The sequence below is a fragment of the Cebidichthys violaceus genome, unplaced genomic scaffold, assembly GCF_023349555.1.
Source record: "Cebidichthys violaceus isolate CVI_PGR_0920_01 unplaced genomic scaffold, fCebVio1.0.p SCAF_29, whole genome shotgun sequence".
Lineage (NCBI taxonomy): Eukaryota > Metazoa > Chordata > Actinopteri > Perciformes > Stichaeidae > Cebidichthys > Cebidichthys violaceus.
In genome coordinates, this window is record NW_027176472.1 from 2,050,727 (window position 1) to 2,120,857 (window position 70,131).

Below are 70,131 nucleotides of genomic sequence, written 5' to 3' on the forward strand. Positions count from 1 at the left end.
GATGTGCATCATGGACCCTCCAGCTCCTGATACTGGAGCTGAAGTGCATCATGGACCCTCCAGCTCCTGATACTGGAGCTGATGTGTATCATGGACCCTCCAGCTCCTGATACTGGAGCTGAAGTGCATCATGGACCCTCCAGCTCCTGATACTGGAGCTGATGTGTATCATGGACCCTCCAGCTCCTGATACTGGAGCTGAAGTGCATCATGGACCCTCCAGCTCCTGATACTGGAGCTGAAGTGCATCATGGACCCTCCAGCTCCTGATACTGGAGCTGAAGTGTATCATGGACCCTCCAGCTCCTGATACTGGAGCTGAAGTGCATCATGGACCCTCCAGCTCCTGATACTGGGGCTGATGTGTATCATGGACCCTCCAGCTCCTGATACTGGAGCTGAAGTGTATCATGGACCCTCCAGCTCCTGATACTGGAGCTGATGTGTATCATGGACCCTGACTTCTCTCTGCTGCAGGTCTGGACCTGTGTCTGGAGTTGGACCACGGCTGTGAGCACATCTGTGAGAGCTCCCCGGGCTCCTTCCACTGCCTCTGTCTGCCCGGATACTCTCTGAATGACGACGGGAAAACATGTGCAGGTAACAAAAAAAGGTCTAAAATATTCTAAATTCACCAGAGGGGCAGAAGAAAACGTTAAAATGTCTTCAGCTGGTGTCAAACACAGACGTTATTTCAGAAGCACACACTGACAAGGAGAGGAGGGACCAGGAAGTGTAAAACATGCTGACTCACTTCTGGGTTTTAGGACTCAATCCTGCAGAACTCAGTGAGACTCCAGGAGGAGGACTCTCTGGACTGGTACCAGTATACATGTGACAGGACACACTCAATAATTCATATGAGTGTGTGTGTGTGTGTGTGTGTGTGTGTGTGTGTGTGTGTGTGTGTGTGTGTGTGTTTCAGCCATTGACCTGTGTGCTGAGGAGAAACACGACTGTGAACAGATCTGCGTGAGCTCACCAGGTTCTTTCACCTGCGACTGCAACAAAGGATTCAAACTGAATGAGGACAAGAAGACCTGCACAAGTTAGTCACACACACACACACACACACACACACACACGCGCACACACACACACACACACGCACACGCACACACACACACACACACACACACACACACACACACACACATACAGCTCCTGGCTTCATGTTAAGAAGTGTGTTTGGCTTGAATTCATGTTCATCTGAGCCGAATTGGATTCAGAGCTTCACAAGCTGCCGACTCGTGATTTCTCTGCTGACTCGTAATTTCTCTGCTGACTCGTAATTTCTCTGCTGACTCGTGATTTCTCTGCTGACTCATGATTTCTCTGCTGACTCGTAATTTATCTGCTGACTTGTGATTTCTCTGCTGACTCGTAATTTCTCTGCTGACTCGTAATTTCTCTGCTGACTCGTAATTTCTCTGCAGACTCGTGATTTCTCTGCTGACTCGTAATTTCTCTGCTGACTCGTAATTTCTCTGCAGACTCGTGATTTCTCTGCCGACTCGTGATTTCTCTGCCGACTCGTGATTTCTCTGCTGACTCGTAATTTCTCTGCTGACTCGTGATTTCTCTGCCGACTCGTGAAGCTCAGTGTGGGTTTGCGCCACGTTCCTCCTGTTTGTCTCAATAACAGAAGATGTTCCTTCAGCTTGAACTCATGAATTAAAAACACTAAAACGTGTCTAGATTAAAAACTATTCTCATTCTTAAATCTTAAAGATTTGACCTCTCGTGACGCGTTGTGCTGACGTTGACTTGTTGAAGCTTTATTGAACGTGAGACAGGAGGAACGTGGTCGTGATGCCGCTGCTTACGGCCTCGCTGCTCCTTTCCTCCCCTCAGTGATCGACTACTGTTCGTTCGGGAACCACAGTTGTGATCACGAGTGTGTGAGCGTGCTCAACGGCTATCACTGCCGCTGTGACCGCGGGTACAGGCTGCTGGACGACGGCAAGAGCTGCCAGGGTGAGTAGACCCACGGAAAAACTAACAACCTCACTGTCAACGAACACACGGCGTCCAGCTGACGCTCACATTTCACGACGAGGAGAGCCGTCTGACACACACATGCATGAGTTCACCTTCCACAAACAGGAACACGGGTTCATGTAGAGCTGATCCCTCGAGGGACAATCCACCGGCTACATAACGACTTTTAACACACCCACTACATATGGAAAACATGGTAGCTGGTAGTTGATTCTGAAATATGAATATGAAAGTATTTCTGTCTTCTGGTTGCTTTTTTAAAATGTAGATTTAAAACCATGTGTTCTTGTCTTCCCAATCTGAGGAGGACTTTTCTAGATCACCACCATAATGCAAGAAAATATGTCTGGACATGTGGTTCATTATTCAGCTCAGACCAGGAGACAACCTCCGGTTCTTTAAAGTGAAGTCAAAGCTTCATGTGTTAAAGCTGCATTCTCTCTAGTGTCCACCAGGGGGCGACTCCTCTGGTTGTATAGAAGTCTAGTCTAAAATGACTCTACTTCTCTCTTGATTTATTCCCTCAGTAAACATTGTAAACATGAGTTTATGGTCTCAATCTCTAGTTTCTGCTGGAGGCCTCATCTATTTCAGAACAAGAACACGAGGAGTCCCACTCACTTATACCGGATCAATACCGGATCAATACCGGATCAATACTGGATCAATACTGCTCACATTCACGCCCACGTCTTTCGGTTACACAGCGTCTGCACTGTTCACAGCCGCTCGATGAAGAATAAGAACAGTAAAGAAGAAGTGAAGGAACACGTTGTTCTCCACCTCCAACAAACACAAATACTAAACCTCATTTAGAGGTTGTAAAGCAGATACATTATCGTTTTGATCTGGTTCCTCAGAGATTTATACTTATTATGAAGGAACCCAACTAAATGAAAGAGAACGTCGTAGATTCAATAAATACTCAAGTCAGTGGATGGACATTAATACTCAACATTTACTCTTCTTCTCTCACATTTGATCCAAAACAGCATCTGATTGAAACCGTGTCCATGATAAATATATTTGACAGTCAAATGACTTCAACACACACACACACACACACACACACACACACACACACACACACACACACACTCCTTAACTAAATGTGTGTGTGTCACGCAGCCATTGACCTGTGCGCTGAGGGGAAACACGACTGTGAACAAATCTGCGTCAGCGCTCCGGGCGTCTTCACCTGCGACTGCAACAAAGGATTCACACTGAATGAAGACGAGAAGACCTGCACACGTTAGTCAGGCCTCACACACACACACACACACACGCACACACACACACACACACACACACACACACACACACACACACAACCTGCAGCCTGTAACCGTCTCTCAGATGATCAGCAGCATCTTTCGTCTCCTGATGAAAACATGATCATCTTGAAGACACGTAGAACCAAACGCACACAGAACCAAAGAGAAATGTTCCACTGTATCATTAATGAGGAATGACAATCACTGTGTGTGTGTGTGTGTGTGTGTGTGTGTGTGTGTGTGTGTGTTTCAGCCATTGACCTGTGTGCTGAGGGGAAACACGACTGTGAACAGATCTGCGTCAGCGCTCCGGGCGTCTTCACCTGCGACTGCAACAAAGGATTCAAACTGAACAAAGACAAGAAGACGTGCACGAGTCAGTGAAGTTGTGTTCTAAAGGTTCCTCGTGTTGTTTCAGGAACGTCTGCAGAACTTTAAGGATTAAACTGAGGAGGACCAGGTGTTTCTGTGAACTGCCTGCAGCTCTACAGGCTGACAGAACTGTTTTGTGATTTGATCTCAGGTTTAAAATAAAGCCTGGATAAACACCAGTCAGTACTAGTGTGATGAGTGTGTGTTTGTGTGTGTGTGTGTGTGTGTGTGTGTGTGTGTGTGTGTGTGTGTGCGCAGACATGGACCTGTGTAACACCGTGGAGCACCGCTGTGAGCATCAGTGTGTGAGCACTCCAGGATCGTACTACTGCGTCTGTCCAGAGGGTCAGCTGCTGCAGGACGACGGAAAAAACTGCGGCAGTGAGTGAACTCTGAGAAGTGAAGATTTAACATCACCTGACCTGCAGAAAGTACTTCAGTCGTACCGATCGAAGTCTACCAGAAGATATCGTTTAATACATCGTACATGAATCCTTTTGTTAGATTTTGTTTCACATTAAACCCAGACTCTGGTCACAAAGTAATAATATCAAAATGTGCAGCATCATAGATTAAGAAACGTTTTTGATCCGGCAGACTGGAAAATAAAATCTGCACGTTTCTGTGACATAAATAATGATATCTGTGAATTTGAAAGAGGAAACATAAGTTGTTCATTCTCGTCTCTCTTTCAGCCTGTAAGTCAGCCAACATCGACCTGGTGCTTGTGATCGACGGCTCCAAGAGCGTTCGCCCCCAAAACTTTGAGCTGGTGAAGAAGTTTGTGAACCAGGTGAGACAAACAAATCCAAGTTTCATCACGTCTCTGCAAGAACAAGCAGTTCCTCAACAGAACAGTTCTGATCAAAGTTGATCTGAACTTGAGCTAAAATGTGTTAAAGCTGCATTCTCTCTAGTGTCCATCAGGGGGCGACTCCTCTGGTTGTATAGAAGTCTAGTCTAAAATGACTCTACTTCTCTCTTGATTTATTCCCTCAGTAAATATTGTAAACATGAGTTTATGGTCTCAATCTCTAGTTTACAGTCTTCAATACAGCATGATGTTCATTTAGTACATTATGCTCCATTTAGAGTCAAACAGACCATAAAACAGGGGATGCTTTAGGGGCGGGGCTACACAGTGATTGACAGGTCTCTACCAGAGATGTCTCTACGTCACTCCTCCTCAGTCCAGATATGGTCACTTCTTGTTCACTGGTTGATAAAAACAAGATAGCGACGGACAAAATGCTGAACTTGAGGCTTCTAAACATCCACAAACCAACGAGAGATGTCACCATGACGACGTCCACTTCTTATATTCATAATTTAATCTCAACAAACGTCAGAGCTCACATGAAGTAACAATATGAATATTATCATTTAAAAGGCAATAATGAACCCGAACATAACAGTAGAAGCTCTTCTCTTCTTCCTCCTCCTCTTCCTCCTCCTCCTCCTCCTCCTCCTCCTCCTCCTCTTCTTCTTCCTCCTCCTCCCCATCCTCCTCCTATTCCTCCTCCTCCTCTTCTTCATCTTCCTCTTCCTCTTCCTCTTCCTCCTCCTCCTCTTCTTCTTCTTCTTCCTCCTCCTCCCCCTATTCCTCCTCCTTCTGCTCTTCCTCCTCTTGCTCTTCTTCCTCCTCCTCCTCCTCCTCCTCCTCCTCTAGGTGGTGGACTCTCTGGACGTGTCGGCTCACGGTACCAGGGTCGGTCTGGTCCAGTACTCCAGTCGGGTCCGGACAGAGTTCCCTCTCAACATGTACCACACCGCTGACGAGATCAAAGCTGCCGTCATGAAGGTGAAGCTGGTTTTAAATAAAGTTTATTCAAAGCTTTGAAACATTCGGTTTAGAGGCCGGAGGAGACTCTCCGATAGTCGGATCCTGGAGGAGCACACTGTTATCTGTTGCTGTCCTCGTGTAGGTGGACTACATGGAGAAAGGCACCATGACGGGTCTGGCCCTGAAACACATGCTGGAGACCAGCTTCTCAGAGGCCGAGGGCGCTCGACCCGCCGGCCGCAACATCCCCCGAATCGGACTGGTGTTCACGGACGGACGCTCGCAGGACGACATCACGGAGTTCGCCAAGAAGGCCAAAGAAGCCGGTGAGAGTCAGGACCAGGTCTACAGTGTGTCTCCTGCAGACCCCCTGTTACAGGTGTGCGTGTCTGTGTGTGTGCGCGGTTTGCAGGTATCACCATGTACGCGGTGGGCGTTGGGAAAGCTGTGGAGGACGAGCTTCGTGAGATCGCGTCGGAGCCCGTCGAGAAACATTTCTACTACACCACCGACTTCGCTGCCATCAGCACCATCGCTGAGAACCTCAAACTCAACGTGTGCCCAGGTACCAGACTCGGGACGGGACTACTTCACCTTCAATTTAGTGAGAGTGACTGTAGTCCTTGTCAGCGCGACGTCATGATGTCCTGCCCTTCTGCTCTTTGGCTCCATCTGCTGACAGAAGCACATGACAGCAGATGTTTTGACAGTTTTTGAGTCGGTCCACGTTCAACCTGCAGCACTGCATCGTGTCACTAATCTGAAGACATAATGTGTTGATGTGTTTGTGGTGTTTCTGCAGAGGAGAGTCAGGGAGAGATCGAGGTGAAGGACCCGTGTGCCTGTGAGAGTCTGGTGGAGTTCCAGCAGGCCACCATGAGCAGCCTGGAGCAGCTCACCAACAAACATATCCTTCTTTTAAACAAACCTCTTCAAATACTAATACAGTAATATTATCTGGATCTGAGGTGAGAAACACAGTTCAAACAGGAAGTTCCTCTGTAGGTGTTAGCTAGCATACAGCTCACGGTCTGCTAAGCTACTGTTAGCGCTCATTCTGCAAACGAATCAGAGACGAGTCACGTCATCTTCCTTAATCCAGCGTCTACTGTCGGGGATGACGGCCCGTCTGGAGCAGCTGGAGAACCAGCTTCTCTCCAGGAAGTGATCCCGACGAGACGTCACCGAGGAAGAGGACCAGAGGGAGGAAGAGGAGGGGCACATCAGAAACCTTTGACACAAAACCTTTGTGGCCTTCGGTCGGCCGTCGTGAGGAAGACCTTCGTCTGAAAGCTGGCGATGCAAACGATCTGAGCAACAACATCAAACTAAAGCTTTCATAAAACATAAAAGAGATATTGTATAGAACTGTTGGCCGCCATGTGACGTATGTTATAACAGTCACTCTATCTCTGTAAACTAGATGTGATCTATGTACTGTAGATATTATTACTAGATACAAACGTTCTCGTCTCACTCTGTTTATACTTGATCTCTTCTGTCGTTTTAATGTCATGTATTTATAGCAGATTGTTTGTCTGGTTTTCTACACGAGGATAAAAAATACAAAGTGTCGTTACCACTAATGTTACATCTTCATACAGAAGTCCTGACGGGTCTGCTACCAGGTCTGTGGTTTAGAGTTCAAACTAAAAGGGAAGTTCAGACGCAATCAGCACGGATCATTTGTTTTGTAGATTTAGTCCTGAACACGTCTGAGTGTTATTAACAGTAAAAAGTGCTCCTTCATCATCATCATCATTGTCATCATCCAGTCACGTTGGACTGGAGGACATATTAATCATTTGGCTTCTCTCTTGTAGTTTTGTAAAAACAGAACAAAATGTACACTTCTTTATATTTGAACGCCTGTATGTTTTTGTATATTTTATAACAGCTGTACCTTTTTGTATTTTTCTGATGAATCTCTGTATTACGGCACAGACGGCAATAAAAGAGTCAACTTTTTACTTTTGAGTGATGTTTTGTTTTTCACGTTGTGTCCTCAGTTATGAGAGAATATGAATAATCAAACACAAAGCAAAGTAAACATGAATCCATCATTCCTTCATTATTGGAAACATTTTCTATAAACCTTGTTTGTAATAACAAATAATAATGTAATAATAACTCTCTTGTGTCAGTTTAAACCATGTCTCTACATTCCCTATAATTAGTACCAAAGTACTTAACTAATATGAGGAAATTTAAGTATTATTACTGAAATAACACACGTTTAAAAACAAATATTAGATCGGATGTGGTTGGCTCATATTTCTGGAGACTAGATCAGGATCAGAAACCCCACAGACCCCCTGGGCCCCTGGACCTGAGCCCAGTCGGCCTGATCAATAATCAATCCATGTTCATAAAGAATAAAGAATATTGAGTTCGATGAGTCCAACAAACACCAGAAGATCAGTGTTTGTGTTGAAACGTGAGCGATGTTTGTGGCGTTGTTTCTGTTTTACGCGTTGAGATGAGAAGGCGTTGGAGATTCTCAGTACTCGGTTTAGAGAAGCTGTTCTCATCAGTGACGGGTCTCAACAATCACAAGTGGGTCTTGAGTTACAAAAAGTGGATATTTGCATAATTAAGGTTTATCAGCCAGATCTTTTATTCCATCAATACTCTGATTACTTTCTTCAGTCCACAGAATCTGTAATCCAGAAACACTTCCTGTCATCTAGGAGGGACCAGGTCCACCTTCAGGCTCTAGACGGGCCGCTAAACCTTTTCACTGAACTTTTTCTTTGTTAGACTTTTAATGTCGTAGAGAATTTCTTCACAACTCAAGTCATTATGAAAGGTGACGAGTTCCCTGAAGACCGGAGTTCGTTCTCAGCGGATCGGCAGTCAGCAGCAGGAGCTCCTCCAGGGTTGTGATTAGAGAGCGGCTCCTCAGGGATCAGTTAGCGCTTCATTACTGACGATGACCTTTAGTCCGCGCTCTCAGTGGACGGGGATGTTTTGTTCCGCTGGTTCCTCTTTTTCCTCTGAACAAACACGTATCACTTTTAGGTTTGTTATGTGGGCTGACAAGAAGTCAAAGTTTCTCTGTCAATTCAAAGTTCTGAGTTCTTTACTTACATCATCACAGTGAAGTTCACACATAAGAAATAAACAGGATCGATGCACTGAGTCAGTGAATTCCTTGATTTATTTATTATTTATGGGTAAGGCTGCACCATCCTGCCTAAATGATAATCACAATGATTTTGGTCAATGCTGAGATCTCCATTATTCACAGATTTTAGGGACAAAACATTCTCACGTTTAAATCAACAGAGCGCTGCTTTTTGTTCCTCTTTCAAACCGATATCCGATCAAAAGCTACTCCTTATTTTTTTTGTGCGTTTTCCTACTAAAATCCAGCAACTCGTGACATGAACACAGTCTTTTCAAAATAAACTTCCGTCTTCACAGGAAACAACTCAAGGCAAGTTTATTTGTATAGCACATTTCAGCAACAAGGTAATTCAAAGTGCTTCACATAAAACCATTAAAAGCATCAAAACATAATGCAAATGAAAAGGAGAATTAAAAACAATTAAGATGTTTAGGAAAAGATCTTTGTTTGGGTTCAAATATCTCCCGTAGTTCTGTTACTGAACTAACCGAGTCATGTGACTGATAAATCAACGTTGATTTCTTCTCCTTTCACACAAAGAACGAACAGCGCACCTCCCTCTGTGTTTTTTTTACGGTCTTAATACTTCCTGGTTCATCATTACGTGGATAACATACAAAATAATATACAAATACACATTTTGTGGGATATCTGAATAACGCTGCTTTATTTTTTGTAGGAGTAGCTACGAACGCTGGACGAGACCAGTCTGTTCTTATTCACAGTGATTCTAAATAAAATCCCAAAACCTTTTACAAGATATTAAAGGTGCAAAGTCAGAGATTGGGAGCGTTTTGGTTGACTCCCAACGGCTCTCAATATGGTGGCATTGAGCTGGCAGCTCACAGCTAACAGTGCTAGCACGCTCACATGCACTAAAAGGTACGCTCACATGCACTAACATGCACTCACATGCACTAAATGGCATGAACATGCACTAAAAGGCTCACTCACATGCACTAAAAGGCACGCTCACATGCACTAAATGGCATGAACATGCACTAAAAGACTTGCTCACATGCACTCACATGCACTAAAAGGCATGAACATGCACTAAAAGGCTCACTCACATGCACTAAAAGGCACGCTCACATGCACTAAATGGCATGAACATGCACTAAAAGACTTGCTCACATGCACTCACATGCACTAAAAGGCACGCTCACATGCACTCACATGCACTAAAAGGCACGCTCACATGCACGAACATGCAATAGATGGCACGGGGCCGGCTATGTGAACAAAGAGAGGAGAAGCTCTGATAACAACACCCTAATGTCTTTGCATTTGAGAGAGAGAGACTTGAACCTTTCACAGGTTCACACAGCAGAATGACATCCACAACATCTGGATCGCCCCCTGGTGGGAAGTTAAGGAAGCACTTGACTTTTGAGTTTTCTAAGCATTTTAAACGTCAACATCACGGTTAATCATGTTAGTTTAATAATGGGGAGCCAAAACCTTTATCGCAGCGAATACTCCATTAATTGTGCCGCTCTAATCATGCTTTTAAAACAATGGAATCTATATATCCAACATGTTTCCAAGTGTCTACAAGGGTTACCAAAATCTGAGGCTCTACGTGCTGTATTCATTGAACTATTCACATTTATACATCCTCTACTTCAGCCTCTCCTCTCCTCTCCTCTCCTCTCCTCTCCTCTCCTCTCCTCTCCTCTCCTCTCCTCTCTGCTCTGTGTTCACTTCCTGAAGTTCAGTCAAAGTTTCTCTGATTTCTGGTCACATGACTTTTGGTCTCAGATGAATCAATCATGACTTCATAGTTTCTCTGAGGAGTTCACAATTTAATGTTTTTAACACAATCTGGTGAAAGTAAACTCTTTATTAGAGGAGAGATTTTAAACAAAATTTATTGTGATATTTTGATGAAATATCACAATTTTAAGCTTTGTTTCGGTTGATTTTTCTGACTGAAGTGTTTGTCACACATAATGTGTTCAAGGACCACCGGAAAAATGAAAATCTGACAATAATACAAATTTGTACAGCTGTTGTGATAAACGGTGTAGTTTTGGCGTGTTTAGGGGTTCAGAGGGTCAAAGTCAGATATTTAGTTTAAGTTCATAGAAACCATTTCAGAGGGAACTTTTGGCACTTTTGCGAAACAAATTACTGATAGAAAATTTTGTTAAATATCATAAATTGGGCTTTGAGAGCCTGAAAACTTGACGGGAAACTTGTGATCATCACAAACAAACGTTGAAGGAAAGTTTCAGTTCATTAGTTTCATAGTAAAAGTTGCTGAAGGAGCAGAGATGATGATGATGATGAAGAGCGTGTCCACAGAGGACGTCGTTGTCTCTTTAATGTCAGTGAACTGAACCCGTTCTCCATTGAGGATGCTGCAACTTGTTTTTGATTCACTGAGAGAGCCGTTTAAAGTAAATGATGTTAAACATGAGAAGGTCTCTGAGGACATATTTAATAAACCTCAGTGATGCTTTCATGAAACAACAAGCCGTCCCACAGTGGGAGACCTTTACTGATGAGACGCTCTGAGGACTCACGGAAATGTGACGAGGTCCCTCACGTCGCGCCAGGAAGTTTACTCAGTTTTAGTTTGACAGAAAAATAGTTCCGGGAAGGATTTCAAAACTAAATGTTTTATTAGAGTCATGAGAATCTTCCTCTAACGCCAAAGTCATCTTCATCTTCATCATCATCAGGTCTGGATAGTGAATGTCTTAATGTCAGCTGATCAACAAGAACACATCACAGAGCAGAAATCAAACATTGTAGAAAATCTAATGCGCTTTACTTTGAATGTGATCTGTTAAAGTCATCACAACATGCGGATGATGTCATAATATATATTAGTGCTGGGCAACGATTACAATTGTAATCTTGATTAGTCTCATTGTTATGCGCAAAGTTCAATAATGAATTCAAAAGTAGTGTATTGCTCACTTTTATTTTAAAAGTACTGCTATATGAACAAAAGTACAATAACATTTGGTTTGAAACACTTTAAACAGATCAGGTTCTTTTTAACGGCAGTATTCATGAACACATAAACACATGAACACACAATAATAAATATTATTATTACCACTATTATTAGTGATAATAATAATAATAATAATATTTTTGGATTATGGCAGTCGCCACCTTTTTTTTTGCAACCAATGAACAGGAAGTGATCATATCTGGACTTAGGAGGAGTGACGTAGAGACGCCGTATACGTCTTTGGTAGAGACCTGTCAATCACGGTGTAACCCCGCCCCTAAAGCATCCCCTGCTTTATGGTCTGTTTGACTCTGAATGGACCATAACTTAGTAAATGAACATCATGCTGTATTGAAGAAGACTTGAAACTAGAGATTGGTTGGTTCAGAATATGTGAATATGACCCCGTGGGTTGGTTGGTAGTCTACAGGTGTGTTTCTGTCTGCTGGATGAATCACTGAGAAGAAACAGGTCGGGTTGGTCCTGAAGTTTCTTTTTTCTTACTGGTGGACAGAAAAACTTTCAGCTCACATCAACTCTCGCTTCAGATGTTTTGGAGGTTAAAGTATTGAAATTGAATATCTATGATTAATATAGATAGAAATATTGTCGATGAGTAAAAACTAAAACTGTAATTTTCACACACTCTGCCACTCATCATAATAGGAAGTGATGCTCTGATCATAATATTGTTTGTAACAGTAAACAACAACTAGAACATTTACACCGATAGTTTTAAGAATACATAAGTAAGTAGTAACATATTTTCTTTGGGAATGTCTCACTCAAAGAGTCAATATTGGAATTTCTTTTAAATTATTGTCAATATTTACAATCCTTTGTTAGCGATGAACGCGTCGTCCGTCAACGTGACCTTGGTTCTGGAGTACCGAGACTCCTTCACTAAGGCTGTGATCAAGAACGTGATCGTGGTGCTTCTCGGCATCTCCATCAACTACATCAATGCTGCCCTCATCCACACCTTTCATAACCACCAGGTATGATGCTCCTTTAGTTATGTGGAAACAAAAAAGAAGTATGCTGGAGATTAAAATTTTAATTAGTGAGTCGGAGTGACATTGAAATAACAGGTTCAGCCTTCTACATTTGTATATAACTATCTATTTATTACTGCATTTGTATAAAACTATCTATTTATTACTACATTTGTATATAACTATCTATTTAATGGACAAACTGGAGGTCCGGGTTCATAACTATTACAGTGATCACCTTCACTTATTGATATATATAAAAGTTTAACTGGGAGAACCATTTCTACCATTTCTTTTTTTATGGAACTATGAAAACATTCAGTCAATATTCAAACGAGTGGGGCTTCTTCCCAAACAAACCATCTGTGATGAGTTCAGACAGCGGCACAATGAAAAAGAACAGGTAAACAGTCTTTGGCCTTCTGAATAGAGTACAGTCTAGAAATAGAATAACTACATTTGTAATATAAATAAATATGCGGTTGCTTTCCAGATTTATTTGATGTTAACAATAAACACTTTTAAGACACAGGAACTGTGTCATACTTCCTGACTTCTTTTGTCTTTCAGTAGTTCTGGTTCTGTCCGAGTGGGCAGAGCGTCTCTGAGCGAGACACTGAACCTCACGGAGGAAGGTTTAATACAGAGGTGACATGTCATGTATATGAACCCGTATGTATGGGATGATTCAAATAATTACTGTTGAACAGGACTCCTTGTTGTTAACACGCTGGTATCGAATCGGTACCGAGAAGGAAAAACAGTACCAGAACATCTCTAATGGAGCTCTTTGTTCCAATAGACAGCACTGAAAGGTATAACACACCTCATGAGTGTTTGTTGTTAACATTAAACAAACGCAGAAAGTGACACCCTGTTTATTTATATTGTTAAAATTCTATACTCTATTCATATCGCCACTTGTAGGCAATAACTGTTTACTGTGATGAAGCTGCTACGTGAGCAGGTTGCAGAATAACATATATTTTTAATTATGCCCATTGTCTCCAGACGAGTTTGATTTGGGCCCGTTTTCAATAATTACCACTTATTTTAGGTGATGTTTACCATTTTGATTAGCAAAAGCGACTGAAAATGATTATTACAACAATATAATGTACAATAGTTTGACAATAGCAAAAGCATAAATGCTCATTCATCAGAACTAAAATAAACCTTTCAGTATTTAAAGTAAATTTGCAACCCTTGATCTGTGTTATGGTTGGAGTTGACTGATAAACAGATCATCATAAACTTATTGGTAACAGCTGAAATATTACATAGTCTGTAACTTAAATATGACCCACTCACTACTTATCTTGGTCATAACTCTTTAAACCAGGTGTCTTCAACGTTTTTCAGGCCAAGGACCCCCAAACTGATAGGGAGATGGAGCAGGGACCCCCTACTATATATATTGTATAAAATTGTGTTTTATATTAAAGTGGGCCTAGTGCCATGTATAAACATACCTTGTTATAGTGCATTCAATACTAAGCTATTCAAATAATACACAGGTTCATATATTCATGTTTTTATTTTAAAGGTACAGTGAGTAGGGTGGCCGTGCCACTGCCATTCATGAACACACCTTGTATGATAATCATGCATACAAGCTATTCAAATTGACGTTTTTATTTTAAACATTAATGTGGAAACGAAAATGAGTGATGGCCTATTAGTGCCACTGCTATGCATAAACATACCTGTTATCTTGCATACAATACTGAACTATTAAAATAATGGACAAATTCAAGTTTGGGATTTTTTTTTTTTTTTTTTAAGTAAATGGAAATAAATCGATTTTAAACAATGAGAATATGTTTTTGTTAATCAAGTAGAAAAAAAGTGTCTACAAGTTTATATTGCCTCTCAATACTTATTACATATTGTCCAACCATAAGCAATGCTGAAATGTTAATGTTAAGTGTTGTTATTCATCGTTCTTCGTTTAATGCTGTTCTGCAGGAGAAGAAATCTTTACTTCCATCCTGTGTTCTCTTTTTCCACCCTCCAGATCTTCTACACGAATCCTCGCTACATCCTTATTATTCACCTGGTGATCAACGACATGATCCAAGTCACGCTGACTGTCATCCTGTTCGTCATCAGCTACACCATCTACAAAATACACGTCTCCGTCTGCAGCATCTTCATCCTGATTGCTCTTTTCACCACCGAAAACACCCCTCTGAACCTGGCTTGCATGGCGGTGGAGTGCTACATCGCCGTCTGCGTCCCCCTTCGCCACGCGCAGATCTGTACCGTCAGGAGAACGTTAATGCTGATCGGTTTATTGTGGGCGACAAGCCTGTTGTCTATTCTTCCTGATCTGTTCATCACTTTGGCCACAGAGCCGCTGGACTTCTTTCATTCCAGAGTCTTCTGTCTCAGAGAAACCGTCTTCTCAAATCCCCACATCATCAAGAAGAGAGATATTACCTATATTGTGTATCTGGTTATAGATTGGTTTGTTATCTTTTACACTTACTTCAACATCCTGTTCACTGCAAAAAAAGCTAGCTCAGATGCTAAAAAGGCCAGAAACACAATCCTCCTCCATGGGTTCCATCTGTTGCTTTGTATGGCATCATATGCAACACCCCAGTTAAAGCAGCCTCTGCTGCTTTGGTTCCCTAAGAATTATTCAGACTCCCTGTTCACCTGTTATATTATTGCACAGATCCTGCCACGATGCATTAGTCCAATCATCTATGGCTTAAGAGACAAGACTTTCAGGAAGTACTTAAAAAGACATCTATTGTGTAAAATGAGCACACAGTAGGATGCAGCTCACGGATTATAATACGAAGGGCTTTCAAAAAGGTTCCATTTTAGTTTACTTCATGAAATTATAGAAAAACAGTTGAGTATCAAACCGTTTCTTATTCACCCCTGGATTCTACAATAAATTCTGACTACAATGGATCCAGCAGATTACGACTTCATGAGGCGAGCAGTCTCCACCCCGGGGACAGTGTTCAGCAGAGTAGCAGAGTTCTGGATATACTGTCAGTTCTGTGAGCTTTTGGGGTTTCATCATTGAAGGCAGGCAGGTGAAAATGGCTCCTGAGAAAATTATGGTAGTGGCAGAACGGCCGAGACCCTTCAATGTCAAACAGCACCAGCTGGTTCCTGGGTTACGGCAATTTGTACCGACGTTGATTCTTGATTATAGTCATGTGGCGGCTCCATTGATGCCTTCTACTTGACTGTATGAGGGGCATCACCTTAACTCCCATCAAGACTGCTGGGCGTCATGTTTTGGCTGCTTCAGGTTGACACAGACTTACCGCCATGGTTACCGCCATGTTTAACTTGATGCTCTCTCTCGCCAGCACGTCTCCGAAGTGGCCCCCTGCCAGTCCTAACACCATCCTACCTACCTGTTGTATTTTTGCCGTTGTTACCTGGGTGATTTAATCTTTGGTTAAGGAAGCGCAACAGGCTCAGCCAGACCCAGGTACTGGCCCCCCTAACTGTCCTTTTATTCCAGCCTCTTCCTGTTCTTCCAGGTCCTCCTGTGGGCACAGGTTTTCCAGTTCACTTATCATCCTGGGATCAGATGCACCATGTCGCTCCAGAAACAACATTCCTGGGGACAACTGAGCCTTTGTGTAAAAGCTACACAAAGACCTCCAGCCGGTTTGCTTCACGTCTTAATGTCAGCTGATCAACAAGAACACATCACAGAGCAGAAATCAAACATTGTAGAAAATCTAATGCGCTTTACTTTGAATGTGATCTGTTAAAGTCATCACAACATGCGGATGATGTCATAATATATATTAGTGCTGGGCAACGATTACAATTGTAATCTTGATTAGTCTCATTGTTATGCGCAAAGTTCAATAATGAATTCAAAAGTAGTGTATTGCTCACTTTTATTTTAAAAGTACTGCTATATGAACAAAAGTACAATAACATTTGGTTTGAAACACTTTAAACAGATCAGGTTATTTTTAACAGCAGTATTCATGAACACATAAACACATGAACACACGATAATAAATATTATTATTACCACTATTATTAGTGGTAATAATAATAATAATAATAATAATAATATTTTTGGATTACAGCAGTTGCCACCTTTTTTTTTGTTGCAACCAGTGAACAGGAAGTGACCATATCTGGACTTAGGAGGAGTGACGTAGAGACGCCGTATACGTCTTTGGTAGAGACCTGTCAATCACGGTGTAACCCCGCCCCTAAAGCATCCCCTGCTTTATGGTCTGTTTGACTCTGAATGGACCATAACTTAGTAAATGAACATCATGCTGTATTGAAGAAGACTTGAAACTAGAGATTGGTTGGTTCAGAATATGTGAATATGACCCCGTGGGTTGGTTGGTAGTCTACAGGTGTGTTTCTGTCTGCTGGATGAATCACTGAGAAGAAACAGGTCGGGTTGGTCCTGAAGTTTCTTTTTTCTTACTGGTGGACAGAAAAACTTTCAGCTCACATCAACTCTCGCTTCAGATGTTTTGGAGGTTAAAGTATTGAAATTGAATATCTATGATTAATATAGATAGAAATATTGTCGATGAGTAAAAACTAAAACTGTAATTTTCACACACTCTGCCACTCATCATAATAGGAAGTGATGCTCTGATCATAATATTGTTTGTAACAGTAAACAACAACTAGAACATTTACACCGATAGTTTTAAGAATACATAAGTAAGTAGTAACACATTTTCTTTGGGAATGTCTCACTCAAAGGGTCAATATTGGAATTTCTTTTAAATTATTGTCAATATTTACAATCCTTTGTTAGCGATGAACGCGTCGTCCGTCAACGTGACCTTGGTTCTGGAGTACCGAGACTCCTTCACTAAGGCTGTGATCAAGAACGTGATCGTGGTGCTTCTCGGCATCTCCATCAACTACATCAATGCTGCCCTCATCCACACCTTTCATAACCACCAGGTATGATGCTCCTTTAGTTATGTGGAAACAAAAAAGAAGTATGCTGGAGATTAAAATTTTAATTAGTGAGTCGGAGTGACATTGAAATAACAGGTTCAGCCTTCTACATTTGTATATAACTATCTATTTATTACTGCATTTGTATATAACTATCTATTTATTACTACATTTGTATATAACTATCTATTTAATGGACAAACTGGAGGTCCTGGTTCATAACTATTACAGTGATCACCTTCACTTATTGATATATGAAAAAAGTTTAACTGGGAGAACCACTTCTACCATTTCTTTTTTTATGGAACTATGAAAACATTCAGTCAATATTCAAACGAGTGGGGCTTCTTCCCAAACAAACCATCTGTGATGAGTTCAGACAGCGGCACAATGAAAAAGAACAGGTGGCTGCACAGTAAACAGTCTTTGGCCTTCTGAACAGAGTACAATCTAGAAATAGAATAACTACATTTGTAATATAAATAAATATGCGGTTGCTTTCCAGATTTATTTGATGTTAACAATAAACACTTTTAAGACACAGGAACTGTGTCATACTTCCTGACTTCTTTTGTCTTTCAGTAGTTCTGGTTCTGTCCGAGTGGGCAGAGCGTCTCTGAGCGAGACACTGAACCTCACGGAGGAAGGTTTAATACAGAGGTGACATGTCATGTATATGAACCCGTATGTATGGGATGATTCAAATAATTACTGTTGAACAGGACTCCTTGTTGTTAACACGCTGGTATCGAATCGGTACCGAGAAGGAAAAACAGTACCAGAACATCTCTAATGGAGCTCTTTGTTCCAATAGACAGCACTGAAAGGTATAACACACCTCATGAGTGTTTGTTGTTAACATTAAACAAACGCAGAAAGTGACACCCTGTTTATTTATATTGTTAAAATTCTATACTCTATTCATATCGCCACTTGTAGGCAATAACTGTTTACTGTGATGAAGCTGCTACGTGAGCAGGTTGCAGAATAATATATATTTTTAATTATGGCCATTGTCTCCAGACAAGTTTGATTTTGGCACGTTTTCAATAATTACCACTTATTTTAGGTGATGTTTACCATTTTTATTAGCAAAAGCGACTGAAAATGATTATTACAACAATATAATGTACAATAGTTTGACAATAGCAAAAGCATAAATGCTCATTCATCAGAACTAAAATAAACCTTTCAGTATTTAAAGTAAATTTGCAACCCTTGATCTGTGTTATGGTTGGAGTTGACTGATAAACAGATCATCATAAACTTATTGGTAACAGCTGAAATATTACATAGTCTGTAACTTTAATATGACCCACTCACTACTTACCTTGGTCATAACTCTTTAAACCAGGTGTCTTCAACGTTTTTCAGGCCAAGGACCCCCAAACTGATAGGGAGATGGAGCAGGGACCCCCTACTATATATATTGTATAAAATTGTGTTTTATATTAAAGTGGGCCTAGTGCCATGTATAAACATACCTTGTTATAGTGCATTCAATACTAAGCTATTCAAATAATACACAGGTTCATATATTCATGTTTTTATTTTAAAGGTACAGTGAGTAGGGTGGCCGTGCCACTGCCATTCATGAACACACCTTGTATGATAATCATGCATACAAGCTATTCAAATTGACGTTTTTTATTTTAAACATTAATGTGGAAACAAAAATGAGTGATGGCCTATTAGTGCCACTGCTATGCATAAACATACCTGTTATCTTGCATACAGTACTGAACTATTAAAATAATGGACAAATTCAAGTTTGGGGAATTTTTTTTTTTTTTTTTTTTAAGTAAATGGAAATAAATCGATTTTAAACAATGAGAATATGTTTTTGTTAATCAAGTAGAAAAAAAGTGTCTACAAGTTTATATTGCCTCTCAATACTTATTACATATTGTCCAACCATAAGCAATGCTGAAATGTTAATGTTAAGTGTTGTTATTCATCGTTCTTCGTTTAATGCTGTTCTGCAGGAGAAGAAATCTTTACTTCCATCCTGTGTTCTCTTTTTCCACCCTCCAGATCTTCTACACGAATCCTCGCTACATCCTTATTATTCACCTGGTGATCAACGACATGATCCAAGTCACGCTGACTGTCATCCTGTTCGTCATCAGCTACACCATCTACAAAATACACGTCTCCGTCTGCAGCATCTTCATCCTGATTGCTCTTTTCACCACCGAAAACACCCCTCTGAACCTGGCTTGCATGGCGGTGGAGTGCTACATCGCCGTCTGCGTCCCCCTTCGCCACGCGCAGATCTGTACCGTCAGGAGAACGTTAATGCTGATCGGTTTATTGTGGGCGACAAGCCTGTTGTCTGTTCTTCCTGATCTGTTCATCACTTTGGCCACAGAGCCGCTGGACTTCTTTCATTCCAGAGTCTTCTGTCTCAGAGCAACCGTCTTCTCAAATCCCCACATCATCAAGAAGAAAGATATTACCTATATTGTGTATCTGGTTATAGATTGGTTTGTTGTCTTTTACACTTACTTCAACATCCTGTTCACTGCAAAAAAAGCTAGCTCAGATGCTAAAAAGGCCAGAAACACAATCCTCCTCCATGGGTTCCATCTGTTGCTTTGTATGGCATCATATGCAACACCCCAGTTAAAGCAGCCTCTGCTGCTTTGGTTCCCTAACAATTATTCAGACGCCCTGTTCACCTGTTATATTATTGCACAGATCCTGCCACGATGCATTAGTCCAATCATCTATGGCTTAAGAGACAAGACTTTCAGGAAGTACTTAAAAAGAGATCTATTGTGTAAAATGAGCACACAGTAGGATACAGCTCACGGATTATAATACGGAGGGCTTTCAAAAACGTTCCATTTTAGTTTACTTCATGAAATTATAGAAAAACAGTTGAGTATTAAATCGAGTGTTCACAGGAAGCTCTGTGAGTCTTACCTTTTGCTATCATCTTCAGTCTGCAGCCCTTCATTGTGAAACTGCCCAGAACTCCTCTTCTTTAATTACTCACTTGCGTTAGGAGGAATATGCCCACAATTCCTTGACCAGTGCAGCTACAGGTATGAAACCTTTTGAATGCCCCTTGGGTAAATGATCTCCTCTGTCTACAGCTCAGGAAGACAAAATTGCAAAAGTGTCAGGGGAGTGTCAAATGTGCTGTAAGCTTGATTATCCTTCTGCGTTGCTCGGAACAATTGTTTCATTTAAACCCTCCAGTTCAATCAAAATTGATGAATGTAAAGAGATCACAAAAGAGAAAGAAGCAACGTGAGGTTAAAAGTGGTTTAACTGGAGTCACGTGATGCAGGGATTAAGATGTATGCCTGAATCTCTCACTTGTAGCGACTGTCAACGGAAAGATGATGAAACGGAAATGCAATAAATACAACAATGATGATGATGACAAATGACTAATAAACTTCTTTCAGGAACTGCTCTCACGACCCATAGGGCACTAAGTGGTTGGACTCAATTTACCATGTCTGGATAGAATCAAAATAGATAAACTCACAGCAGCTTTGTGGTCAGTCTTGACACTCAGACCAATTTATGAACTGTAAGACCTTTGTAAAGGCTGAGCCTACCAGGTTTAATGAGCCCAGCTTTCCTGTTTCATGAGCGTCTACATTCCTGAGAAGCAGATAGGACATAGAGACACATCCAATTGTAAATAACGACTTTAGGAAACTGAGGAATCTTGATGCAAAATAGCATGTACCTGAATTGACATGTTAGTCCTGGTCTCAGTTGGTCATTGTATTTTGCATATATATTCTTGAAAGTACCTCAGCGCAACAAATTCACTTTATTTGTGAACCATTCACAAATTGACTCTTTTAACTGTTTTCTTTGCATTTGCATAATCTCATTCTGTAGTCATACAAAACTCGTCTTACATTACTGACTCACTATAGTGTGTCGTTATATATTAATTGTGGAAGTTTTAAGTTTATAGTCAGGTTTATAGTTAGGGCTGGCTCAGGTTTATAGTTAGGGCTGGCTCAGGTTTATAGTTAGGGCTGGCTCAGGTTTATAGTTAGGGCTGGCTCAGGTTTATTGTTAGGGCTGGCTCAGGTTTATAGTTAGGGCTGGCTCAGGTTTATTGTTAGGGCTGGCTCAGGTTTATTGTTAGGGCTGGCTCAGGTTTATAGTTACAGTTGTACGAAAGATTTAATGCAAACCAGTCACGTTGACAAGACACGCTCACAGACCGACTACCAAGCAGCTCCAACACACAACCTAAGAAGAAGAAAGAGAATGTCATGGTGTGAAAGTATGAAAAGAGCAATCCAGAAAAGACGGAAAAGACTGATGGACATATCCTTCCTAATCGCCTCCAGACAATAAGGAAAGTTGCATTGCCTTTAAACGTATACTGACAGATACCGATTGGTTGACTGTACTGTCGCATATACAACAGGCCCTGCATCGGTGCATTCTTCAGCAGACTGAGTCGGGGAACGAGCAAGGTGCACTTGTCACTGGCCCTCTATGTTCTATGTTCTATGTCATTATGTTCAATGCTCTATGTTATACTTAGTTTGACTACTTTTAGTATTCAGGTGTGACATGATTGAATTGAATTGATTTGTTTCAACATCCTATTACAATCTACAATTTCTTCCTATTATTTGACACTTTTTATTTTGTGTGGCATTACTTCCAGAATCACACTAAAAGACCGCAATCGTAGGAAGAGGAGAAGAATGAAACTAACGGTATAGTGACAGTGAATTGTTTTCCAAACGTCACACACGCAAACAGTGTGGGTGTGTTTCAGGTCAGAAGTGTGCACACAAACTCAATGAACCTGCTGTATAAATAATAATTTCTCTTGCTAAAGCAGAATCTGATTCAACTCCAGATCGGAATCCACTATCTGAGGTCAGTGCTTTTTTGTTTGCTTCACTTGACGTCTTGTAATTTCAATTAAAATGAAAAAACAAATTGGAATATATATATATATATATATATATAGATGCAAAGTTTTAAAAATATTGTTTTTTATTTGCAGTTGGTAAACATCATATATTGTATGTATTTGTATTTTATATGTAGTTGTTTAACATCATATATTTTATGTCTTTAGGTTTTTATATGTAGTTGTTTAACATCATATATTTTATGTCTTTGTTTTTTATATGTAGTTGTTTAACATCATATATTTCATGTCTTTAGGTTTTTTATATGTAGTTGTTTAACATCATATATTTTATGTCTTTAGGTTTTTTATATGTAGTTGTTTAACATCATATATTTTATGTCTTTTTTATATGTAGTTGTTTAACATCTTTTATGTCTTTGTTTTTTATATGTAGTTGTTTAACATCATATATTTCATGTCTTTAGGTTTTTTATATGTAGTTGTTTAACATCATATATTTTATGTCTTTAGGTTTTTTATATGTAGTTGTTTAACATCATATATTTTATGTCTTTTTTATATGTAGTTGTTTAACATCTTTTATGTCTTTGTTTTTTATATGTAGTTGTTTAACATCATATATTTTATGTCTTTGTTTTTTATATGTAGTTATTTAACATCATATATTTTATGTCTTTAGGTTTTTTATATGTAGTTGTTTAACATCATATATTTTATGTCTTTGTTTTTTATATGTAGTTGTTTAACATCATATATTTTATGTCTTAAGGTTTTTTAGTTTGCAGTTGTTTAACATCATATATTTTATGCCTTTGTTTTTTTATATCTAGTTCTTTAACATCATATATTTTATGCATTTGTGTTTTTATATGTAGTTGTTTAATATAAAATATTTTATGTTTTTATGCTTTTTAGTTTGCAGTTGTTTAACATCATATATTTTATGTCTTAGTTTTTTTATATCTAGTTGTTTAACATCATATATTTTATGTCTTTTATTGAACCTGCTGTATAAATAATAATTTCTCTTGCTAAAGCAGAATCTGATTCAACTCCAGATCGGAATCCACTATCTGAGGTCAGTGCTTTTTTGTTTGCTTCACTTGACGTCTTGTAATTTCAATTAAAATGAAAAAACAAATTGGAATATATATATATATATATATATATATATATATATATAGATGCAAAGTTTTAAAAATATTGTTTTTTATTTGCAGTTGGTAAACATCATATATTGTATGTATTTGTATTTTATATGTAGTTGTTTAACATCATATATTTTATGTCTTTGTTTTTTATATGTAGTTGTTTAACATCATATATTTCATGTCTTTAGGTTTTTTATATGTAGTTGTTTAACATCATATATTTTATGTCTTTAGGTTTTTTATATGTAGTTGTTTAACATCATATATTTTATGTCTTTTTTATATGTAGTTGTTTAACATCATATATTTTATGTCTTTTTTATATGTAGTTGTTTAACATCTTTTATGTCTTTGTTTTTTATATGTAGTTGTTTAACATCATATATTTCATGTCTTTAGGTTTTTTATATGTAGTTGTTTAACATCATATATTTTATGTCTTTAGGTTTTTTATATGTAGTTGTTTAACATCATATATTTTATGTCTTTTTTATATGTAGTTGTTTAACATCTTTTATGTCTTTGTTTTTTATATGTAGTTATTTAACATCATATATTTTATGTCTTTAGGTTTTTTATATGTAGTTGTTTAACATCATATATTTTATGTCTTTGTTTTTTATATGTAGTTGTTTAACATCATATATTTTATGTCTTAAGGTTTTTTAGTTTGCAGTTGTTTAACATCATATATTTTATGTCTTTGTTTTTTTATATCTAGTTCTTTAACATCATATATTTTATGCATTTGTATTTTTATATGTAGTTGTTTAATATCAAATATTTTATGTTTTTATGCTTTTTAGTTTGCAGTTGTTTAACATCATATATTTTATGTCTTAGTTTTTTTATATCTAGTTGTTTAACATCATATATTTTGTGTCTTAAGATTGAACAAGTTTCTCGGATGCAGACATGAATTTCACAGCAGGGGAGAGCAATGTGACCGGAGCGTTGAGTTACAGGGACACGTTTGTTATGGCTGTTGGCAAGAATGTGATCGTCATTGTTTTCGGCATCACCATCAACTACATCAATGCTACAATGGTCCACACGTTCAACAAGCATCATGTGAGTAAAACTGAATTGACACAACAGAAAAAAGTAATTAGTTAAGCAGGTAAAGAAAGGAATATCAGTGTGAAGCAGTGATTGTCAACCACTGTGCCGCAGCACACCAGTGTGCCATGAGAGATTAGGTATGCCGTGGGAAAATGTCCAATTTCACTTAATCGGTCCAAAAAAATATTATTGAATTGCTGCTAGTGTGTAACGGATCACGGATCGATCGACCTCTCACGGTTCGGCACACATGTAATTAGGCGACTACTACGAAATCCCCTCACGCACCCGCTTCAGTATGAAGATCGTTCCAGGACTCTATCAAAAGGAAAAGACTGTGACAACTCGTCACGGCGGAGTGGAGATTGAAAGTCCGGTGCTGCAGACATGCCCCCTCTATGGCGCTACCCATAATTCTAACCCAGATGATATGCCTTGTATGAGTGGTGCTCAAAAGAATGAAAACACGTTGAGCTTGAGGCAATATGTGAACATTGTGTTATAAAATTATTGATTTAAACATAGATAATTCTGTCACTATCACAGCGATTCAACATAAATGTGAATGACACATATCGAGTGGTACAAAACAAACACTGATGATAGAACAGATGCTGAAGTTCTTACTGTTAGAAGTTTTGGGGAAGGTGTACGGTCGAGATCTGTAATTTACTGCAATCTAAACCCCGGTTCTGCTGCTCGATTCAGATCTTCAAGACGAACCCTCGCTTCATCCTTTTCATCCACCTGGTGGTGAACGACATGATCCAGCTGACAACCAGCATTTCCCTCTTCGTCTTCACCTACACCTTCCACACCATTTATGTATACTTCTGTTGCCTCCTCATCTTGCCAGCCATCTTCACCACTCAAAACACCCCTCTGAACTTAGCTTTTATGGCAGCAGAGTGCTACGTTGCTGTCTGCATTCCTCTCCGCTATAACTCCATATGTACGGTCAGGAGAACATATATCGTCATTGGGATAGTCTGGACACTGAGTTCGCTGTCTGTCCTGCCGGATGTCTTCATCCTTTTGGCCACTGAACCTCTGCAGTTCTTAAACTCAAGAGTGTTCTGCAGCAGGGACACTGTGTTTAGGAGCACTTACAGTCAAAAGAAGAGGAATGCGTCCCACATATTGTTTCTGGTGGTGGTTTGGCTCACTCTGTTCTACACTTACTTCAGAATTTTTTTTGTGGCCAAAGCTGCTAAAGCAGATGCTAAAAAGGCACAAAACACTATCATGCTTCACGGCTTTCAGGTGCTTTTGTGTATGATGGTTTATGTGCAACCAATGTTAACTGAAGTGCTCACATACTTTTTCCCAAGAAGTTTTGCAGCTTTAAGCTTTGCTTTGTTTATCATAAACCAAATCCTCCCTCGCTTCGTTAATCCTATTGTCTACGGGTTGCGAGACAAGACTTTCAGGAAGTACCTCAAAAGGTATCTGTGTACAGTAAACTGCCATCCAAAGGTGGCACATCTCAGAAAATAATGTTTCTCCTCATGTAGTTGGTACATGGTACCCCCCCCCCCCCCCCTCCCGTTAAAGTATTTTTTTAGGCAAATTTTGTGATATTGGGATATACACATACAATTAAATAGAATTTCCGTTCACGGACGAGTTAACCACCATTGCTGCTTTTGCCGGTTTGGAATATCTTCAGAAAAGCAAACAACCTTGTGATTGCATCATTCAAAAGCATTTAAAAAAAACTGTATTTACTGTAGCTAGCAAGCTGCATGTCGGCTGAATAAATCTGGTTAATTAGGAACCCAAAATAAATATATTTTGCTGTGATTTAATTGCAATAAACTGATCAAAAGGATATCTTAGAAACTACACAATGATGTTTGAATTAATTGCTCTGTCAGGACTGTCCACAAGACGACACACAAACCACTTTTAAAATGCTTGTTTTCTGAATGGAGTTCGGCTCCATCAGGACTGGACTATGCTAACAGTGTAGCTGCTCCATCAATATTCTATCTAAATTAGGCATGAATATGGCAGTGATGTTATTGTTTGTTTGTTTGTAGCCAAAAAATGTGATTGTTCTGGCACTTGGTCTGACCATCAACTATATCAATGGGACCCTGTGATTCACACCTTCAGAAAGCACCAGGGCAAAACCCTTTAGCATTATTTTAGTACTCTTATTATAATCATTCTTATCATAACCTTGCATATGTTATAATAAACAATATTCATACTTCACAAGGGGTGGGACAAAATATGAATACATACTTTCTCTTGTGAAACTGTAGCGCCCCGTTGCCACAGAGATCAGGTTCAGAAGCTGTTAAGGCATGAATACGCATGAAGCAGCGTTGTAATGAAAATACAAATCTTTATTAGTGTAACAATATAAATCTCTGGTTTAAATTGTAACAGCTTGTTTGGCGTACAGGGGGAGCTCACAGACTACGTGCCAGGATAGGCAAAACAAACAATTAAATCAAAGCAAAAGAAAAGAAATAAAACTCCAAGGCAGTGTCTCACTTACGGCTGTCCAGCAATACAGCAACCCCTATTCGGCAGTGGATGTGGTGACCTCTCACCTGCACTTACTCCCTCCTCACCTACCGGGCGGGAAAGAACCTTAGTCCTCTTTGGACGGGAGGGGGGAGACAGCTCCTCCAAGCCAACTTCCCCCTTTCCCTCCACAACGCTCCCTTGCCCTTCTAGCCTGAGCGTAGGCACAGCCCAACCTCCTCTGATGTTCCTCAACCCACTCATGCACATTACCCTCAAAATCCTCTCTATCCTGTCCCAGCCAGACATCCAGCAAAACCACTGGAGCTCTCCTGAACATGAAAAAATACGGTGAGTAGCCAGTACTTTGATGTTCAGTGGTGTTATAAGCATACACCAGCTCCAGAAGGTACTCAACCCACCTCCTTTTCTGCTCCAGGCGCATGGTCCGCAACAGATCATGCAGCGTCCCATTGAAATGCTCACACTGTCCGTTCCCCTGGGCATGATATGGGGTTGTTCGACTTTTCTTCATCTCAAACAACCCACAGAGACACTGGACAACTTCAGCCTCAAAGCATTTCCCCTGGTCAGAGTGCAACCTTAAAGGGACCCCATAGGGCTGAATCCAATATTTCAGGGTCTTTGCAACTGGCAACGGGCGACTGTGGGCAAGACACTTAACCCCAAAATTGCTCCTGTAGCCTACGGTGTGATAGAACCTGAACTGTAAGTCGCTTTGGATAAAAGTGTCTGCTAAATGACTGTAATGTAATGTTGGCACCACAACCGTAAACTTGGAGAACCCAGCCGGGACAACACCAAATCTCGGCACTCAAGGTGCTGCTCAATGGTAAACGAAAACACCCAAAATTTGTTCCATCAACCGCTGAAAGGTGCCTGGTACATTACAGTGCCCGAACGGCATCCGTGTAAACTCATACAAGCCAAAAAGAGTGCAGAATGTAGTCTTACAGCGATCTTTCTCAGCCACTCTCACCTGATGGTAACCACTCGCCAGATAAAGAGCGGTAAACCACCTTGCCCCACTCAAAGCATCCAAGGACTCTTCGATACATGGAAGAGGGAAAGCATCTCCGTGTGTTCTCGCATAGAGCTGCCTGTAATCCACAAAGAACCTTAGCGACCCATCCTTCTTCCTCACTATCACCAAGTGGGAGGAGTAGGGACTACTGCTTTCCCTAATAATGCCCTGCTGCAATAGCTGTGCTACATACTGACTAGGGGTATACGCCGGTACCGCTGCCTAACCGGGGCTTCATCCTGGACTGGAATCTCATGCTCTATCACGTTTCTACATGCCAAATCCATGTCTGACCTTGCAAAGACCCCAGAATGTTTACTCAGGAGCTGCCTCACTTTCTGTCCCTGTTCAACAGTCAGCCCTGGAAATTCCTATGTGCTGCCGCTCCGCAACCGGAGTAACTGCCCCGGGAGGCTCCTCTCCCCCACACCTAATGACTCCACACAATGAGCCTGACAAAGCCTGCCCAGGTGAAACTGACACCGGTACAAAACACATTGTACACATGGCTGTACAGGAGGTCAAGTTATGCAATGTTTCTGAGATATGTGCAAAATACACTAACTACAAGTTTATCCAAATAGAATAACACATGTTTATACATACATATATATACACATATATTTGTGTGTATATATTACACAGTATATATGAATATACTGTATATTTGTTTATAAATATATTTCTCATTTTTCAATTTCAAAGAGTGAAAAGTAAAGGCACTACACTGAATAAACGGTATCTGAAAACGATATATTTGTGACTAAAAGAAAACCTTTTTAAATATTTCAAGTTTAACATAAAAAGTAGGGAGTACTCAGGTTTCTTCTTAAGTAAAAGTAGTAATACTACAGTGTAAAATACTCAAGTCAAAGACATGCATTAAAAATATTGCTAAAGTAAAAAATACCAAAGTATTAGCATCAAAATATACTGAAAGTACACTAACTAAAGGTTGTCAGAAAATTAAAATACTAAAGTACAAGTATTGAAAATTGCACTAGAGTACAGTACTTTAGTAAATGTACTTTGTTACATTCCACAATTGTTAAGATAAATACATGTAACAGCCGAATACTAATACACATTACTAACAGCAACATACATTTACAGCATCACAATGAATAAGGAAAGCAAACAGTAGTATTTGAAGAACAAATTTTAAATACATTTTCACTGATTAAAACGTGTAGTTTGATTGTAAAAAAGGTGCCAGAGTGCATAAAAAAGCATGAAATTAGAGCTTGTTATTAAAAACTACATTGAAACAACAGCTTTTCTTCATATCTTTAGCTGGATGAAATCATTCAGGTTACAGCAGCAGCGTCCCTGATGCTGCTCTATAAAAAGAGATGAAACACTCACACTCATTTCATAGCTGCTGAAGGTGGAAACTAGAGCATACTATCTGAGGTAGGTATGCCTTTGATGCTCTCATACTGTGTTAGGGTAGTATTTTATGATGGTGTTGTTTAGAATATTGCAAAATGTTTTAACTATATGGAATTATTATGCTAATTTTCAAAATTTCTATATACAATTTTTTTAAATGATCATTCATTAAGGGTGTAACGGTTCACAAAATTCACGGTTCAGTACGATACAGTCATGTGTGTTGCTAGTTTGAGAACAGTGGCTCCACCGAAAACATTATATTTCCCACAGTTTAAGCTTCTGCATTTTCCAAATGCACTAGTATTATTAAACTGTATTGTTCCGTTCGTCATGCGTACCGAACCGTGAGCCTCGTACCGAACGGTTCAATACGAATATGTGTATCGTTACACCCCTGTCATTCAACATGACATTTAATTCATGATTCAATTTGAAATATGTTTGAAATGTTCATCAGAGGCTTGCAGGATCCTCAGATCAGCTCAATGAATTCATCATCTTCTGGCTTTAACGTGTCGACTCCGAGTTATCGAGACTCCTACAGCACAGTTGTAGCCAAAAATGTGATTGTTCTGATTCTTGGCTTCATCATCAACTACATCAACGGTTCCTTGATTCACACCTTCAGGAAACACCAGGTCAGAATCCTTTAGCACTGATTGTGTGTTACACTTTGTTAATATGTCATACTGTTTTATTATATCATACACTATATTATATTTCTATTATTTATATATATTTATACGAACAAATGCCGGATATCATTACTTTATCATATCATATATTAGTCTGATGGATGCAACATCATACCACACAATGTTGTTCTTTGTTGAAATATTCTTTATTTCTTGATATGTCTATATAAATACAGACACATGCAGAGTATCATTTCTTTATAATATCATGTCAAAATCTGGCTTGTAGTATTTCTCCTGAATGATTTATATTTTACTTCTGTTTGTATTTTTGTTTCATATTCCTTTTCTTATTAATTATTTACTCTTATTATTTTTGTGTACTTATTTCTTTTCTGTGCAGATAAATTAAGGCTTATCTTATATCTTATTATCAAGATCAATATTATTTTATCTTATTTATCAGTTTTCAATACATATCAAATATTGATCTTGATAACAGAAGAAACAGATGGATTAAAGTAACCAAAAGAGTTGTTTAAACTGTGATTCTTTTCTCTTTTTCCTCTCCTCCTTCAGATATTTTATGTGAATCCCCGTTACATCCTCTTTATCCACCTGGTGGTGAATGACATGATCCAGCTGACGACAACAATCAGCCTGTTTGTCTTAAGCTACATCTTCTACAGAATTAATGTTTCCTTATGTTGCCTCATTATTACATTTTCTGTCTTCACCACCCTCAACACTCCATTAAATGTTGCTTTCATGGCCGTGGAGTGTTACATCGCTATCTGTCTACCACTGCGACACGCTGAACTCTGTACCATCAAAAGAACATACATCCTGATTGGTTCGATTTGGGCCATGAGTGCAGTTTCAACGCTACCAGATGTCTTTATTTTACTGGCTACAGAGCCTGTGGAGTTATTTTATTCCACTATTTTTTGTCAAAAGGATATTTTGTTCCGTCACCCTATCCACCTAAAAAATAGGGAAGTTTCCTATGCAGTTTACCTGGTTGTTGTTTGGCTCACGCTCCTCTACACTTACATCAAGATCATCTTAGCTGCTAAAACAGCTAAAGTATCTAAATCAGCTGATGGAGAAACAAACAAAGCTAGGAACACAATCCTGCTGCATGGCTTTCAGCTACTGCTGTGTATGCTCACCTATGTAGCCCATCTGATCAGAAAGGCTCTGGTGTACAGCTTTCCTGAACATTATATACAAGGAATCTTTGCCTCGTATATCATCGTCCAGATCCTCCCCAGGTTGGTCAGTCCTATTGTGTACGGGCTACGAGACAATACATTCAGACAGCATCTAAAGAAGTATCTGCTGTGTACAATGAGACCAAGCATCAAACCATGGACCTCACCAAAAATAATGTTGCTGTACTAGACCATGTATATATATAAATATATACGTATGTAGATACACACTCACACAGGCGATAGGAACCCTAGGTTAGCTGTAGACTATTGTAATTATCACCATTAGCAAGCTCCTTTTTGTAAAATATTTAGTGAACATTCGTCTTAACTTATTTGTTTGTGAATAAATATTATTAATAATTTAATGATTTTTAGAATGTACTCTTTTGATTTACAGAATATGATTTTACATGGATGACATTTTCAAATGAATTACATTTTCAAAAGAAGGCTTTTAGATCTGTAAATAATAAGCTTTTTGGGGTTTGATCTATAGAAAACAATGATTCAAAATTGTAATTGAAATTGTAGAGTTTTAAGTGAAAATCCTTCACATGTTCTTGAGGGAAGATAAAAGGTAATAAAACTGCATGCATGTCATTTTACATTGTGCTGCACAAACACATGTTTTTACATTGTTCTTTATTTGAAATGATTGTGGTTGCAGTGTTGTGAAGGCAGATTTAAATATGAGATTACCTCCATACTCTATCTGTGATCTTCTCTTTGTATTAAGAGACAATATCTTTATTTATATTTTATAATTATTTTATGTGTCTCTTATTCTGTACAGTAGCCTTTTAGAAAGATGTTCTTTACTCTAAATTTAAACAATATTGAAAATAAATTTTTTTTAAGTTTGTTTTTTTCAGCAACATGGTTTAAATCTTGATCCCTTCATGGCTATTAAATGTGAATTATTCGTTTTTGATATATTTTTGCTAAGAAATTATAGCACCATCAGCTATATATTTGTTTAACTATGTCTAAATGTTTGAAACTCACATATATGACATCTACATATTGACAACTAGTGTGAACATAGTGTCGTCTGAATAGGTCAACATAGAGTGTGTTTGCCTTAAAAGGATCAGGATCTACTAGCCGGCATCAGAGCCTTCAACTCCCACTAGAAAGTTGACTATGACACACTGGCACATGCAATACACACATTACAAAATCATAGGAACATAACTCACACCCACATAACTGGAAAAGAAACACACCTGTGATTTCAAAGGAAAACAGAGGAAGAGCTTAAAAGGGTAAATCTGATGTCAGCCACACCATAGAATACTATGTAAGAACAGAATAAGTCAGTCATTTTCTGGAGAATGGCTTGGTTTGTGTTCTTTGCTTGAAGAATAAAGTCTATTGCATTGAACTCTGTCTGATTCCAGTGCATTCTTCAAAGATCATCAGGACACCAACAGGTATTAAGAATAGAATAAGAATAGAGTTGGGGATCAGTAGTTTAGACCAGTGTTTTTCAACTTTTTATATTAAAAAGATCCTGCGGCACCCCAACAACCAAAAAAGTTACAAAATGACACATTGTAGCATAATACAGCATATATGCTGACAATTTAAGGACAAGTCTCTCAATTTGTTGATCCTTACTCAGTGTGAAACCTGGGCCTGTTTAGATGAACACAAAGCTGATATCCTGGAACTGAAGAAAGGTACGCACAAAGCTCTTCCTCAAAGAGTATTTAATTAATTAGCCATCCACTATATTGCAGGCTCAGAAGCTCAACAATTGCAATGTATTTGCAGCAACTAAATAATATTCTTTTGGACCGATTAGGTGAAATTGGACATTTTCCCACGGCACACCTGACGACCTCTTAAGGCACCCCAGTGTGCCATGGAACAGTGGTTGAAAATCACTGGTTTAGACTTTAACTAGTCTGGTCTGAACTTCTTTTCCACAACAGTCTGAACATAGATGGACTGGTATACGGTCCGGTACAACGTCAGCACTGCTGATACCACAATGAACCTCCCGTCCATCTCCCGCTCCATTTTACCCTCACTGGTGGACAAGACCCAGAGATACTTGAACTCAGTCAAGGTCAATTTAGAAAAAAACAACAAAAAACAACAAAAACTTGACAATTGTCAAGTCAATCAGGCCAAGTGGGTGAGTTAAATAGAAAGGGCACGTCCTCTGCCCCTCTCCCGCTACTCACAGTTCTTCTCAGGACCTCAAAAGTCCCGGGACTCCTTAAATCAGGGATCGGGATAACGTGAGCCTGGGTTAACACTGTGCAGGGGAACACATGGGGGGGCGACCGGACAACAGACAGAGAATCTAGCCGCTTTTCTCTGAAGGCTACGGGCCTGCTAGCAGCATCCTGTTGATCCCTGACCACCCCTGGCAGTAGACCGGGTGAGTCTGCTCGGCGGCGGCGAGGTCGCCTCAGTTTAAAGCGCACTTCTAAAGATCCTCGTTTTCTGATACAAAAGCTTCTAGTTTTTAACACATGTGAGCACCGCAAGCGACAAGCCAAAATTAACATCCTTCATAAGGAGTCTGGGCTCGGCCTTAGAGAAAAGTGTGATGTTCTCAGACATCCAGAAGGAGCTCGGAGTAGAGACGCTGCTCCTTCAAAAGGGACCAGCTGAGGTGGTTCAAGATCTGATCTGGATCCTCTTGGACGCCTCCTTGTAGAGGTTTTCTGGGCATGTCCAACTGGCCCCGGGCTACACCCAAAACACGCTGGACAGGTTACATATGTCGTCCAGCCTGGGAACGCCTCGCTGTCCCCCAGGAGGAGCTGGAAAGCATTACTGAGGAGGAAGACATCTGGAACACCTTCCGAAGCCTTCGACCTGGAAAAGCAGAAGTTAATGGATGGATGGGAGGACTTTGAATATAAATAAGGTGCCAGAGTGCATAAAAAAGCATGAAATTAGAGCTTGTTATTCGAAACAACATTGAAACAACAGCTTTTCTTCATATCTTTAGCTGGATGAAGTCATTCAGGTTACAGCAGCAGCGTCCCTGATGCTGCTTTATAAAAAGAGATCAAACACTCACACTCATTTCATAACTGGTGAAGGTGGAAACTAGAGCATACTATCTAAGGTAGGTATGTCTTTGATGCTCTCATACTGTGTTAGGGTAGTATTTTATTATGGTGTTGTTTAGAATTTTGTAATAATTTTGACTATATGGAATTGTTATGCCCATTTTCTAAATTTCTAAATACAATTCAACAACTAGATGGTAAACTGTGTTTCAGTTCATATCAAAACAACAAAAACAGGCAGCATTTTTTTTTAAATGATCATTCAACATAACATTTAAATCATGATTTATACATTCTTGTTTTGAAGTTGTTAAAACATTCTTTTAATGAAGCAAATAAGATTTTCATTTTCACATAAAAATGTTCTTTGTAGGGACTCATTCTGAAATGAGCCATCTACTATATATATATATATATATATATATATATATATATATATACACACATACCTTTATTTAAAGATGAATGGTTTTCCTATAAAAAGTATGAGGATGAGTGAATTGGCTGTAGATTTATTTTACTCTCACTTCAATGGTTAACCAAGGTATTCCTGCTATAGTTGGAAATATGTTTTGTAAGATGAACACATTAAGAGATTCAATTTGAAATATGTTTGAAATGTTCATCAGAGGCTTGCAGGATCCTCAGATCAGCTCAATGAATTCATCATCTTCTGGCTTTAACGTGTCGACTCCGAGTTATCGAGACTCCTACAGCACAGTCGTAGCCAAAAATGTGATTGTTCTGATTCTTGGCTTCATCATCAACTACATCAACGGTTCCTTGATTCACACCTTCAGGAAACACCAGGTCAGAATCCTTTAGCACTGATTGTGTGTTACACTTTGTTAATATGTCATACTGTTTTATTACATCATACACTATATTATATTTCTATTATTTCTATATATTTATACGGACAAATGCCGGATATCATTACTTTATCATATCATATATTATGTCTGATGGATGCAACATTATACCACACAATGTTGTTCTTTGTTGAAATATTATTCTCCTGAATGATTTTTATGATTACTCAAATTCTTATTTTATTTGTATATGCCCCTTATTGTTTATTGTTTATTCTTATTATTATCTGTAATTATATATTTTTTTCTGAGGATCAATAAAGGCTTATCTTATATGTTATTATCAGTATTATTATTTTTTTTGTTACCAATATATGAAAAATATTGAGTTGTTTAAACTGTGATTCTTTTCTTTTTTCTCTCCTTAAGATATTTTATGTGAATCCCCGTTACATCCTCTTTATCCACCTGGTGGTGAATGACATGATCCAGATGACAACATCAATCAGCCTGTTTTTCTTAAGTTACATCTTCTACAGAATTAATGTTTCCTTATGTTGCCTCATTGTTACATTTACTGTCTTCACCACCCTCAACACTCCATTAAATTTAGCTGTCATGGCCGTGGAGTGTTACATCGCTATCTGTCTACCACTGCGACACACTGAGCTCTGTACCATCAAAAGAACATACATCCTGATCGGTTTGATTTGGGCCATGAGTGCAGTTTCAACGCTACCAGATGTCTTTATTTTACTGGCTACAGAGCCTGTGGAATTCTTTTATTCCACCATTTATTGTCATAATGATGATCTGTTCCGTCACCCAATCCACTTCAAAAAGAAGGACGTTTCCTATGCAGTTTATCTGGTTGTTGTTTGGCTCACGCTCCTCTACACTTACATCAAGATCATCTTAGCTGCTAAAACAGCTAAAGCATCTAAATCAACTAAAGGAGAAACAAACAAAGCCAGGAACACAATCCTGCTGCATGGCTTTCAGCTACTGCTGTGTATGCTCACCTATGTAGCCCATCTGATCAGAAAGGCTCTGGTGTACAGCTTTCCTGAATATTCTAAAAATATCATCTTTGTCTCATATATCATCGTCCACATCCTCCCCAGGTTGGTCAGTCCTATTGTGTACGGGCTACGAGACAATACATTCAGACAGCATCTAAAGAAGTATCTGCTGTGTACAATGAGACCAAGCATCAAACCATGAACCTCACCAAAAATAATGTTGCTGTACTAGACCATATATGTCTATATAATTATATATATATATACATATATACATATACACATGAATATATATATATGTATTTATATATATATATATATTTACACATATATATTTACACACATATATATATTTACACATATATATATATATACATATACACATATATATACACACATAAACAGTATATACACATAGACTGTATATACATATACATATATACTGGAGCTTGGAAGCCTAGGTCAAGGATAGGCTATTGTAATTATTACCATTAGCAAGCTCCTTTTTGTAAGATAATTCGTGAACTGACTGTCATAACTTTTTTATTTTCGAACAAATATTATTAATTACACATTATTAAAAGGTTTTTAAAATGTACTCTTGATTCACAGAATATGGTTTCGATGACAATTCCAGATTAATTCCATTTTCAGAAGAAGGCTGTTAGATCTTTAAATAATAAGCTTTTTTTGGGTGTGATCTATAGAAGACAATGATTCAAAAACCTTCACATTTTCTTGAGGGAGGATAAAAGATAATACAACTGCATGCATGTCATTTTACACATTGTGCTGCACAAAAACATGGTTTTATATTGTTCTTTATTTGTGTGTTTGTGCTGACACATTGAAATGATTGTAGTTGTTTTGTTGCAAAGGCAGATATAAATATGAGATTCATTCCATACTGTGATCTTTTCTTTGTATTAAGAGACAATATCTTTATTTTTATTTTATCATTATTCTATGTGTTTCTCACGCTGTACAGTAGCTTTTTAGAAAGATGTTCTTTATTCAAAAATTAAACAATATTGAAAATAATAATGTTTTTTTGTTTGTTTTTTTCAGAAACATGGCTTAAATTTTGCTCCCTTCATGGCTATTACATGTGACTTATTCGTTTTTGGTTCTTGATTTATTTTTTCTGAGATTCTTTTTTATTATAGTTGTCAAACTGTCAGCTGTTTTTCTCCTGGTGCTCCACCCATCCATCTATTAACTTCCGCTTATCTGGGGCCGTGTCACAGAGGCAGCGGGCTTAGGAGGGTATTCCAGATGTCCCTCCCCACCAGCAACGCTTTCCAGCTTCCAGGAAAGCATTACTGAGGAGGAGGACATCTGGAACACCCTCCGAAGCCTGCTGCCCTGCGACCCGGCCCTGGAAAAGCAGAAGTTAATGGATGGATGGGAGGACTTTGAATATAAATAAGGTGCCAGAGTGCATAAAAAAGCATGAAAATAGAGCTTGTTATTCAAAACAAGTGTACGGGCTACGAGACAATACATTCAGACAGCATCTAAAGAAGTATCTGCTGTGTACAATGAGACCAAGCATCAAACCATGGACCTCACCAAAAATCATGTTGCTGTACTAGACCATGTATATATATAAATATATACGTATGTAGATACACACACACACACACAGGCGCTAGAAACCCTAGGTTAGCTGTAGACTATTGTAATTATCACCATTAGCAAGCTCCTTTTTGTAAAATATTTAGTGAACGTCCGTCTTAACTTATTTATTTGTGAATAAATATTATTAATAATTTATTGGTTTTTAGAATGTACTCTTTTGATTTACAGAATATGATTTTACATGGATGACATTTTCAAATTAATTACATTTTCAAAAGAAGGCTTTTAGATTTGTAAATAATAAGCTTTGTGGGGTTTGATCTATAGAAAACAATGATTCAAAATTGTAATTGAAATTGTAGAGTTTTAAGTGAAAATCCTTCACATGTTCTTGAGGGAGGATAAAAGGTAATAAAACTGCATACATGTCATTTTACACATTGTGCTGCACAAAACATGTTTTTACATTGTTCTTTATTTGAAATGATTGTGGTTGCAGTGTTGTGAAGGCAGATTTAAATATGAGATTACCTCCATACTCTATCTGTGATCTTCTCTTTGGATTAAGAGACAATATCTTTATTTGTATTTTATCATTATTTTATGTGTCTCTTATTCTGTACAGTAGCTTTTTAGAAAGATGTTCTTCACTCTAAATTTAAACAATATTGAAAATAACAATGTTTTAAGAAAGCTAACAGCAACATATATTTGCAGCATCACAATGAATAAGGAAAGTAAACAGTAGTATTTCAAGAACAAATTTAAAATAAATTTTCAATGATTAAAAGGTGTAGTTTGATTGTAAAAAAGGTGCCAGAGTTCATAAAAAAACATGAAAATAGACCTTGTTATTCAAAACAACAATGAAACAATAGCTTTTCTTCATAACTTTAGCTGGATGAAATCATTCAGGTTACAGCAGCAGTGTCCCTGATGCTGCTTTATAAAAAGAGATGAAACACTCACACTCATTTCATAACTGGTGAAGGTGGAAACTAGAGCATACTATCTGAGGTAGGTATGTCTTTGATGCTCTCATACTGTGTTAGGGTAGTATTTTATTATGGTGTTGTTTGGAATATTGCAATAATTTTGACTATATGGAATTATTATGTAAATTTTTGAAATTTCTATATACAATTTAACAACTAGATGGTAAAATGTGTTTCAGTTAATATCAAAACAACAAAAACAGGCAGCATTTTTTTTTAAAGGATCATTCATTCAACATAACATTTAATTAATGATTTATACATTCTTCTTGTTAAAAAAATGCATTTTGATGAAACAAATAAAATTTTAATTTTCACATAAAACGACCTGTTCTTTGTAGGGAAAGTGTGACAGTCTCATTGAAATGAGCCATCTACTTTATATATACAGTATATGTATATATACCTTTATTTAATATGTGACTCCTGGTATTAAAGTAAAGTATGCTACAGATGTTGGGAAACCTTTAAGATCCATGCAAGTATAACAGTGAGGTTTTTGGATGGATACATTTAAAGATGAATGGATTTCCTATACAAATTATGAGGATGAGTGAATTGGCTGTAGATTTATTTTACTCTCCCTTCAATTGTTAACCAAGGTATTCCTGCTATGGTTGGAAATATGTTTTGTAAGATGAACACATTAAGAGATTCAATTTGAAATATGTTTGAATTGTTCATCAGAGGCTTGCAAGATCTTCAGATCAGCTCAATGAATTCATCGTCTTCTGGCTTTAACGTGTCGACTCCGAGTTATCGAGACTCCTACAGCACAGTTGTAGCTAAAAATGTGATTGTTCTGACTCTTGGCTTCATCATCAACTACATCAACGGTTCCTTGATTCACACCTTCAGGAAACACCAGGTCAGAATCCTTTAGCACTGATTGTGTGTTACACTTTTTTAATATCTCATACTCTTTTATTACATCATACACTATATTATATTTCTATTATTTATATATATTGTACGGAAAATGCCGATATTACTTTATCATATCATATATTAGTCTGATGGATGCAACATTATACCACACAATGTTGTTCTTTGTTGAAATATTCTTTATTTCTTTATATGTCTATATATATAAATACAGACACATGCAGAGTATCATTTCTTTATAATATCATGTAACAATCTGGCTTGTAGTATTTCTCCTGATTTATATTTTACTTCTGTTTGTATTTTTGTTTCATATTCTTTTTCTTATTAATTATTTACTCTTATTATTTTTGTGTACTTATTTCTTTTCGGTGAGGATAAAAAAGGCTTATCTTATATCTTATTATCAAGATCAATATTATTATTTTATCTTATTTATCAGTTACCAATACATGTCAAATATTGATCTTGATAACAGAAGAAACAGATGGATTAAAGTAACCAAAAGAGTTGTTTAAACTGTGATTCTTTTCTCTTTTTTCTCTCCTCCTTCAGATATTTTATGTGAATCCCCGTTACATCCTCTTTATCCACCTGGTGGTGAATGACATGATCGAGCTGACGACAACAATCAGCCTGTTTGTCTTAAGCTACATCTTCTACAAAATTAATGTTTCCTTATGTTGCCTCATTATTACATTTTCTGTCTTCACCACCCTCAACACTCCGTTAAATGTTGCTTTCATGGCCGTGGAGTGTTACATCGCTATCTGTCTACCACTGCGACACGCTGAGCTCTGTACCATCAAAAGAACATACATCCTGATTGGTTCGATTTGGGCCATGAGTGCAGTTTCAACACTACCAGATGTCTTTATTTTACTGGCTACAGAGCCTGTGGAGTTATTTTATTCCACTATTTTTTGTCGAAAGGATATTTTGTTCAGTCACCCTATCCACCTAAAAAATAGGGAAGTTTCCAATGCAGTTTATCTGGTTGTTGTTTGGCTCACGCTCCTCTACACTTACATCAAGATCATCTTAGCTGCTAAAACAGCTAAAGCATCTAAATCAACTAAAGGAGAAACAAACAAAGCCAGGAACACAATCCTGCTGCATGGCTTTCAGCTACTGCTGTGTATGCTCACCTATGTAGCCCATCTGATCAGAAAGGCTCTGGTGTACAGCTTTCCTGAATATTCTAAAAATATCATCTTTGTCTCATATATCATCGTCCAGATCCTCCCCAGGTTGGTCAGTCCTATTGTGTACGGGCTACGAGACAATACATTCAGACAGCATCTAAAGAAGTATCTGCTGTGTACAATGAGACCAAGCATCAAACCATGAACCTCACCAAAAATAATGTTGCTGTACTAGACCATATATGTCTATATAATTATATATATATATACATATATACATATACACATAAATATATATATATGTATTTATATATATATATTTACACATATATATTTACACACATATATATATTTACACATATATATATATATATACATATACACATATATATATATATATATATATATATATATATATATATATATATATACACACATAAACAGTATATACACATAGACTGTATATACATATACATATATACTGGAGCTTGGAAGTCTAGGTCAAGGATAGGCTATTGTAATTATTACCATTAGCAAGCTCCTTTTTGTAAGATAATTCGTGAACTGACTGTCATAACTTTTTTATTTGTGAGCAAATATTATTAATTACACATTATTAAAAGGTTTTTAAAATGTACTCTTGATTCACAGAATATGGTTTTGATGACAATTCCAGATTAATTCCATTTTCAGAAGAAGGCTGTTAGATCTTTAAATAATAAGCTTTTTTTGGGTGTGATCTATAGAAGACAATGATTCAAAAACCTTCACATTTTCTTGAGGGAGGATAAAAGATAATACAACTGCATGCATGTCATTTTACACATTGTGCTGCACAAAAACATGGTTTTATATTGTTCTTTATTTGTGTGTTTGTGTTGACACATTGAAATGATTGTAGTTGTTTTGTTGCAAAGGCAGATATAAATATGAGATTCATTCCATACTGTGATCTTTTCTTTGTATTAAAAGACAATATCTTTATTTTTATTTTATCATTATTCTATGTGTTTCTCACGCTGTACAGTAGCTTTTTAGAAAGATGTTCTTTATTCAAAAATTAAACAATATTGAAAATAATAATGTTTTTTTGTTTGTTTTTTTCAGAAACGTGGCTTAAATTTTGCTCCCTTCATGGCTATTACATGTGACTTATTCGTTTTTGGTTCTTGATTTTTTTTTTCTGAGATTCTTTTTTATTATAGTCAAACTGTCAGCTGTTTTTCTCCTGGTGCTCCACCCATCCATCTATTAACTTCCGCTTATCTGGGGCCGTGTCACAGAGGCAGCGGGCTTAGGAGGGTATTCCAGATGTCCCTCCCCACCAGCAACGCTTTCCAGCTTCTCCTGGGGAACCTCGAGGCGTTCAAGATATTAATCTCTCCAGGTTTTTTTGGGTCTACCTCTGAAGGGAGACGTCCAGGAGGCCTCCTGATCAGATCTTGAACTACCTCAGCTGGCCCCAATTGAAGCAATGGACGTCTTAGCTCCTTACACTTTCTCTGAGGTTGAGCCCAGACTCCCTACAAAGGAGGATCAGTTCGACTGCTTGTATCCTCGATCTCATTCTTTCCGTCACTACCCAAAGCTTACAACCAAAGGTGAGGGTGTCTGAACGTAGATGGACTAATACATCGAGAGCTTTGCCTTCCAGCTCTGCTCCCTCTTCACCACAACGGTCCAGTACAATGCCTGCAGCACTACTGACGTCGCAATGATCCTCTTGTCCATATTATGACCCATTTTTCCCTCACTGGTGGACAAGACCCAGAGATACTTGAACTCCTTTGCTTGGAGCAGGGACTCACTCCCAATGCGGAAGGTGAAATCCACCATTAACCGGCAGAGAACCATGGCCCGCTTCACACTCGGCTGCTGCAGGTCACGTTCTGAAGGAACCAATAGAACCACATCATCTGCAAGGAACGCAATTCTGAGGTCCCCAAACTTCTCCTCCAGGCATTTCAAGGCATTTCAGGATGCCTTGAAATCCTGAATCCTGAAAATAACTAAGAGGATTGGTGACATGAGACAACCCTGGCGGAAGCCAGCACACACTGGAAACGTGCTTGACTTTGTGCTGAATACCAGGACAAAGCTCTCAATTTGGTCATACAAGGACCGTTTAGTTCGTAGGAACGACCCAGATACCTCGTATTCCTGCAGTACACCCCACAGGACTCCCCAAGGGACACGGTCGTAAGCCTTCTCCAAGTCCACAAACCACAAGTACTCTCCTGTCCCACTTTAAGTTGTTAAATAAATAATGTGGAGTAAAAAGTACATTACAAATGTATGAGATTCAAATGTACTTAGTTACATTCCATCATAGTTAACATAAATACATTTAACAACCTATTTAATATACCTAATACTAATTCTCATTACTAACAACAATATGCAATTTGAACCTCATAATTCATAATGAATCTGGAAAATACAGTACAGTATTGAGGTACACATTTACATTTTTCAATGATTAAGATGTGTACTTTGAATGTATGAATAGCCACATTAACTTAGTGGAGGGTTTGTGTACCTCAGTGACCCTGAGAGCTAGCTGTGTTGTCGGGGGCAATAGCTCCTGGAAGAGGGAAATCAGGACCCCTTCTGGTACCAGACCTGGGAGGGGAGCTTGCCAGTGGAGCTGGTGCAGGGGATGGAGTGGTACCAACTAGATATAGTTGGGCTCACCTCCACGCATTGCACTGGTTCTGAAACGGAACTTCTGGTGAGGGGCTGGACCCCATCCTGTTCCACAGTTGCCCAGGGTGAGAGGTGCCTGGCGGGGGTGGGGATACTCATGAGCCCCCGGCTGAGCGCTGCTGAGTTATGCCCGGGAAACGACTTCGCGACTGCGAGTCACTGAGGGGAAGTGTCTGACTGTTGTTTGTGCCTATGCTATGAATAGCAGTTCGGAGTACCCTGCCTTCTAGAAAGGGCGCCAACTGGAGACTCTATAGTTCTGCTGGGGGGCTTCAACACTCATGTGAGTAATGATGGAGAAACCTGGAGGGGTGTGATTGAATGGTCTGCCTGATCTGAACCCAAGTGGTGCTTTGTTGTTGGACTTCTGTGCTAGTCATGGATTGGCCAATACAAACACCATGTTTGAGCACAGAGCAGTTCATAAGTGTACATGGTACCAGAACACATTTTGCCAAAGTTTTATGATTGTCTTTGTGAAATGATCATCAGATCTGCGGCCGTATTTTCTTGGACAGTCGGGTGAAGAGAGGAGCAGAGCTGTCAACTGATCACCACCTGGAGGTGAGTTGGATCAGATTGTGGGGGAGGCTGCCGGACCGACCTGGTAAACCCCAGCGTGTGGTGAGGGTGAAATGGGAACGTCTGGCTGAGGCCCCTGTCCGCGAGGTCTTCGACTCCCACCTCCGGAGTAATTTCTCGTGCATCCCGAGGGAGGCTAGGGACATGAAATCCAAGCAGGCCATGTTCTGAGCCTCCATTGTGGAAACGGCTGTTCGGAGCTGTGGTTGGCAACCAGAGTACCCACTGGTGGGCACCAGTGGTGAAAGAGGCCGTCAAGCTGAAGGACGCCTTTTGGGCTTGGCTGGCCCAAGGGGTGTCTCCGGAAACGGCAGACAGGTACCAGTTTGCCAGAAATGCTGCAGCTGTGGTGGTTGCCGAGGCAATGGGAGGAGTTCGGGGAGCCCATGGAGAAGTCAGTGGGCCTCAAGGAAGTTCTGGCAAACCATAGGACGACTCAGAAATGGAAAGCAGGGCTTAGCTCGGGCTCTGTTTAGCAGGGGAGGAGAACTGCAAACCCAGACTTGGGAAATGGTTGAGCGGTGGAAAGAACACTGAGAGGGATTCCTGAACCCAACCAACATGTGATCCGTGGAGGAGTTAGAGTTTGAAGACTCCGGGGGAAGAGTCATCCATATTCCTGGCAGAAGTCACTAAGGGGGTCAAAAGGCTACTCAGTGGCAAGGTGCCAGGGTTGGATGAGATTTACCCAGGGAGTCTAAAGGCTCTGGACATTGTTGGGCTGTCTTGGCTGACACGCCTCTTCAGTGTTGTGTCAAGGTCACAGTCAGTACCTGTGGAGAGGCAGACTGGGTGGTGGTTCCCATTTTTAAAAAGTTGGAACAGAGAGTGTGCTCAGATTTTCAGGCTGTAACACTGCTCAGCTTCCCCGGGAAGGTTTATTCCAGGGTGCTGGAAACGAGGTCCAGATCCAAGAGCAGTGTGAGTTCCATCCTGGCCGTGAAACTGTGGACCAGCTCTTTACCCTTGCAGGTCTATTGGAAGGGTCATAGGAGTTTCCCCATCCAGTCTGTGTGTTGTGGACTTGGACAAGACCTACGACCGTGTCTCTCGGGAAGTCCTGTGGGGGGTAGTGCAGGAATTCGGGGTACCTGGGTTGTTGCTACGAGCCAAACGGTCTTTGCATGACCAAATAACACGTTTCCAGCGCATGTTAGCCTTCGCCAGTGTTGTCCTTTGTCATCAAATCTGATTTTAAGGTGCAGCCCGGGGAAGGAGTGTCCGGTTTGGGGACCTCAGAATTGCACTTTGCAGATGATGTGGTTCTGTTAGCTCTTTCAGAACGTAATCTTCAGCAGAACTAGCGGGATTTGCAGCAGAGTGTGAAGTGGTCAGGATGAGTGTCAGTACCTCTGAGTCTGAGGCCATGGATCTCTGCCGGTGCTCTGCCGGTGCTGGAAAGCGTTACTGAGGAGGAGGACATCTGGAACACCCTCCGAAGCCTGCTGCCCTGCGACCCGGCCCTGGAAAAGCAGAAGTTAATGGATGGATGGGAGGACTTTGAATATAAATTACGGTGCCAGAGTGCATAAAAAAGCATGAAAATAGAGCTTGTTATTCAAAACAAGTGTAAGGGCTACGAGACAATACATTCAGACAGCATCTAAAGAAGTATCTGCTGTGTACAATGAGACCAAGCATCAAACCATGGACCTCACCAAAAATCATGTTGCTGTACTAGACCATGTATATATATAAATATATACGTATGTAGATACACACACACACACACAGGCGCTAGAAACCCTAGGTTAGCTGTAGACTATTGTAATTATCACCATTAGCAAGCTCCTTTTTGTAAAATATTTAGTGAACGTCCGTCTTAACTTATTTATTTGTGAATAAATATTATTAATAATTTAATGGTTTTTAGAATGTACTCTTTTGATTTACAGAATATGATTTTACATGGATGACATTTTCAAATGAATTACATTTTCAAAAGAAGGCTTTTAGATTTGTAAATAATAAGCTTTTTCGGGTTTGATCTATAGAAAACAATGATTCAAAATTGTAATTGAAATTGTAGAGTTTTAAGTGAAAACCCTTCACATGTTCTTGAGGGAGGATAAAAGGTAATAAAACTGCATACATGTCATTTTACACATTGTGCTGAACAAAACATGTTTTTACATTGTTCTTTATTTGAAATGATTGTGGTTGTATTGTTGTGAAGGCAGATTTAAATATGAGATTACCTCCATACTCTATCTGTGATCTTCTCTTTGGATTAAGAGACAATATCTTTATTTGTATTTTATCATTATTTTATGTGTCTCTTATTCTGTACAGTAGCTTTTTAGAAAAATGTTCTTCACTCTAAATTTAAACAATATTGAAAATAACAATGTTTTAAGAAAGCTAACAGCAACATATATTTGCAGCATCACAATGAATAAGGAAAGTAAACAGTAGTATTTCAAGAACAAATTTAAAATAAATTTTCAATGATTAAAAGGTGTAGTTTGATTGTAAAAAAGGTGCCAGAGTTCATAAAAAAACATGAAAATAGAGCTTGTTATTCAAAACAACAATGAAACAATAGCTTTTCTTCATAACTTTAGCTGGATGAAATCATTCAGGTTACAGCAGCAGCGTCCTTGATGCTGCTTTATAAAAAGAGATGAAACACTCACACTCATTTCATAACTGGTGAAGGTGGAAACTAGAGCATACTATCTGAGGTAGGTATGTCTTTGATGCTCTCATACTGTGTTAGGGTAGTATTTTATTATGGTGTTGTTTAGAATATTGCAATAATTTTGACTATATGGAATTATTATGCAAATTTTTGAAATTTCTATATACAATTTAACAACTAGATGGTAAAATGTGTTTCAGTTCATATCAAAACAACAAAAACAGGCAGCATTTTTTTTTAAAGGATCATTCATTCAACATAACATTTAATTAATGATTTATACATTCTTCTTGTTAAAAAAATACATTTTGATGAAACAAATAAAATGTTCATTTTCACATAAAACGACCTGTTCTTTGTAGGGAAAGTGTGACAGTCTCATTCTGAAATGAGCCATCTACTTTATATATACAGTATATGTATATATACCTTTATTTAATATGTGACTCCTGGTATTAAAGTAAAGTATGCTACAGATGTTGGGAAACCTTTAGGATCCATGCAAGTATAACAGTGAGGTTTTTGGATGGATACATTTAAAGATGAATGGATTTCCTATAAAAATTATGAGGATGAGTGAATTGGCTGTAGATTTATTTTACTCTCCCTTCAATTGTTAACAAAGGTATTCCTGCTATGGTTGGAAATATGTTTTGTAAGATGAACACATTAAGAGATTCAATTTGAAATATGTTTGAATTGTTCATCAGAGGCTTGCAAGATCCTCAGATCAGCTCAATGAATTCATCGTCTTCTGGCTTTAACGTGTCGACTCCGAGTTATCGAGACTCCTACAGCACAGTTGTAGCCAAAAACGTGATTGTTCTGACTCTTGGCTTCATCATCAACTACATAAACGGTTCCTTGATTCACACCTTCAGGAAACACCAGGTCAGAATCCTTTAGCACTGATTGTGTGTTACACTTTGTTAATATCTCATACTGTTTTATTACATCATACACTATATTACATTTCTATTATTTATATATATTGTACGGAAAATGCCGATATCATTACTTTATCATATCATATATTAGTCTGATGGATGCAACATTATACCCCACAATGTTGTTCTTTGTTGAAATATTCTTTATTTCTTTATATGTCTATATATATATAAATACAGACACATGCAGAGTATCATTTCTTTATAATATCATGTAACAATCTGGCTTGTAGTATTTCTCCTGATTTATATTTTACTTCTGTTTGTATTTTTGTTTCATATTCTTTTTCTTATTAATTATTTACTCTTATTATTTTTGTGTACTTATTTCTTTTCTGTGAGGATAAAAAAGGCTTATCTTATATCTTATTATCAAGATCAATATTATTATTTTATCTTATTTATCAGTTACCAATACATGTCAAATATTGATCTTGATAACAGAAGAAACAGATGGATTAAAGTAACCAAAAGAGTTGTTTAAACTGTGATTCTTTTCTCTTTTTTCTCTCCTCCTTCAGATATTTTATGTGAATCCCCGTTACATCCTCTTTATCCACCTGGTGGTGAATGACATGATCCAGCTGACGACAACAATCAGCCTGTTTGTCTTTAGCTCCATCTTATACAGAATTAATGTTTCCTTATGTTGCCTCATTATTACATTTACTGTCTTCACCACCCTCAACACTCCATTAAATGTTGCTTTCATGGCCGTGGAGTGTTACATCGCTATCTGTCTACCACTGCGACACGCTGAACTCTGTACCATCAAAAGAACATACATCCTGATTGGTTCGATTTGGGCCATGAGTGCAATTTCAACGCTACCAGATGTCTTTATTTTACTGGCTACAGAGCCTGTGGAGTTATTTTATTCCACTATTTTGTGTCGAAAGGATATTTTGTTCCGTCACCCTATCCACCTAAAAAATAGGGAAGTTTCCTACGCAGTTTACCTGGTTGTTGTTTGGCTCACGCTTCTCTACACTTACATCAAGATCATCTTAGCTGCAAAAACAGCTAAAGCATCTAAATCAGCTGTTGGAGAAACAAACAAAGCCAGGAACACAATCCTGCTGCATGGCTTTCAGCTACTGCTGTGTATGCTCACCTATGTAGCCCATCTGATCAGAACGGCTATGGTGTACAGCTTCCCTGAACATTATTTAGACGCAATCTTTGCCTCGTATATCATCGTCCAGATCCTCCCCAGGTTGGTCAGTCCTATTGTGTACGGGCTACGAGACAATACATTCAGACAGCATCTAAAGAAGTATCTGCTGTGTACAATGAGACCAAGCATCAAACCATGAACCTCACCAAAACTCATGTTGCTGTACTAGACCATGTATATATATAAATATATACATATGTAGATACACATACACATACACACACACACACACACACACACACACACACAGGCGCTAGGAACCCTAGGTTAGCTGTAGACTATTGTAATTATCACCATTAGCAAGCTCCTTTTTGTAAAATATTTAGTGAACGTCCATCTTAACTTATTTATTTGTGAATAAATATTATTAATAATTTAATGATTTTTAGAATGTACTCTTTTGATTTACAAAATATGATTTTACATGCATGACATTTTCAAATGAATTACATTTTCAAAAGAAGGCTTTTAGATCTGTAAATAATAAGCTTTTTGGGGTTTGATCTATAGAAAACAATGATTCAAAATTGTAATTGAAATTGTAGAGTTTTAAGTGAAAATCCTTCACATGTTCTTGAGGGAGGATAAAAGGTAATAAAACTGCATGCATGTCATTTTACACATTTTGCTGGACAAAACATGTTTTTACATTGTTCTTTTTTTTAAATGATTGTGGTTGCAGTGTTGTGAAGGCAGATTTAAATATGAGATTACCTCCATACTCTATCTGTGATCTTCTCTTTGGATTAAGAGAATATATCTTTATTTGTATTTTATCATTATTTTAGATAGATAGATAGATAGATAGATAGATAGATAGATACTAACTTTATTGATCCCACGAGGGGAAATTATTTTGTTACAAGCAGCAATAGGTTACAGATTGTGTTACAAGCAGCAATAGGTTATGTGTCTCTTATTCTGTACAGTAGCTTATGTTCTTTACTCTAAATTTAAACAATATTGAAAATAAAAAAAATTTAAGTTTGTTTTTTTCAGCAACATGGTTTAAATCTTGATCCCTTCATGGCTATTAAATGTGAATTATTTGTTCTTGATTTATTTTTGCTAAGAAATTATAGCACCATCAGCTATATATTTGTTTAACTATATCTAAATGTTTGAAACTCACATATATGACATCCACATATTGAGAACTAGTGTGAACATAGTGTCGTCTGAATAGGTCAACATAGAGTGTGTTTGCCTTAGAAAGGATCAGGATCTACTAGCCGGCATCAGAGAAAGGCCTTCAACTCCCACTAGAAAGTTGACTATGACACACTGGTACATGCAATACACACATTACAAAATCATAGGAACATAACTCACACCCACATAACAGGAAAAGAAACACACCTGTGATTTCAAAGGAAAACAGAGGAAGAGCTTAAAAGGGTAAAGCTGACGTCAGCCACACTATAGAATACTATGTAAGAACAGAATAAGTCAGTCATTTTCTGGAGAATGGCTTGGTTTGTGTTCTTTGCTTGAAGAATAAAGTCTATTGCATTGAACTCTGTCTGATTCCAGTGCGTTCTTCAAAGATCATCAGGACACCAACAGGTATTAAGAATAGAATAAGAATAGAGTTGGGGATCAGTAGTTTAGACCAGTGTTTTTCAACTTTTTATATTAAAAAGATCCTGCGGCACGCCAACAACCAAAAAAGTTACAAAATGACACATTGTAGCATAATACAGCATATATGCTGACAATTTAAGGTCAAGTCTCTCAATTTGTTGATCCTTACTCAGTGTGAAATCTGGGCCTGTTTAGATGAACACAAAGCTGATATCCTGGAACTGAAGAAAGGTACGCACAAAGCTCTTCCTCAAAGAGTATTTAATTAATTAGCCATCCACTATATTGCAGGCTCAGAAGCTCAACAATGGCAAATTATTTGCAGCAACTAAATAATATTCTTTTGGACCGATTAGATGAAATTGGACATTTTCCCACGGCACACCTGACGACCTCTTAAGGCACCCCAGTGTGCCATGGAACAGTGGTTGAAAATCACTGGTTTAGACTTTAACTAGTCTGGTCTGAACTTCTTTTCCACAACAGTCTGAACATAGATGGAGTGGTATACGGTCCGGTACAACGTCAGCACTGCTGATGCCACAATGAACCTCCCGTCCATCTCCCGCTCCATTTTACCCTCACTGGTGGACAAGACCCAGAGATACTTGAACTCAGTCAAGGTCAATTTAGAAAAAAACAACAAAAACAACAAAAAACTTGACAATTGTCAAGTCAATCAGGCCAAGTGGGTGAGTTAAATAGAAAGGGCACGTCCTCTGCCCCTCTCCCTCTACTCACAGTTCTTCTCAGGACCTCAAAACTCCCGGGACTCCTTAAATCAGGGATCGGGATAACGTGAGCCTGGGTTAACACTGTGCAGGGGAACACATGGGGGGGCGACCGGACAACAGACAGAGAATCTAGCCGCTTTTCTCTGAAGGCTACGGGCCTGCTAGCAGCATCCTGTTGATCCCTGATCACCCCTGGCAGTAGACCGGGTGAGTCTGCTCGGCGGCGGCGAGGTCGCCTCAGTTTAAAGTGCACTTCTAAAGATCCTCGTTTTCTGATAAAAAAGCTTCTAGTTTTTAACACATGTGAGCACCGCAAGCGACAAGCCAAAATTAACATCCTTCATAAGGAGTCTGGGCTCGGCCTTAGAGAAAAGTGTGATGTTCTCAGACATCCAGAAGGAGCTCGGAGTAGAGACGCTGCTCCTTCAAAAGGGGCCAGCTTAGGTGGTTCAAGATCTGATCTGGATCCTCTTGGACGCCTCCTTGTAGAGGTTTTCTGGGCATGTCCAACTGGCCCCGGGCTACACCCAAAACACGCTGGACAGGTTACATATGTCGTCCAGCCTGGGAACGCCTCGCTGTCCCCCAGGAGGAGCTGGAAAGCATTACTGAGGAGGAAGACATCTGGAACACCTTCCGAAACCTGCTGCCCCGCGACCTGGAAAAGCAGAAGTTAATGGATGGATGGGAGGACTTTGAATATAAATAAGGTGCCAAAGTGCATAAAAAAGCATGAAATTAGAGCTTGTTATTCAAAACAACATTGAAACAACAGCTTTTCTTCATATCTTTAGCTGGATGAAGTCATTCAGGTTACAGCAGCAGCATCCGTGATGCTGCTTTATAAAAAGAGATGAAACACTCACACTCATTTCACAACTGGTGAAGGTGGAAACTAGAGCATACTATCTGAGGTAGGTATGTCTTTGATGCTCTCATACTGTGTTAGGGTAGTATTTTATTATGGTGTTGTTTAGAATATTGCAATAATTTTGACTATATGGAATTATTATGCCCATTTTCTAAATTTCTATATACAATTCAACAACTAGATGGTAAAATGTGTTTCAGTTCATATCAAAACAACAAAAACAGGCAGCATTTTTTTTTAAAGGATCATTCAACATAACATTTAATTCATGAATTATACATTCTTGTTTTGAAGTTGTTAAAATATTTTTTTAATGAAGCAAATAAGATTTTCATTTTCACATAAAAACAACCTGTTCTTTGTAGGGACTCATTCTGAAATGAGCCATCTACTATATATATATATATATATATATATATATATATATATATATATATATATATATATATATATATATATATATATATATATACCTTTATTTAAAGATTAATGGTTTTCCTATAAAAAGTATGAGGATGAGTGAATTGGTTGTAGATTTATTTTACTCTCCCTTCAATTGTTAACCAAGGTATTCCTGCTATGGTTGGAAATATGTTTTGTAAGATGAACACATTAAGAGTTTCAATTTGAAATATGTTTGAATTGTTCATCAGAGGCTTGCAGGATCCTCAGATCAGCTCAATGAATTCATCATCTTCTGGCTTTAACGTGTCGACTCCGAGTTATCGAGACTCCTACAGCACAGTTGTAGCCAAAAATGTGATTGTTCTGACTCTTGGCTTCATCATCAACTACATCAACGGTTCCTTGATTCACACCTTCAGGAAACACCAGGTCAGAATCCTTTAGCACTGATTGTGTGTTACACTTTGTTAATATCTCATACTGTTTTATTATATCATACACTATATTATATTTCTATTTTTTCTATATATTTATATGGACAAATGCCGGATATCATTACTTTATCATATCATATATTATGTCTGATGGATGCAACATTATACCACACAATGTTGTTCTTTGTTGAAATATTATTCTCCTGAATGATTTTTATGATTACTCAAATTCATATTTCATTTGTATATGCCCCTTATTGTTTATTGTTTATTCTTATTAATTTTCTGTACTTATATATTTTTTCTGAGGATCAATAAAGGCTTATCTTATATGTTATTATCAATATTATGAATTTTTTAGTTACCAATATATGAAAAATATTGAGTTGTTTAAACTGTGATTCTTTTCTTTTTTCTCTCCTCCTTCAGATATTTTATGTGAATCCCCGTTACATCCTCTTTATCCACCTGGTGGTGAACGACATGATCCAGATGACGACATCAATCAGCCTGTTTGTCTTAAGTTACATCTTCTACAGAATTAATGTTTCCTTTTGTTTCCTCATTCTTATCTTGTCTATGTTCGCCAACCTCAACACTCCATTAAATTTAGCTGTCATGGCCGTGGAGTGTTACATCGCTATCTGTCTACCACTGCGACACACTGAGCTCTGTACCATCAAAAGAACATACATCCTGATTGGTTCGATTTGGGCCATGAGTGCAATTTCAACGCTACCAGATGTCTTTATTTTACTGGCTACAGAGCCTGTGGAGTTATTTTATTCTACTATTTTTTGTCAAAAGGATACTTTGTTCCGTCACCCTATCCACCGAACAAATAGGGAAGTTTCCTACGCAGTTTACCTGGTTGCTGTTTGGCTCACGCTCCTCTACACTTACATCAAGATCATCTTAGCTGCTAAAACAGCTAACGCATCTAAATCAGCTGATGGAGAAACAAACAAAGCCAGGAACACAATCCTGCTGCATGGCTTTCAGCTACTGCTGTGTATGCTCACCTATGTAGCCCATCTGATCAGAAAGGCTCTGGTGTACAGCTTCCCTGAACACACTTTGAATATATTTTTTGCCTCGTATATCATCGTCCAGATCCTCCCCAGGTTGGTCAGTCCTATTGTGTACGGGCTACGAGACAATACATTCAGACAGCATCTAAAGAAGTATCTGCTGTGTACAATGAGACCAAGCATCAAACCATGGACCTCACCAAAAATCATGTTGCTGTACTAGACCATATATGTATATATATCCTTTTTGCTAAATAATTAGTTAACTGTCAGCCATAACCTTTTTATTTGTGAATAAATATTAATAATGATACTTTATTAAAAGGTTTTCAGAATATAGTCTTGATTTACAGAATATGATTTTACAGGGAAAACATGTTCAGAAGAAGGCTGTGATATGTGTAACTATTCAGAAGTTTTGTCTTTAAGGTCCACAATTACATGAAATTGTGAAGTTTTAAGGGAAAGGGAAATCGGGGCCGAACCTGGGAGTGAGCTACCGGGAAGCATCTGGTGGCTGGGCCTTGACACATGGTGCTCGACCGGGCAAAACCCGAAAAGTTGTCATGGAGCCGCTGCCCTGTGGGCCCACCACTTTCAGGGATAGGAATTGGGGTCGGGTCCAATGTGAGCCGGGCGGCAGGCGAGGGCGGGGAGGTGGCCGTTCTGTCATGGATTGGTCAATACAAACACCATGTTGGAGCACAGAGTGGTTCATAAGTGTACTTGGTACCAGAACACCCTTTGCCAAAGTTTTATGATTGACTTTGTGGATTGATCATCAGATCTGCGGCCGTATGTCTTGGACATTCGGGTGAAGAGAGGAGCAGTACTTTCAATTGATCACCACCTGAAGGTGAGTTGGATCAGATTGTGGGGGAGGCTGCTGGACCGACCTGGTAAACCCCAGCATGTGGTGAGGGTGAACTGGGAACGTCTGGCTGAAGCCCCTGTGCGCGAGGTCTTCAACTCCCACTTCAGGAATAAATTCTTGTGCATCCCGAGGGAGGCTGGGGACATGAAATCCAAGTGGACCATGTTCAGTCTCCATTGCGGAAGCAGTTGCTGAGAGCTGTGGTTGGCAACCAGAAAACCCGCTGGTGAAGGAGGCCGTCAAGCTGAAGAAGGAGGCCTTTCGGGCTTAGCTGGCCCAGAGGTCTCTCCGGAAACGGCATACGGCTTCAATAAGGGAGGAGAACTGCAAACCCAGACTGGGGAAATTGTCGAGCGGTGGAAAGAACACTTTGAGGAACTCAGGGGAAAAATTATCCATATAACTGGCAGAAGTTGCTGAGGGAGTCAAAAAGCTCTTCACTGAAGATGTTGCACACCAGTCTCACTGTGCTTTGTTCCCTTCAGTCAGTTATGCAGAGTCTATAATGCTCTGAGGAGATGTTCACTTTTTCCTCCAGAGTGGAGCAACGATGTGTTTTTATTTTTCCATCTCTAGTTTCCTGATATTCAATATGTGGCAATAAACTATGAGCCAAGATCTAAACCTTCAGTTTTAGATAGTTTTAGACTTTTTACTAAATGTTATCAAACCAAACTGATTTGTTTCTTGAGGTCAAAGAAGACAGTTGATGATGTGTGTCAGAAGTTTGTTACTCTAAATAATACAGTGATTGAATGTTTTTCAACTTATAAATACCTTAAGACAATTGAGTGTCTTACAAAAACTTAATACGAACTTAGGTTTCTAGTATCGAAGCAAATGCTGGATTGATTTTGCTACAAGGAAAAAATAAATTCAAGCAAAATTTTTATCTAGCTATTGATTATGAAGATAAGCAAGTTCATCGTCTCTGAAATTGTTCGATACAGCTGAATGGAACACTTGTACATGTTACTGTATGAGGCTCTTTGTCTATGTTCTTTTCTGACACCTCGACATGGCTGACCCCAAAATATTACTAGACCGAATAGAAAACTGGCTGGGACTATAAAGGACAGGAACTACTTTGTGTCTATAGGTCACCACCCATCTGAGCTGACAAATATGACATGCGGAGTTCCCCAAGGCTCCATTCTGGGGCCTCTTCTGTTTAACATCTACATGCTTCCACTGGCTCACATTATGGGGAAAGAAAGTTACCATTATTATGCAGATGACACAGACATTTACATAACCATATCACCAGGAGACTGTGGTCCAATACAAGCACTGAGCAAATGCAATGAACTAATCAACGACTGGATGTGCCAGAATTTTCTTCAGTAAACAAAGCTGAGGAAGTTGTTTTTGGAGCCAAGGAGGAACGATTAAAAGTCAATGCTGAGTTTTGATCAACTTCAATGTTAAAAATCCCAAACCAAGCCAGATATCTAGGCGTAGTCTTTGACTCAGAACACTGCTGCTCCAGTCCTCATTAAGACCACATCAGTCCAGTTCTCTGGTCTTTATGTACATTGAAATAATGTACATCATCCATAGAACCTGCACCGTCTTTAAAAACGTTTTTGGACCCTCATCTTGCTGTAAGCTACAGAGCCTTTGTTGTGGCAGAAACACTACCATTAGGTTGAGGCTGAAATGAAGAGAAGAGACGCAGTTCTTGGAGTAGCAACCAGCGGGAAGTGTTTTAATGAGCACAAGGCAACATCCAACAAGTCCATTGTATTAATTCTTACAGCTCACTCTTATAGTATAAATTCACCCCCCTTATGTCCCTTTCCACCAAATAATATCTAATATGGTCATATGTTTCTTCTGTCTTCATTGGAGTCACAATAACAGAACATTTTGGCAGGACAATCGGCTCTTTAGACGAGAAGTGTTTATCGTACTCGGCCAAGTTTCCTGACGCCATCGTCCTTCCTTCTAGGAATGCTGGCTCCCATATTTCTAGGAAATATCTGTTATTCAACTGTGTTGAGATATTTGTTATAAAACCTGTTTTCAGCATAGTTATATAATGTTTTTCTTCAACACTTTAAACTAGATTATTTAAAAAACTGGATGAAGGATCAGTTAAGTACCAAATGCATTGTTACTGAAGGACAACTCCTTGCTGGATTTGCTGGATTGTCGTCTCTTTAATGTGTGTTTATTTTGAGAATGGGAACTTTTTGCTGTTTTCTTTTAAGTCTGTTATCTGATCCTGGATGAATAAATGTTTAATTGAACAAAAACTAAATAAATATTCCTCGTAAATACAATTTAGTTTTTTATTTATTTATTCCTTTATATAGTTTGGTCTAATTTATTGTTTACATTCTATTGTATTTGAAATGTTTTGAACATCTGTGTTCATTGTGTAACCCTGTATTATAAAATGGCAATAATAAATCTGTGAAACCGTATATAATGTAACTACCAGCCCTGTTTCAAATAATATTTTTTGTCTGTTATACCTTCATTTTTTTCTTAATTTAATTTAACAGCAAGGTCTTTTGTCATTTCCTGTTGAGGTTACAGGTTGGTCTGATATGTAAATATGTTTATTTTTATCATATGCATCAGCTAAAGTCATCCTGTCCTCAACAATCCAGTTCAGCCTTCTTTGTTTCATGTTTCCAGTCATCATTAAAATCTGATCTCTATGTTATCGGAGCTCTGACTAAATACAGGAACTATTAGCACATCACCATCAGACGCAAAGTCAGAAAATTAACCAAAACAGCAAATGATGAACTTTAAAATGCAAAAAAAGAAAGAAATAAAGAAGCTTGGAAACTAATAGATGCCTCCTGCTGATGAGCGATCTCCTAAACCTGTGAACACCTGAAGAGGTTTTGAGGAAATCCAGAGGTGAAATCTACCATTCATGCTCACTCATGTGCAAATAAGCCCTGCTTGAATTCCCTGCTATTACTGCTGTCCTCCCTCAACATCTGTGAAACATGAACCCTGTGTGAAGAATTGACACAGATGGAATCCATCTGCTGGACTTTTTCACCTGATAAGAGCCACTTTCGTTTGGGATTTTCATTCTGCTCGTTCACGCTTGATTAGTGGACAGTTAGACACTGAGTGAATGGTAGTTTAGGATAGGCAAGTTTAAAATGCCTGCCAGTAATGTCACAATAAAATGAAGCAGCATCGACGGCTTCTTCAGATAAAAAAAAAAATATTACTTGTTATACCTCAGGTTCCTACAAAAATAATTTAAATGCAGCTTTAAGATCTCCGAATCCATCGAGGGCGCAACACTAACTTTTAAAAGGTGGTCGCCAGGCAACAAGCATCAGCTTCTGGTTGCCCAAACTGAAGATATTGTTAATTTGAAAGAATAAGAGCTTTATTAAGGTAACCAAACAAAATTCAGATTCTTTACAGAATGTGAATCTTACGTGTCATCGGTTAACTTTTCCACCTTCTATTCCTGATGAACTCACACAGTTACAGCAGCGTTAACAAAGTCAAAGGTTAAAATGTATTAATCCTCTCAAGCTCACAGATGAACTGATTATGTTTAGTTTGTTTAATCCATACTCAAAACAAAAACATATACAGTGATTGTTTGTTCATCCGTCCAACACTGCCTCCTGTCTTTATGCTAAACTAGGCTAAGCTAGGCTAACCGCATCCTGGCTACAGCCCCGCGCTTCAGGCACAATGATTAGACTGACTTCAATCCTCATCTCATTTTGGGGTACTCATGCCTGAAAAGCTATGGTCTGGAACTGTTATAAATAAATACAAAATTCAAATATATATATATATATTAATATTAATATATTCTTGTTTAAATAAATTCTAAATTTAAAAAAAGATCTTGAAACGAAGAAAGAAAAGTAGCTTCTTTCACAAATTGTGAAACTACTTGTGAAAAAGGCCACACAGACACACACACACACACATACACACTATGGACCAGTATGATCCCACGTGTTCCATCAACGTATATAAACTGCTTGCATCAACTCAACTGGTTCTGTGCGACGTCCTTCTGGGTGAGTCTCACTGATTCTGTTTGGACTGTAGATGACTCTATTATTGTTGTGTATATGATTATGTTTAGGCATACGTAAATATTATTACACATCGTATATTTGTTCTGTGATTTGGAAGTTTATTTTCCAGGAATGGAAATCAGCAGCAGATAACTGCCAAATGCTCGTAAAATCAGCAAGTGGTTGCTAGATTTGCTTCTTTTTTTTTTGCATGTGGGAAAAATAAGTGACTTTTGTGTATACAGCATGTGCTACGTGTGTGTGTGTGTGTGTGTGTGTGTGTGTGTGTGTGTGTGTGTGTGTGTATGAGATATGTGTATTTTCCTAAAGAGTATTATCTATATTATGAAATGTCCACCTGGTATTTTCTGTAATATTCAGTCGTATGAGGGATATTTGGCCAGCTGTAGTGGTTCCTTAATGGGGATTATGCTCAACTTTCCTTTCAGAAACACTGGGTCCATCTGAACCTTCTGCTCTGAAATAGTTTCAGAATAGGTAGAATGATTTGAAACGGAGCCAGAAGAAGCTCCACAAAGAGGCAGAGGAAATCGTGTTTTGAAGGAAAATTCAGATTTAGAGGAGAAAGATTTCAGTGCGTCTCATTTGATTTTGGGATCTTTTGAAGTCTTGAATCTTTGGGAAGGTTTCACCATAATCTAGAAAATGACGTGTGCTTGTTTCAGACAGAAAGGATTTTGCTGATTTCAAAGATGAATTTTTCCTCCATCAACGACACGTCAGCAGTAACCGGGAACCAGCGGGACTACTTCACCAGAGCGGTGACCAACAATGTGATCGTCACGGCTCTCTGCATCGCCATCAACTACATCAACAGCACTCTGGTCCACACCTTCAGGAAGCACCAGGTCTCACATTCACCGTTGTTTTTACAGTATTTGTGTGTAAATTGGGGGTCAGCAGTGGAGAGGAATTCATCTGACTTCATGTTTGTTTCCTCTCAGCTTGAAGCAGACGGCTGTTATTTTTTTTTTATATATATATCAGGTACATTGTTTTCAAAGCTTAAAGAAAACGGTTTTGTAGAAAATGATGCACCATTACAGTGACTGTGAGGAACTTGTATCTGGTCCTGAACCAGTCTCAGAGTAGTCCTGATCCTCTATGTGAACCAGTCTCTTAAATGGAAGAACAAGACTCTGCTGAAATCATTCATCATTGAAGTCATTGAACTATTTTGTGAGTCATCGCCGACGACATCGTCCGCTTTCAATGTCTCGTAGCGCAAAGTAAAGAAAATGAAAATAGCTGAATATGAGTTTGATAAATCAGAGATGATGAACTATCTCAGACCCTAATTCTCCTCCATCTTCCTTCCAGATGTTCAACACGAACCCTCGTTACATCCTGTTCATCCACCTGGTGATCAACGACATGATGCAGCTCATCCTGTCCACTCTGCTCCACATCCTCAGCTACGCCCTCCAGACCATCAGCGTCTCCTTATGCCTCATCCTGCTCCTCCTCGCCATCCTCGCCACCCTCAACACCCCTCTGAACCTGGCCGGCATGGCGGGCGAGTGCTACGTCGCCATCTGCCTGCCGCTGCGTCACGGACGCATCTGCACGGTGAGGAACACCTGGATTCTGATCGGCGTCATCTGGACGGCGAGCGCCTTCTCCATCCTGCCGGACCTCTTCATCCTCTTGGCCACAGAGCCGCTGCACTTCTTCCACTCTAAAGTGTTCTGTTCCAGAGACTTTGTGTTCCGGAGCTCGTACAGCCTGAAGAAGAGGGACGCCTCGCACATCGTCTGTCTGGTCCTGGTGTGGCTCACGCTCCTCTTCGTGTACTTCAGGATCCTGTTTGCAGCCAAGGGAGCGACGGCAGACAACAAAAAAGCCAGAAACACCATCGTGCTGCACGGCTTCCAGCTGCTGCTGTGCATGCTGACGTACGTGAGGCCCATGTTCGAACAAGCTCTGCACTACCTGTTGCCCGGTCGGTTCCCGGACGTACGCTTCGCCTGCTACGTCCTCGTCCAGATCCTGCCCCGGTTCCTCAGTCCCATCGTCTACGGACTGAGAGACCAGACCTTCAGGAGACACATGAGGAGGTACCTGCTGTGTAAAGTGAGGATAAGCAACCAGGGAACATCCTCGTGAAAGTGAAGTGAGTCGTCTCAAGGAACCGAAACCAACGTTCATGTCGACTCCACTTTGTAACGTGATCGTTGGCGTTTCACATGATTGTGTTGAAGTAGTTAAAAATTATAATGCATTGCGTTTACAAATACATTTCAATAAATACTATAGCTCCAATGATAAGGGTGAGAATAGAGTAAAACATTTAACTTCAGTTGATTTATGACATTAAGATACGTTTTCTGAAAATGTTTAGTTTAAATATGCAAATGAGGCATTCTATTATTTGATCTGTGCTGGTACATTTCCAGAACATCAATCTGAACATTGGATGAAGCCTATGGAGCTAAATCCAGGTCAAAAGTTTTGATCATTTGAAAATATAAGACCTCAAATATCAAAATATATATGAAAGTGAAAAATGAAAAAATAAATGTATTCAATAAAACTGAATCAAAATGATATTCAAACCAAACAATTTTTTCATTCACTTATTGTTTATTTTGAATACATTGATGTATTTTTCAATGTTCAAGACCACAACTTGAACTTTCAGGTTCACATTTTTTTTTCAAATGATCAAAACTTTTGACCTGGATTTACCTTCATAGAAGCCGGGTTGAACATTCTTGTTTAATTTTTTGAACATATTAGAGTCATAGTCAGAACATTTTGGATATCTCTTTGTTTCACTCCATGAATCAGAAAATACTGTCAACATCTATTTCCTCCATGTTTGTATTAATAAATGTAGTATAAATGAGTGTGTGAATGATGTGTGAACAAACCCCTCTGTAGAAAGCTTCAGAACATAGAGTGGAATGAACGTGTAAAGTTTGGTGTATAAGAGCTACTGAAGTGAAGATTTCTGGATCAGAGTCTGAGAACAAACTCATTTAGAGAAAACGTCTTGAAGAGATGTTTGAATAAAGTTTTATCTCAACTCATCATTGTCATGTTTTTCTTCTTCTCTTCTCTGACAAATCAAAGAAGTGTGTGTGTGTGTGTGTGTGTGTGTGTGTGTGTGTGTGTGTGTGTGTGTATCAAAGTGTTTATAGAGACTGTGTGTGTGTCCTCTGTGTCTCACCTGGACTCAGGCAAGTGAGGGACGGACAGAGACGCAGGTGAGAACGTCTTTCTGATGTTAGCACGTCAGCTTGTTTGCTTGTTGGCAGTTATATATTTACAATTCAAATATATTGAAATGTTTAAAATGTAACTGAAACACTGTGTGTGAGGAGATGTATTTTTACATTTGGAAGAATATACTAAAATAATGTTATAATAAAATAAACTAATGTTATAATATGCTAAAATAATGTTATACTAAAATAAATGAATGTTATAATATACTAAATAATGTTATACTAAAATAATGTTATAATAATACAAACTAATGTTATAATATACTAAAATAATGTTATACTAAAATAAATTAATCTTATAATATACTAAATGTTATAATAAAATAATTTATAATAAAATAAAATAATGTTATAATTTAAAAAAATAATGTTATAATACAATAATGTTATAATAAAATGATGTTATAATATACTAAAATAATGGTATAATATACTAATGTTATAAGATACTAAACTAATGTTATAATATACTAATGTTATAGTAAAATAAGGTTATAATATACTAAACTAATGTTATAATATACTAATGTTATAATAAAATAATGTTATAATATATTTAAATAATGTACTAATAATATACTGCACGTTTACGGTTTACATCACATTGTGATCGTTTGTGATTCATTAATTATTTCGTACTGAAACACAAAACAATAATGTTTTAGACCAAGCTTTGCAAAAGTTGAGTTACATAATAAATGTAAAGATACATAATGCTATTAATGTGAAAGACTTGATGCACCAGTTGTGTTCACATGAATGAAACAGTTAACATTGTGTTTTAACTTTATGTTTGAGAAAAAAAATGTGGCTGCAGGTGAAAAGAGAACAAATTATAATATAATAAATTATACTTAAAACCTTATACACCCGAGGGTCCCCCATTTGGACGCAGAGTACATAACAACTTAGAGAGTTTTGTGTTAAAAGTAACTGGCAGAGAACCCACAAAGAACGAATATAATGATGTTATAGTTCTGCAGAAACCTCAGCGTCCTGGGAACAACATGAACTAGGTCACTTCTACATGAGACAAACACATCTCCCATCAGTCAAGCAAACAAATAACAAAATATCATAACTCATACTCGATATGACTGGAAAAGACCGGAGAAAACAGCTGCTACACTCCGTTAGCAACGTGCTACCTACAAACATGCAGCATGAAAAAGCATGTCCGCTTGACGGAGATTACGGACATATCTTCCATTTCTCTCTCCGGTAAACCATCGCAGAGATATTCAGCTTCGAACACAAAAAGTCACACAGCTTTCATCGAATATTGTACTCACTTTTGGTCGAATCTCAGCGAAAAAATGGAATATCTCCGTACTTCCACTGTTTGTTATGTCCAGCTGCATGTGCTCCGTGTGAATCCGTTCGATTCGTGTCTCTCCGACACTCCTCGGCTTCTTGGGAGGGTTGGAAGCTCAGCAAATTAGATTTCAGATCTGCCATCAGATGGGACGTTTTTGAGCTTTATTGGCTAATAGTGCTGTCAATCATCTAGCTTTCAATTCCAGGCAATTCTATTGGCTCCTACACTTCGAAGGATGTCTCAATGGTGAAAATCGGAGAAGGGGGGGGCTGAGATACAGTCTAAGCAGAGAGAGTGGGCTGAATCTGAAGCAGTATGTGACCATAAACTAAACAACTAAAAAGGGCTTAGAAAGAGCTTAAAACACTCAAAAAAGGTGCAATCTTCTGTCTTTTGATTCATTGAACATCAGGAGTGATACATAGAAGTGATATAGAGTGTTTTTGAATAAAAAAAAATTTTTTTATTGAAATATTGGAATATTTAATCAGTTTTTTAATTTTATATGCTCTATATTTTATAAATGTTTCACTGTATCTATGTATAATTGTGTATATAGAGCCTTTATCAGTTGTTATAAGAGCTGGGAATATTTAAAATCTTGGATTTCCATACTTTCCAAAAAACAATATCCTGAAATTGCTGTTTTTCCAGAGCGAGCTTTTGAATTTTCCAAGTTGTGCTGTGTTCCATCCTTATCTTATGTTAACCTGTAACATGTATACTGATAGTTCCATGATTTTTCTCATCTCAAAAATATATAAAAAAAATGTATTATTATTATTATTATTTTTATTTTTTTTATTTAATTATACACTTAATTAGGTATTTCTTATCTTTATTCGAGCTGAGGCCTGCAAATAGGCCTCGTTTATAAAAGGTTCAAGCAGGGAATATAATTTGTGTGGTTTATAACATCTGAGCAAAGTAGTTTAATCATACAAAGAACTTGTAGAATAGAAAAAAAGACACAACTTTAGTGTCAGATTCTCAAACTACCTTCAGGTCTCTGCTGCATGTAGAAAATCACAAAATCACAATCAGAATCGGTTTATTGCCAAGTAAGTTTGCACATACAAGGAATGTATCTCTGTGCATGTAGGATGCAGGATCAGTTAAGTACCAAATGCATTGTTACTGAAGGACAACTCCTTGCTGGATTTGCTGGATTGTCGTCTCTTTAATGTGTGTTTATTTTGAGGTTTGGAACTTTTTGCTGTTTTGTTTTAAGTCTGTTATCTGATCCTGGATGAATAAATGTTTAATTGAACAAAAACTAAATAAATATTCCTCATAAATACAATTTGTTTTTTTATTTATTTATTCCTTTATATAGTTTGGTCTAATTTATTGTTTACATTCTATTGTATTTGAAATGTTTTGAACATCTGTGTTCATTGTGCAACCCTGTATTATAAAATGGCAATAATAAATCTGTGAAACCGTATATAATGTAACTACCAGCCCTGTTTCAAATAATATTTTTTGTCTGTTATACCTTCATTTTTTTCTTAATTTAATTTAACAGCAAGGTCTTTTGTCATTTCCTGTTGAGGTTACAGGTTGGTCTGATATGTAAATATGTTTATTTTTATCATATGCATCAGCTAAAGTCATCCTGTCCTCAACAATCCAGTTCAGCCTTCTTTGTTTCATGTTTCCAGTCATCATTAAAATCTGATCTCTATGTTATCGGAGCTCTGACTAAATACAGGAACTATTAGCACATCACCATCAGACGCAAAGTCAGAAAATTAACCAAAACAGCAAATGATGAACTTTAAAATGCAAAAAAAGAAAGAAATAAAGAAGCTTGGAAACTAATAGATGCCTCCTGCTGATGAGCGATCTCCTAAACCTGTGAACACCTGAAGAGGTTTTGAGGAAATCCAGAGGTGAAATCTACCATTCATGCTCACTCATGTGCAAATAAGCCCTGCTTGAATTCCCTGCTATTACTGCTGTCCTCCCTCAACATCTGTGAAACATGAACCCTGTGTGAAGAATTGACACAGATGGAATCCATCTGCTGGACTTTTTCACCTGATAAGAGCCACTTTCGTTTGGGATTTTCATTCTGCTCGTTCACGCTTGATTAGTGGACAGTTAGACACTGAGTGAATGGTAGTTTAGGATAGGCAAGTTTAAAATGCCTGCCAGTAATGTCACAATAAAATGAAGCAGCATCGACGGCTTCTTCAGATAAAAAAAAGAGTATTACTTGTTTCAGCAAATGCCCCAAAACAATATCCAAATCAGAATCCAGCTAATTGTAAGGTAGGTTTTCACATACAAGGAATCTGCTTGTGTGAATCGGTGCACAGACAAGAAACTAACTACTATACTATATTATGAAATCTTAATTAAAAATGAGAAAGTATGTTCAGTGTGAAAGTTGAAGGAGCTCGGCAGGCGTGTTCAAAAGAAGGAATATACAATGTGTCCTCTTAACGCAGCATGAGAAAACCTCTTGTTCTTTAAAGTGAAGTCAAAGCTTCATGTGTTAAAGCTGCATTCTCTCTACTGTCCATCAGGGGGCGACTCCTCTGGTTTAGTAAATTATGGTTAATTTAGAGTCAAACAGACCATAAAGCAGAGTATGCTATGGGGGCGGGGCTACACAGTGATTGACAGGTCTCTAAAGGCATCTCTATGTCACTCCTCCTCAGTCCAAATACAAACACTTCCTGTTCACTGGCTGCAACGAAAAACAAGATGGCGATGGCGAAATCACCGAACTGGAGGCTTCAAAACGTCCACAAACCAACGAAAGACGTCACCATGACGACACCCACTTCTTATATCCAGAATATGAGAGGACTAGAAGTACAAAGTCACATAAAATGGAAAAGTACTTTAAAATTGTATTGTAAATGTATTTAGTTACATTTCACCACTACTAGAACCAAAGCACAACGTTCTTCATGGTTCTAGCCTCTGAATGTTACTCGCAACGTACTAGACTGATGTATTTAACATTAAAATGTAAAACCTTTGTTTCTGTGTGATGTGAAAGGTGTTAACCCAGCTGTACCTCTTAGTTCCACAGAGCTTTACGGTCTTGTTGTGGTTTTTCTGAATATTTACTTCAAACAGCACGCACAGTACGAGTGAGAAGAAGAGTGAATGTTGGAGGTGACTCCACATCAGTCCTGTTTCTGCTCCGTGTCTGCTGCCCTCAGGTTCCTACAAAAATTATTTAAATGCAGCTTTAAGATCTCCGAATCCATCGAGGGCGCAACACTAACTTTTAAAAGGTGGTCGCCAGGCAACAAGCATCAGCTTCTGGTTGCCCAAACTGAAGATATTGTTAATTTTAAAGAATAAGAGCTTTATTAAGGTAACCAAACAAAATTCAGATTCTTTACAGAATGTGAATCTTACGTGTCATCGGTTAACTTTTCCACCTTCTATTCCTGATGAACTCACACAGTTACAGCAGCGTTAACAAAGTCAAAGGTTAAAATGTATTAATCCTCTCAAGCTCACAGATGAACTGATTATGTTTAGTTTGTTTAATCCATACTCAAAACAAAAACATATACAGTGATTGTTTGTTCATCCGTCCAACACTGCCTCCTGTCTTTATGCTAAACTAGGCTAAGCTAGGCTAACCGCATCCTGGCTACAGCCCCGCGCTTCAGGCACAATGATTAGACTGACTTCAATCCTCATCTCATTTTGGGGTACTCATGCCTGAAAAGCTATGGTCTGGAACTGTTATAAATAAATACAAAATTCAAATATATATATATATATTAATATTAATATATTCTTGTTTAAATAAATTCTAAATTTAAAAAAAGATCTTGAAACGAAGAAAGAAAAGTAGCTTCTTTCACAAATTGTGAAACTACTTGTGAAAAAGGCCACACAGACACACACACACACATACACACTATGGACCAGTATGATCCCACGTGTTCCATCAACGTATATAAACTGCTTGCATCAACTCAACTGGTTCTGTGCGACGTCCTTCTGGGTGAGTCTCACTGATTCTGTTTGGACTGTAGATGACTCTATTATTGTTGTGTATATGATTATGTTTAGGCATACGTAAATATTATTACGCATCGTATATATTTGTTCTATGATTTGGAAGTTTATTTTCCAGGAATGAAAATCAGCAGCAGATAACTGCCAAATGCTCGTAAAATCAGCAAGTGGTTGCTAGATTTGCTTCTTTTTTTTTTGCATGTGGGAAAAATAAGTGACTTTTGTGTATACAGCATGTGCTACGTGTGTGTGTGTGTGTGTGTGTGTGTGTGTGTGTGTGTGTGTGTGTGTGTGTGTGTGTATGAGATATGTGTATTTTCCTAAAGAGTATTATCTATATTATGAAATGTCCACCTGGTATTTTCTGTAATATTCAGTCGTATGAGGGATATTTGGCCAGCTGTAGTGGTTCCTTAATGGGGATTATGCTCAACTTTCCTTTCAGAAACACTGGGTCCATCTGAACCTTCTGCTCTGAAATAGTTTCAGAATAGGTAGAATGATTTGAAACGGAGCCAGAAGAAGCTCCACAAAGAGGCAGAGGAAATCGTGTTTTGAAGGAAAATTCAGATTTAGAGGAGAAAGATTTCAGTGCGTCTCATTTGATTTTGGGATCTTTTGAAGTCTTGAATCTTTGGGAAGGTTTCACCATAATCTAGAAAATGACGTGTGCTTGTTTCAGACAGAAAGGATTTTGCTGATTTCAAAGATGAATTTTTCCTCCATCAACGACACGTCAGCAGTAACCGGGAACCAGCGGGACTACTTCACCAGAGCGGTGACCAACAATGTGATCGTCACGGCTCTCTGCATCGCCATCAACTACATCAACAGCACTCTGGTCCACACCTTCAGGAAGCACCAGGTCTCACATTCACCATTGTTTTTACAGTATTTGTGTGTAAATTGGGGGTCAGCAGTGGAGAGGAATTCATCTGACTTCATGTTTGTTTCCTCTCAGCTTGAAGCAGACGGCTGTTATTTTTTTTATATATATATATCAGGTACATTGTTTTCAAAGCTTAAAGAAAACGGTTTTGTAGAAAATGATGCACCATTACAGTGACTGTGAGGAACTTGTATCTGGTCCTGAACCAGTCTCAGAGTAGTCCTGATCCTCTATGTGAACCAGTCTCTTAAATGGAAGAACAAGACTCTGCTGAAATCATTCATCATTGAAGTCATTGAACTATTTTGTGAGTCATCGCCGACGACATCGTCCGCTTTCAATGTCTCGTAGCGCAAAGTAAAGAAAATTAAAATAGCTGAATATGAGTTTGATAAATCAGAGATGATGAACTATCTCAGACCCTAATTCTCCTCCATCTTCCTTCCAGATGTTCAACACGAACCCTCGTTACATCCTGTTCATCCACCTGGTGATCAACGACATGATGCAGCTCATCCTGTCCACTCTGCTCCACATCCTCAGCTACGCCCTCCAGACCATCAGCGTCTCCTTATGCCTCATCCTGCTCCTCCTCGCCATCCTCGCCACCCTCAACACCCCTCTGAACCTGGCCGGCATGGCGGGCGAGTGCTACGTCGCCATCTGCCTGCCGCTGCGTCACGGACGCATCTGCACGGTGAGGAACACCTGGATTCTGATCGGCGTCATCTGGACGGCGAGCGCCTTCTCCATCCTGCCGGACCTCTTCATCCTCTTGGCCACAGAGCCGCTGCACTTCTTCCACTCTAAAGTGTTCTGTTCCAGAGACTTTGTGTTCCGGAGCTCGTACAGCCTGAAGAAGAGGGACGCCTCGCACATCGTCTGTCTGGTCCTGGTGTGGCTCACGCTCCTCTTCGTGTACTTCAGGATCCTGTTTGCAGCCAAGGGAGCGACGGCAGACAACAAAAAAGCCAGAAACACCATCGTGCTGCACGGCTTCCAGCTGCTGCTGTGCATGCTGACGTACGTGAGGCCCATGTTCGAACAAGCTCTGCACTACCTGTTGCCCGGTCGGTTCCCGGACGTACGCTTCGCCTGCTACGTCCTCGTCCAGATCCTGCCCCGGTTCCTCAGTCCCATCGTCTACGGACTGAGAGACCAGACCTTCAGGAGACACATGAGGAGGTACCTGCTGTGTAAAGTGAGGATAAGCAACCAGGGAACATCCTCGTGAAAGTGAAGTGAGTCGTCTCAAGGAATGTCGACTCCTCTTTGTAACGTGATCGTTGGCGTTTCACATGATTGTGTTGAAGTAGTTAAAAATTATAATGCATTGCGTTTACAAATACATTTCAATAAATACTATAGCTCCAATGATAAGGGTGAGAATAGAGTAAAACATTTAACTTCAGTTGATTTATGACATTAAGATACGTTTTCTGAAAATGTTTAGTTTAAATATGCAAATGAGGCATTCTATTATTTGATCTGTGCTGGTACATTTCCAGAACATCAATCTGAACATTGGATGAAGCCTATGGAGCTAAATCCAGGTCAAAAGTTTTGATCATTTGAAAATATAAGACCTCAAATATCAAAATATATATGAAAGTGAAAAATGAAAAAATAAATGTATTCAAAAAAACTGAATCAAAATGATATTCAAACCAAACAATTTTTTCATTCACTTATTGTTTATTTTGAATACATTGATGTATTTTTCAATGTTCAAGACCACAACTTGAACTTTCAGGTTCACATTTTTTTTTCAAACGATCAAAACTTTTGACCTGGATTTACCTTCATAGAAGCCGGGTTGAACATTCTTGTTTAATTTTTTGAACATATTAGAGTCATAGTCAGAACATTTTGGATATCTC

The 70,131-nt window shown here is 38.6% G+C and overlaps 11 protein-coding genes across 11 annotated transcripts in view; all 11 read left to right on the top strand.

The window, feature by feature from the left end:
- Positions 1-7,400, top strand: part of matn4 (matrilin 4) — a 10,786-nt gene extending 3,386 nt beyond the window's left edge. The window contains exons 5-16 of the mRNA XM_068722145.1: positions 478-600; positions 926-1,048; positions 1,855-1,977; positions 3,130-3,252; positions 3,529-3,651; positions 3,906-4,028; positions 4,343-4,440; positions 5,317-5,448; positions 5,573-5,756; positions 5,843-5,995; positions 6,233-6,337; positions 6,540-7,400. Of these exons, the coding sequence (XP_068578246.1) occupies positions 478-600; positions 926-1,048; positions 1,855-1,977; positions 3,130-3,252; positions 3,529-3,651; positions 3,906-4,028; positions 4,343-4,440; positions 5,317-5,448; positions 5,573-5,756; positions 5,843-5,995; positions 6,233-6,337; positions 6,540-6,598 (1,469 nt within the window). The 3' untranslated portion in view covers positions 6,599-7,400. The remainder of the gene's footprint in view (positions 1-477; positions 601-925; positions 1,049-1,854; positions 1,978-3,129; positions 3,253-3,528; positions 3,652-3,905; positions 4,029-4,342; positions 4,441-5,316; positions 5,449-5,572; positions 5,757-5,842; positions 5,996-6,232; positions 6,338-6,539) is intronic.
- Positions 7,401-12,376: 4,976 nt separating this feature from the next.
- Positions 12,377-15,308, top strand: LOC137880716 (odorant receptor 131-2-like). Its single transcript, XM_068722222.1, has 2 exons — positions 12,377-12,526; positions 14,541-15,308. Exons 1-2 carry the CDS (start codon positions 12,377-12,379, stop codon positions 15,306-15,308), a joined length of 918 nt encoding a protein of 305 aa, XP_068578323.1.
- A 1,997-nt stretch (positions 15,309-17,305) lies between these two features.
- LOC137880717 (odorant receptor 131-2-like) lies at positions 17,306-20,254 on the top strand. Its single transcript, XM_068722223.1, has 2 exons — positions 17,306-17,455; positions 19,487-20,254. Exons 1-2 carry the CDS (start codon positions 17,306-17,308, stop codon positions 20,252-20,254), a joined length of 918 nt encoding a protein of 305 aa, XP_068578324.1.
- Positions 20,255-24,394: 4,140 nt separating this feature from the next.
- On the top strand, positions 24,395-26,038 carry LOC137880570 (odorant receptor 131-2-like). The gene is made up of 2 exons (XM_068721984.1): positions 24,395-24,550; positions 25,250-26,038. Exons 1-2 carry the CDS (start codon positions 24,395-24,397, stop codon positions 26,036-26,038), a joined length of 945 nt encoding a protein of 314 aa, XP_068578085.1.
- A 3,906-nt stretch (positions 26,039-29,944) lies between these two features.
- Positions 29,945-31,498, top strand: LOC137880571 (odorant receptor 131-2-like). Its single transcript, XM_068721985.1, has 2 exons — positions 29,945-30,097; positions 30,674-31,498. Exons 1-2 carry the CDS (start codon positions 29,945-29,947, stop codon positions 31,496-31,498), a joined length of 978 nt encoding a protein of 325 aa, XP_068578086.1.
- A 3,505-nt stretch (positions 31,499-35,003) lies between these two features.
- On the top strand, positions 35,004-36,382 carry LOC137880718 (odorant receptor 131-2-like). Its single transcript, XM_068722224.1, has 2 exons — positions 35,004-35,156; positions 35,588-36,382. The coding sequence occupies exons 1-2, from the start codon at positions 35,004-35,006 to the stop codon at positions 36,380-36,382; spliced, it is 948 nt and encodes a 315-aa protein (XP_068578325.1).
- Positions 36,383-39,471: 3,089 nt separating this feature from the next.
- On the top strand, positions 39,472-40,991 carry LOC137880723 (odorant receptor 131-2-like). The gene is made up of 2 exons (XM_068722234.1): positions 39,472-39,624; positions 40,197-40,991. Exons 1-2 carry the CDS (start codon positions 39,472-39,474, stop codon positions 40,989-40,991), a joined length of 948 nt encoding a protein of 315 aa, XP_068578335.1.
- A 6,462-nt stretch (positions 40,992-47,453) lies between these two features.
- LOC137880726 (odorant receptor 131-2-like) lies at positions 47,454-48,978 on the top strand. Its single transcript, XM_068722236.1, has 2 exons — positions 47,454-47,606; positions 48,184-48,978. Exons 1-2 carry the CDS (start codon positions 47,454-47,456, stop codon positions 48,976-48,978), a joined length of 948 nt encoding a protein of 315 aa, XP_068578337.1.
- Positions 48,979-52,709: 3,731 nt separating this feature from the next.
- Positions 52,710-54,121, top strand: LOC137880572 (odorant receptor 131-2-like). The gene is made up of 2 exons (XM_068721986.1): positions 52,710-52,862; positions 53,297-54,121. Exons 1-2 carry the CDS (start codon positions 52,710-52,712, stop codon positions 54,119-54,121), a joined length of 978 nt encoding a protein of 325 aa, XP_068578087.1.
- Positions 54,122-59,507: 5,386 nt separating this feature from the next.
- On the top strand, positions 59,508-60,921 carry LOC137880573 (odorant receptor 131-2-like). The gene is made up of 2 exons (XM_068721987.1): positions 59,508-59,663; positions 60,136-60,921. Exons 1-2 carry the CDS (start codon positions 59,508-59,510, stop codon positions 60,919-60,921), a joined length of 942 nt encoding a protein of 313 aa, XP_068578088.1.
- Positions 60,922-68,071: 7,150 nt separating this feature from the next.
- Positions 68,072-69,485, top strand: LOC137880575 (odorant receptor 131-2-like). Its single transcript, XM_068721988.1, has 2 exons — positions 68,072-68,227; positions 68,700-69,485. Exons 1-2 carry the CDS (start codon positions 68,072-68,074, stop codon positions 69,483-69,485), a joined length of 942 nt encoding a protein of 313 aa, XP_068578089.1.
- Positions 69,486-70,131: the final 646 nt, after the last annotated feature.

What these genes read in the sequence shown, in the direction of transcription:
- LOC137880716 (XM_068722222.1), top strand. Translation starts at nt 12,377, where the DNA reads ATGAACGCGTCGTCCGTCAACGTGACCTTGGTTCTGGAGTACCGAGAC. An exon ending in ACACCTTTCATAACCACCAG is followed by an intron (nt 12,527 to 14,540) that starts GTATGATGCTCC and finishes TCCACCCTCCAG; the next exon opens with ATCTTCTACACGAATCCTCG.
- LOC137880717 (XM_068722223.1), top strand. Translation starts at nt 17,306, where the DNA reads ATGAACGCGTCGTCCGTCAACGTGACCTTGGTTCTGGAGTACCGAGAC. An exon ending in ACACCTTTCATAACCACCAG is followed by an intron (nt 17,456 to 19,486) that starts GTATGATGCTCC and finishes TCCACCCTCCAG; the next exon opens with ATCTTCTACACGAATCCTCG.
- LOC137880570 (XM_068721984.1), top strand. Translation starts at nt 24,395, where the DNA reads ATGAATTTCACAGCAGGGGAGAGCAATGTGACCGGAGCGTTGAGTTAC. An exon ending in ACACGTTCAACAAGCATCAT is followed by an intron (nt 24,551 to 25,249) that starts GTGAGTAAAACT and finishes TGCTCGATTCAG; the next exon opens with ATCTTCAAGACGAACCCTCG.
- LOC137880571 (XM_068721985.1), top strand. Translation starts at nt 29,945, where the DNA reads ATGAATTCATCATCTTCTGGCTTTAACGTGTCGACTCCGAGTTATCGA. An exon ending in ACACCTTCAGGAAACACCAG is followed by an intron (nt 30,098 to 30,673) that starts GTCAGAATCCTT and finishes CTCCTCCTTCAG; the next exon opens with ATATTTTATGTGAATCCCCG.
- LOC137880718 (XM_068722224.1), top strand. Translation starts at nt 35,004, where the DNA reads ATGAATTCATCATCTTCTGGCTTTAACGTGTCGACTCCGAGTTATCGA. An exon ending in ACACCTTCAGGAAACACCAG is followed by an intron (nt 35,157 to 35,587) that starts GTCAGAATCCTT and finishes TCTCTCCTTAAG; the next exon opens with ATATTTTATGTGAATCCCCG.
- LOC137880723 (XM_068722234.1), top strand. Translation starts at nt 39,472, where the DNA reads ATGAATTCATCGTCTTCTGGCTTTAACGTGTCGACTCCGAGTTATCGA. An exon ending in ACACCTTCAGGAAACACCAG is followed by an intron (nt 39,625 to 40,196) that starts GTCAGAATCCTT and finishes CTCCTCCTTCAG; the next exon opens with ATATTTTATGTGAATCCCCG.
- LOC137880726 (XM_068722236.1), top strand. Translation starts at nt 47,454, where the DNA reads ATGAATTCATCGTCTTCTGGCTTTAACGTGTCGACTCCGAGTTATCGA. An exon ending in ACACCTTCAGGAAACACCAG is followed by an intron (nt 47,607 to 48,183) that starts GTCAGAATCCTT and finishes CTCCTCCTTCAG; the next exon opens with ATATTTTATGTGAATCCCCG.
- LOC137880572 (XM_068721986.1), top strand. Translation starts at nt 52,710, where the DNA reads ATGAATTCATCATCTTCTGGCTTTAACGTGTCGACTCCGAGTTATCGA. An exon ending in ACACCTTCAGGAAACACCAG is followed by an intron (nt 52,863 to 53,296) that starts GTCAGAATCCTT and finishes CTCCTCCTTCAG; the next exon opens with ATATTTTATGTGAATCCCCG.
- LOC137880573 (XM_068721987.1), top strand. Translation starts at nt 59,508, where the DNA reads ATGAATTTTTCCTCCATCAACGACACGTCAGCAGTAACCGGGAACCAG. An exon ending in ACACCTTCAGGAAGCACCAG is followed by an intron (nt 59,664 to 60,135) that starts GTCTCACATTCA and finishes TCTTCCTTCCAG; the next exon opens with ATGTTCAACACGAACCCTCG.
- LOC137880575 (XM_068721988.1), top strand. Translation starts at nt 68,072, where the DNA reads ATGAATTTTTCCTCCATCAACGACACGTCAGCAGTAACCGGGAACCAG. An exon ending in ACACCTTCAGGAAGCACCAG is followed by an intron (nt 68,228 to 68,699) that starts GTCTCACATTCA and finishes TCTTCCTTCCAG; the next exon opens with ATGTTCAACACGAACCCTCG.